Here is a 72,089-nt window from a genome sequence, read left to right as displayed (position 1 = left end):
AAACAATAATTAGCTCACAGAAGGTTGAAAATTCCTTAACTACAAGTCTTGCTTTAAACTATACTATTCAGAGTCTCAAATGAACGTATGTGCACTATAAAAGGCCTACCTTTTATCGTGAGTGCCCTGTGGCTATAGGCTGTGTGACAAATATTTTAATAGGGCATGAAAATGGGGTAAATAAAAAAGCTACCCCTTTAAATCACATATTTTACATTCAAGGTTTCTGTTGCGTGACAAGTTGGTGGGATCCCATCCCTGGTCACGAGCACCGCCATTGAGAAGTCGTGTGTGACCAGCAGATGTCTTTTGCCATCGACCAGACCCTGCGAAAGATGCCGAAGACTCTTGGGGGTAGATTTACAAAAAAAAGTCATACAATGCAGTGCAGCCGCTGCGAGGCTTCTTCCCCTTTCCCCTGTGCCGGCATTGATTTCAGCGGCCGTCCGCCATGCACACACCTTAGCGCCCTAGATCTAGGGTGTGTGCATGAGTCTAGCATAGGTTTTGTACAGGAAGGGTGCCCTTCCTGTATAAAATACTGTGCCTAGACATTATGGAAAGCTTTTCACACTTTGTATGTGTGCTGTACAGTGCAGCACACTTACAAAGTGGGAAAAGCAAGAAAAAAAGAATGCATTTCACTTGTTAGCGCCTCCTTTAAAGGTGCGTTAACTTTTGGCGCAAAACTGTGTAAATATAGTTTTACCTCAAAAGGCGTGGCTGGTGCATGGGAACGTCCATGTTCCAGCCACGTAATGACCCCTCTGCGCTAAGTAACGCAAAGCAGTGCCTCAAACTGCTTAGCGCTACTTTGAGGGTGCTTTCCAGTGGAAAACAAGTTTTGCGCTGGAAAGTAAAGAGCAAAAAACCCATTTAGCGCTGGTTAGCTTTACTTTTGTGGCGCTAATCCAGTGCAAAATGTTTGTAAATCTCCCCCAAGGACTACAAACGCTCATGAACCAATACCAAACACCCAAGCTGCCTTCAATTAATCCCAGATCTCAGGGCAGAAACAGTGAAAAACAATGCTAAGTGGCTTATTAGCATAGACAAGTAAAATGATATTACATCATCACAAGATGTGATGTCACACCCATATCATACCCTTCTCTTTAATGAGAAGAAGTCCATCTTCTAGTCAAAGTCGAAGTGCAAACGTTGGCATAAATATGTCTTGTATGCATGCAAACATATACGTTTCATGACATATCTTAGTTATAAAGCGCACATTCATATTTATCAACGTATTGGCTATCACTGCAAAGCAATGACAAAGATGACGCATGATTCTATGTTGAAAAAATCAACATAATAAAACTATTTGTCAATTTTAAACCCCCTCCATGCAAAAAAAGTGATACAGGAATGCAAAGAATATTTTCACAGCCTATTCATTTTTATTCATTTTTATGATATCCGTGGTGACATAACATGGTGTATGCATTGACATGTGAAACATTATAGAAAGCTAGCAATGAGGTGTGAGCTCAGTTTTCCATCCTACATTCTCAGAGGTTAGTGATCAGGCTCAGTCTGTATGATTGCTCTGATGCAGCCTGGGTGAGCACTGTACAAAAACAATTAAACTAGGTTTATCACACTTGTTTGAAACTAGTTTTTAAGTTCAAGAAAGTTTTATTAATAAGAATAAAGGTGTCCATACAAAGTACATAGTAATAAGCTCATATCTTCACATTATAAATCTGTTAGAATAGAATTGAATGAATCAGACTTATTCATAAGAAAGAAATATAACACAACTATACAAATGAAATGTGGATATCTTTAAAATAGGGAAGTTTCTAGGAACAATTCGAGGAATCAGGGAGACTTAAGAATTTCTTGCTGGGATGGCTGAAGTTGAGAGTAATGTGCTGCACTTGCATCAATAAACATTGTAGCAGGAGTTCCTAAGTCTAAACGTTTCGTAGCTAACTGTATAGGATACACAAAGGAAGTGTCCAACCTATGATTATGACAAATCGCATACCACCAGGGCTTCAAGGAAACTTTTGTGAAATCTTTCCAATTAACAGTAATCTGCTGAAGAGCAACCGCTAACAACAAATCAATAATTTTGACATTGAGCGTAACAGTGTCCCAAATAGATGATAGACTTCCCCAAAAAATATGAATAAAGGGAAAAGAAAACTTAGTACCAAAAATTAGGTTGAGTTGGGACCACACCTGCTTCCAAAAAGTATGTACATATGGGCAAGAAAATAGTATTTGAGGACAAGCATGTCCAACAGGTGTCTGGTACAGTGGTGAACCTTTTGCTTAAGGCATTTGGTGTTAGTAGGAGTCTATTATATACAAAGAATAATGTTTGCTGTGAGTTGGCTGCTCTGTAAGATTTGCGGATCTTAGACCATATTTTCATCCATAACGATACTGGCCAAGATATCATAAAATCACGTTCCCATGCCTCTTCTGTTTTAGACTTCTGTCTGACATTATCAGTGCCTTGTAAATAGCTATATACAGTGGAGGCATTGGGCAAGGTTTATAACAAAATGTGAAGTTGTGATAAGGCAGTTGGAATAATGAGGTTACTAGGTGCAGCGGACAATTGAGTGCATTACAGCTTTTTCAAGCAGGTTGTATTTATGTTTTAGTGAAGCAGGCAAATTGAATAAATGACTTAGTGAGGAAAAGGAAAAAAGTTTGATTGTGAGAACGATTGACAGATCCATATTAGTCCCGTCTGTCTGCAAGTCTTCCAATAAAAGGGTTTATTTCAATTGAGCACATTTTTGTTGTGCCAAATTGTTAAATTGAGAAAAGAGTCTTTAGTAAGTAGAATTGAAGGGGAAGTTGATTCAAGCAATTTGGAAGTGAGTTTAATTATCGGGGTAGAGAGGAATTGTGGTTTACGCGAGAAGGAGCGATATTCTGAAAAAGAGAAGGGAGACAAAAAAAAATGTTCAATTGAGGCCCATAGAGGATACTTTTCTGTGGAGTCAAGCAAACAAAGAGAAGCCTGACTTAAAAGGAATACTTTCTGATATGTTTGAAAATCATGAAAATTAACTCCTCCTTCCGTCTTAGGGCGTATTAGTTTTAATATAGACTTTCTGAGTTTATTTTTGTTCCACAGGAAAGAAGAAAGAATGGAGTTAACCCTCCTAAATAATTTGGTGGGAATAGGGACTGGAATATTAGACATGGTATACAAAACTATGGGTGAGAACATCATTTTTATAGTGTCTAAACGACCCCAACAGGATAAGTAGAGGGGATGCCATTTAGTGGTTAGGTCTGAAATCTTTTGAATGCATTTATTCATACATAATGTCACTGTGTCTGAAATTGAGGAATATGTAATCCTAAATATTTCATATGTTTGGGACTCCATATGAAATTGAAGATGTGAAAATCCGTTTTAAAAGTATATTTGGTCAAAGGCAAAATCCCGCATTTATCATTATTCAGTTTATATCCAGACATAAGGGAGTATGACCTTACTTCTGCTAAGAAGGCAGGAATTGGGTCTTTTGGTTTTGACATAAAAAGTAGGAAGCGGCAGGTTTAATGTGGGAATTTAGAGTTTGTAAACCATTTAAACTTGGATTTTGACGTAATTTGGAAAAAAAGGTTCCAAAGCTAAGTTGAATAAGAAGGGAGAGAGGGGGCATCCTTTACGCATTCCTCTGCCTAAATCAAAGATGGGAGAAATCAAACCATTGGCGCAAACAGCAGCACAAGGGTTTGAATATAGAAAGGAAATTAAGGATATAAAATTAGGGCCAAAACCAAACCATTTAAGGGTATGAAACAAATAAGTCCATTCAACCCTGTCGAATACTTTTTCTGCGTCCAAAGCCATTGCCACGAGGGGATGTTTTAGGTGAGAGAATTTAGATTGGATGTTAAAACAAAGCCTCGTCTCATTCATTATGAATCTCCCATTAACAAAGCCAGATTGGTCTTTACCCAAGAGATTTGGCAGAAAGGAGTCCAGGCGTATAGCTAGCGATTTGGATTTTTTTTTATAATCAATGTTAACCAGGTATATAGGCCTATAATTCTTACACTATTGAGAATCTTTACCTTCTTTAGGAATTGTGCTTCTGAAAAGGAGCCAGAGGAGCTGCTTAAGAAGCTAAAAGAATTTATCAAAGAGTGTAATTTGCGCAATAAGAGTTTAGAGAAATGGGTATAAAACTCGACAGTAAACCCATCCGGGCCTGGTGCTTTATCCTTCTTAAGGTGTTGCAAAGCTTTTAAGAGTTCTTGCTGTGTTAGGTCTGTCTCCAGGGAGGAGAAATCCGGAGGAATATGCTGAGGTTTTTGGATGTTAGAAAAGAAATGTGACAAGGAATGATCTGTGGGTTGTGTTACGGATGTATATAATGATTTGTAAAAGAGGGAGAATTCATTTAAAATGTCTTCATCTTTAAACTTTAAAACAGAGTGTTCATCATAAATAGAATCAATGTTCAGTTTATTATGTCGAATTTCTAGATAATTAGCAAATATCTACCCTGCTTTGTTTTTACCTCCATAGAATTTTGCACTGGACTTTAACAAATATAATGGGGCATCATCTGTCGACTTCTTAATAAATTGCAATTTGGCATTTATAAGAGCTGTTAAACAATCTTTCGAGTGTGAGGAGTAATAAGAGGGCTCCATTTTTTAAATGTCAAGTAGGGGGTCATTAGAAAGTTTAAGTGCGATTCTTTGTTTCTTGGCAACAAAGGCAATAATGAAATCACGTGCTGAAGCCTTGAAAGCATCCAATATAGTTGAGAATGCCAAGGACTCTGTTTGATTTATCTCAAAATACTCTTCAAAATAAGTAGTAAAAGAAGCGTTAAACTCTGGATTTAAAAGTAGAGCGTTATTAAAATGCAATCTTTTAGGGCCAGCACTTTTAGGCAGGATATCAAGGCAAATTGAGACAGGGGCATGATCCGATAATAAGATGGGGCCAATTTCTGCATTTGTGAGGGTTTGCAAAATATTATGGGAAACAAATATATAATCAATTCTTGACTGAGTCTGATGGGTTGGAGAATAAAAAGTGTATTCTCTAGTTGTCGAATTACATAGACGCCATGCGTCAAGGAGTTTGTGCTGAGTAATAGTATGAACAAGAGCTTTATGTGGCTTATTAGGGACAAAAGGAAATCTGGAATTCCTGGCAATGAACGGGTCAAAAGTCTGATTACAGTCACCGGCTAAAATAAGTTATCTTCAATGCAGTTGGTTATTTGTTTGGCCAATGTAGGCCGGAAAGAAGTGTCGCCCCCGGTGGGGGTATAGACATTAAGGAAAGAAACTGGAACACCCTTTAGTGACAATTTAACATTCAACCAACTACCTTCAGCATCTGATTCTTGCCATAGTAATGTAAATGGGAGTGATTTACGACAAAGGATCATTACTCCATTATGTTTACCATCTCCTTGAGAGAAGTAGACTTCCCCTACCCAACCTTTTTTTAATTTTAGCGACTCATCATCTTTAAGGTGTGTTTCTTGCAAAAATATAATGTCAGCATCTAATTTAGCCTAATGAGTTAAGACCCTCTGTCTTTTTATGGGAGAATTTAAACGTCTAACGTTCTATGAAATTAGTTTTAATGACATAACTTGTCAAAGCAAAAGTGTCCTAGGAATCTGAAACAAGAGTCCAATTCATTAGAACAGTAGCAAAGAAAGTCAAAGGAGAAAAGGAAGAGAGAAAAGATTAGTTCAAAAACAAAGCAAGATGAAATAGGAAAATCAGGAAGCCAAGGCCAGAGGTGGAAGTCGATTGTATCATTGTAGATGGGAATACATACAATAGTTAAATGGTGAGAAAATAAAGAAATTGCAATGACAAATATATGTCTAAAAAGAGTAAAGCAAAGAGAATTGAGAATGAAAAAGACACCTAATTAAGAAAAAGTATGAGACTGTAAGACAAAATGAAAAACAAAAGACAAAACAAATAACATACCTACAAAAAGGGAACATGAATGCGGGGGTAGGTGGAACCACATGGAACAGACGAGACGTCCAATGAGGGCCGGACCGAACCAGGGGGGGAACACCCCATAACGTAGGCACAACTGTGCAAGCAAGAAAAAAAAAGAGACAGAGTATTTAATTTTAAGAAAAAGGATAAATGACAAACATGAAAATATTAAACTAAGTAACATTAACTGGAGGATCTAAAGAAGACAACTCTGAACTATAAATGTATTGAGGGTAAATATCAGCGTACCGCTTGTAGTCAACGCATGGGTAACATTTTGTATAAAAAATTTAGGAAATTCAAGTAATGTGTGAGGAGGGAGGTCTTGAAGAATCCATAAAGTCCATCTTGTGTGAATTGATGAAGCTTTGCAAACAAACTGTATCTTCATAGGATGTTGTTCGGTTGTTGTAAGTGACTTGAAATAGACATGGGTGAAAAAGGCCATATCTGGCACCCATGGAGCGTAATCTGGTCTCATGTCAAAGAAGGCTTTCCGTCAGGCTGCTGTGCCCTTAGAGTAATCCTGGACAAAGAAGAGTGTGGAACCAGACCAGGAGATCCGTTGGATAGCTTTTGCGGCTGTCAGAACTTTCACTAAGTCTGTGTACTCTAGAAAGTAAAGAATGACTCCTCTTGGTCGCTGTGAGGAAGAATTATTGGTCGAGACACGACCTAATCAATGAGCGTGTTGTATATTTAAGTTGGTACCTTCTGGTTGATGAAGAATCTTGGGGAGGAAGGATTTAAAGAAGGCAATAGAGTCTGTACCCTCGGCCCCTTCTGCCAGGCCCTAAATGCGAACGTTGTTTCTCCTATTACGATTTTCAAGATCTGCTTTTGAAGTGTTGGAACTTGGGATTGCAAGAAAGAAACGCTTTTAGTAGTATCACTAAAGGTGGAAATGTTCTGCTCTACTACTGTGAGTCTAGTGTATAGCTGCGACCAATTATCAGAAAGAATTTTAAATTTAGAATTAGTTTCCTGAACAAAGTGTCTTAATGCCCTTATTTCCTGTAACAACAACTCCATTGAGACTGGAGAAGCTGGTTTGGGTGGTGAAGGGGAATATTGTTTCAGAAGTTTCTCATTTGACTTGCCTGGTGTTTTTCGTTGGGGTTCCATTGTTGTGTTGCTGGTTTCTGTAGCCAAAGATCCAAAATGTTCCAGCTTGGAGAGCTCTGAAAAGAGTTTTGAGATATTAATGAAAAAGCGCTTAGGCTTCGATGTGGTGAAGAAGGATTCCTTTGTTCTGCCCATCAGCTTGTAGGGTAAATGTAGTAGAACTCCTTGAAGACCAGTTCAAGACTAAATGATGGGAAAATCACTAGATGAAGTAACAAGGTCAGTCATATAGTAGACACAGCCAAACAAGACAGTGCAGCCACAATATGTAGGAAAGTGCAGTACAGTTCAGGCAATGATTAGAGACGTTGTGCAGCAAGTATCACTGTAGCCTCTATCACAAGAGGGATTCCTTTGCCACTTAGTACTTGGTGTATTTTCTTTTCTCCCAGTTAATGTAGGTCATATAAATTATGACGCACAAGCAGCAAGCTAATGGTTGCCGAAGAGATTTCCCATTAACACGATGGGCGAAGAAATAAACAAGTAACAACAGTTGTACTGTATTAACAGCTTCAGGGACTCAGCATGTTAAAAACATATATGAACCTCAAAATGGCGGCCGCAGTTGCATCACCCAGAAATATGTGTAAAGTTGAGGTGAAAAAGTATTGCTGTGCCCCTATGAAGCTCCCCCAGAGGAAAGCATTGAAACAATTTTAAGCAGATTAGCCTGGAGCGCTTATATGGAACCCATTTTTGTCAAATATTAGGTGAGAGCAGACACTCGTGACTGGATTCGAGGAGACAAAATGGCAGCCGCAGCAGCGCGATCTTGTATGCTAGCATTTACCTCATAAAACGACAGAATTAGGTTGCTGGAAGTAGCAAAAAAGCTCATGTCCGTGTGAGCATCACTTCACAGGGCGATTCGGCCGGGCAGATTCATGCTGGATGTTCTTGAAGTGTGTTTCCGCCGGGCCGGGAGACTCATAGGGATGCCGCCATGTCCGTTGGGCACCAAACCTCGCCCCCTTTGAAACTAGCTTTTAAAAGCAAGTTTACTTACTGCAAATCCACTTGTATTTTTTACACATATCAAGGAGTCTTTAAGCATTTAAGGCCCCAACTTGATAAGATTTTAAAACAAAGGAAAGGTAAACATGGCTTGTAGTATATTAAAAAACGTCTGTTTTAAAGGAGTGAAACAAATGTTTTGAATGAATGTATTTCAAATAATAATGCTAAAGTGTTGGGGTGGTTTTGAATAGCAACCATAGCCCTTGCAGCCTTTAGACCTATTAATCCTCCTATAAAGCATGCAGCTGTTGGCAGTTGTGAGTGGAGCGCAGAACCAATAGGATTTCATTTTGTCTTTCTCAGATGCCTCACCTCAGTTAATGCATTCTGGCTCACACTACAGGGGGACTTCAAAGTCTCCCCCAAACATCTGGCAGGGCACACCAGAATTAACGGGTTGCGTGCCTGAAATATTATGAGGGACCCTAGCCAAATTAAACTTGCTGCCCAGGCCCCTGCCAGTCCTGTGTGTGCAGGGCTTCACTCTTGCCACTAGTGCAGGATTTCATGTAGACAGAAGCTTGGTTTAAAACTGAAAACAAATGCGTACTATTGCTAAATCTGCAGGTCAGAATCCTCCTCTAGGTAAGAAGTAAGGATAACTCCAAGCACCTGGTAGATTAGGATTTATCACTTACCGAGACCACATATAGTTTGTTTGAAATCATACTAACATGCTGTTTCATGTCTCCTTCAGGCCTTCTGAATCCTTCGTCCAGATGGTGTGAACACCAGAAAAATGCTCCTTTCCATATATGCATTGTTAACTTGTTTCTCTTTTGTGATTCTTCATTCTTATAATTGACTTTTCCTGCTTTTTTTGTGTGTCACCTCATACATGGGTCATCACGTTAATTAACACTCCAGTTTTGGCAGCTAGGGATACTGACGGATATCCTTCCTGCCGAAATAAAAATCCCATAGAATATAATGGGATTTATATTTTGCCGGACAGGATATCCATCAATGTTGTAACGAAGTAATCGGTCCACCTAGATCTAAATTAGGCGCATAGAGATGAATATATTTTCCCAGGAAAACGCAATGTTGGTTGACTGAGGAAACCAGGGCTAGAAATCAGGTCTCATGCGTAAACTGCATACTCCTTTGTCCTTTTGTCTAAGATCCAAACTCAGCCTCCCCTTGAACAGCTTGCATCCTTCTGAGATTAAAGTGGTTTACCACTCTTGTCACTTTATGGTTCACCTCCTGCAAACATCCTGACCTAGCACTGTTTTTAATTCCAGTATCTTTAACGATGCCTTGTAAAGAAAAATACGCGTAAAAATCAATTGACATAAGTGAATGTGCTAGCCTGCTACAGTGTAATATGGATTTTCCCAGCCTACACTCACTCAGGGTCAAAAGCATGTCTCAGCAAAAATAAAGCAATGGCCTTAAGCGCCAGGGTTCCTGCAGTCTCCACTTGGCAGCATGTTTAGCAAGCTGTGTTTGCAGGCCTAGTAACTCAGTAATCCCTAATGTGCAGCATTGCTCTACCTTGTGGATGAGTTTGGCGAAAAACAAAAGAGTGAGAGCGAGGGGAAATATTTGAAAAAAAACATTGGGGATGAGAGGTGGGGATGCAAAGGATGAGCTGGGGGAGATCCAGGTGAAGAAACATGGAAAACAAGCAGAAGAGCAGCATGGGAGAAACAACACAGAGGGCAGAGGGTTTTGGGGAAAGTCAAAGGGGAAGGGAGAAAGAAAATTCCTGCATTCCCATGGAGTGCACAAAGAAAAGAAAGTATCCTGCATGTAAGCAATGTCAGAACTGAAAAGATACAAGTTTACCAATCAAAAGAATGTGAGATCAGAGTGCTCCGGGTTGGAGGTGGACAAAGACGAGAATTGAAATGTGAAAACCACTGAATCAAGAGAAGACAACAGAGATGGAAAAAAAATCAAATGCAATGCCAAGTAAGGGGCTGGCCCAAAGTCCACTCTATTTATTGTAATTGTATTTATATAACACTAACTGTTGAAAATAATATTGGAAACAATATGTCTGGCCAGCTAAAGTCACCGCCGAGTATACCGGAAATGTAAAAAGCTTCAGGTGTGTTCCCTTTCTCACCAGTGAAATGTCAGAAGAGGCACGTCAGGCAAGGCTTGCCTATAAATGAGCCTGTTGATGGTGACAAGGCTCAAGAGAAACCACTGTTTTCCTCTTTCTGTGTTTTGCATATATAGCAAGTGCAGGTAGGACCTGCTGGAATTAACCTGGGTAAAATTTGGGGATGCTGAATCGTACCTGGTAATTATCATTTATAGTAATCTCCATACTTGCGATTGTGGCCCCTGTGCAAATAAGTGTTTGTAACACACCAGGCAATCAATCAATTAATCAATCACTTATTTGTAGAGTGCGCTAATCACCCATGATGATCTCAAGGCACTGCGCGGGGTGGGGGTGCAGCTACTGCTCGAACAGCCAGGTCTTGAGAAGTCTCCTGAACGTCAGCAGGCCCTGGGTCTATCGCAGCTGTGTGGGGAGGGTGTTCCATGTCTTGGCAGTGAGGTAGGAGAAGGATCTGCCACCGGTGGAGGTCCTGTGGATGCATGGGACGGTGGTGAGGGCGAGGTCAGCGAAGCGAAACTGGCGGTTCGGGGTGTAGAAGGTGAGACGCATGTTGAGGTATGCTGGTCCGGCATTGTGTAGTGCTTTGTGGCCGTAGGTGAAGAGCTTGAAGGTGATCCTCTTCTTTACTGGAAGCCAGTGCAGGTCTTTCAGGTGGGCAGTGATGTGGGTGTGGCGAGGAATGTTGAGGATGAGGCGTGCTGAGGCGTTTTGCATGCATTGGAGCCTCTTCTGGAGTTTGATCATGGTCCCTGCGTTGAGGGCATTGCCGGAGTCTAGTCTGGTGCTCTCGAGGGTCTATGTAACCGTCTTTCTGGTTCCGGGCACTCATAATCAAAGCTTAGGAAGATTTACAATAAAAAATCTACGGATACACTCAGATGTGTAAACATAATCATATTCCTCATGTCCAATGGAGGAGGTGTGTACCAACAAAGGGTTACCATGTCACCCTGAAAAAGCTGACACCGGCACATGCCTGCGCGCTACACCACATCGACAGTGCCAAGACCCGAGCAGCCCTCTAGCACTTACGTGCGATAGCCAATGCTTCTGTATAGGCCACACCTACCAGCCATGCATTCGAGCCAGGCTTGCAGAAGGACTGCACAGAGCTGTTCATCCTCAGCAGTGGCAGAGGCGCCCCACATAAATACTAAATACATGGCAGACTGATTTGGAGCGCTTTCATCACTAAGGAATCCTTCCGAGAGGTGACACTTCAAATATGCGGTCCTCGGGTTGATGCTGGTAGAGGCAGGGGCGCATTGCAGGCCCCTGCGGTGCATGGGGCCCCCCAACCTTCCAGGGGGGCTCAAACCTTCAAGGAGGCTCCATTCAGTCCAAGTCACTGAATATCTGTGAGATATGGGAGACATTGGTGCCCACATCACATTCTGTAGAGGGAGGGATCATTTTGCGATGCACCACTGAGTTAAGAGTAGTGTAAGTGTAACGAGTACTAAGAACCGAATTGTCTGCCAGCAATAAATGATCAAAGGTGAAATTGCAGAGCCTTGCCCCTGGAATTGTATGTTTCTGAATTATTCAACAAGACAGAGGGCGGCACTGGAAACTGATTACCTATTGAGCTACAGCGCTGTTGTTACGTATAACATTTCAGAATATGATATTTGGTTGCTTTACAATGCACAGAAATTGGCCGATGCTCATCAGTGCAGCGAGTCCACAGGGCAGCATTGACTCACGCGCTGCGATTAACGCGTGGTCAGTTTTCAAGGTGTTGATTTTCATGACAACTCCAATTATCTCCAGAGGGAGCTGCTGCTGGGTCAGCTCTGGTCTAATGGAAGGGCATTTATTGAGAGGCCTCCGGCACACAGTGAAAGGAAACATGCTGGTACATAATATCAGATATGATCAATGCAGGTACTGCAGCTGCACCCTAACCTCTTTTTTTTCCAATACAGTAACAAGGCTCTCCGCTCCCGTCCTTTCCTTTGCCTTTCCCTCCGACAGCCTGCTTTAAGGCGAATCTTCAATTGTAAGCTTACTCGCGCCATCTTGTGGTGTTCATTGCGAACTGGTACCCTGCTGCGCGAGCCTTACTTCATCTTTATTTCTGTTCATCGTGCATATTCACCAACTTATCAACATCTCATCATAATGAAATGATATATGCCACCAGAAAATAGAACCTATCTCACTCCCCTCAGGTGTCTTAAACTAGCAGTTTATAAAAAATGGTGCGTTCAAGACCGATCTACTGTCAAAACAGTTAAAGCATCCATTTATTTATATTTCACTATTTCTGCACTTCTTTTTTAAAATGTTCTATAGCGTGGACGAGACAAGGAGGGTGAAAGAACTCTTCATATAAAGACAAGCTCACAGTTAAGGTTACAAAAGATGAACCGTTCAAATTAGGGAGAAGACAGTGAACAAAATAAAAAATACATAATTAAAACTCACAGGAGACATTTTGCATACATGTATATGAAACTTGAGAATAGTAGTGGCTTCTATTTACATATATAAAAGTGTGCATAAACCTGTAGGAATATGGTGATAGAAGTACTAAAATAAAAGTACCCCTGCCATATATTTTAAGTATATTGTAAGTCACAGAGAAGTTCTGTAATCATATGCAGGCCCTAGGCCACATGCTGACTTCCTTTAAAAGGTCATGAACTCCACCGCGACTTGCAATATCCTTTTAATGTACGACAGAGGATATATAATACCTGTTCACTCTATTACTCATCCCAAAGAAAGGCCTACATCCTTGGTGTCCTGCTCTTTTATGCGAAAGATAAAGTAAAGTTGTAGATCTGAAATATAAATATTAGTAACTGTTTAATGGAAGTTACATTATAAAAACGTTGCAGCACAGAATGTGTAAAAACTCGGAGAGAGGTTGTATCTCTTTTGTAATGATTTATAGCGTGTAAACAGAAACATGTTGCCATAAATCTCTCATTTGCCCTTATCACTATTTTAGAAAACAGCTCTGAAGAACGAAAAGTTTTTCCCCTGGAGCTGTAATTCTGCTCTTTGACTTACCTTCTGCAGCAGTGGCTGGCGCTATAAACCGGGGGTGGTGGGGCAGGGCGGGTTGTAAATGAATCTAAATAGGAAAAAAACACTTACCTTCAGGCTGCTGCCTTCCAGTCCACTCGCTGGTGCCTCTCGGTATTCGCTAGCAGGAACCAGGAAGCACCCAGGCTCCTGACTTCCCTAGCCAATGGCAATGCTGCAATGCAGTATTGTAATTGGTCTGATCGCCGTGGTATAGCACTCAGATAGTGAATGGGGGTCTGGGCAAGTTCTGCACCCAGGCTTTAATGCAGCCTGGGTGCTGAATATGCAAAGTGCGCATGACTTCTCGGGCCGGCCAACCAGTTACGCACACTTTAGAGTGGAGTTACCACTCCTCCTCCTGCCACCTGCTCTGGCAGTCCAGCCCCGACCTGCACAAGGAAACCGAAAACTAAAATGACAATAACGCTGGTTATTACTTTTTTAGTTTTCCTTTAACTACTGCTCGCAGAGAAGTGGGGCGACGCTCCTCTGCCTTAGCGGAGGAGTCCCCGCTGTTCTCCAGTGCTTAATTTGTGAAAGAATGAGTGCTGGTGACGAAAGCTCCAGCACAGGGCAAATAAACATTGGTGCACCGAATGCCAAGGCTGCATAATCCTAAATATACTTTATGCCTCTTTAATCCACTACAAGTAATTTCCTGTCCATTTTTCATACTCTTGCAGGTTCCTTCTGTTTCCCTTTGTGACGGGCTTTCTGCCTATCTCTTCCTGTGTTTTCCACTTCATGTGTTTTTCACTCTCTTGCTCTCAGTAAAAGTCTGATCTGAAAAAATTAATGTTGCTCCCCAAAAATGAGTGCCAGTGGCCCAACTAGCAACCGCCGGCTCAAATTAAGCACTAGCTTTCTCCTTGGATGCTGGTTCTGGCAGCAGACATTCTGGAACTCAACTATAATAACAAATTACATCTGATCAGCTATGCCATTTTCGGATAACAGGTGACTAGAAATATAACAACTTGACTGTAATAAGGAAATTAGACACAGGCTTTTATAGAGGCTTTGCAGACATCAATGCATTATACATACATTTATTACATATAAAACAAGCATTGGCATAGCCAATAGGTCTCACCTTTTGGCTATTGGCAATGTTTTAAGGTATGTTGTAGAGCAGATTTTGTTAATGCAGCATATCCGTTATTTTACTAAATAGATGAAAAACGCAGATTGTGCTTAAAGGGAGCTTATAAGATGGAAGAAAACATACTGCATATGTATAATTACAAAAGACGTGATACAATAATAAATAAGCATACTTTTTTTTATTTTTTTTTATACATTGATTTTTTTCCCATTTATCCCATGGTGGTGGGAGACAGGTTAAACCAAACGAACATAACATAGATAATTTATACATACAAAATTATGCAATAAGAATTGAAAAACATTATAAATTTGCCAACCATTTTTCAAATGGTGCCCAGTTCTTAGAGGCAGTTAAACGTCTTTTCTTTCCTCTAAAAGCCTGAACAGAGGTCTCTAGTTTGAACCATGCCAACATCCTGGCCTTCCAATGACAAAAAGTGGGGGGTTCAGGATTTATCCAAAGTGATGTAATACAAAGTCTGACCATGGCCATAGCAATAAACAAAAAAGGCTTGCAAATGTCTTGTTCTTTCAGGGGCCGTAGAATATTCATAGCCAGTGATTACCATTTCCGCTGAAATTTTGACAGAAGTTTGAGTTATCTGAGTAAGAAAAGTTTGAATTTGATTGATGAAGACAGATAACTCCGGACAATTGTAAAACATATGAACAGAGTCTGCGGACGGAAATTTACATCTTGCACAATACGACCCCTTGCCCCCACTAAGAACCCCCCATCCAACAAGTTTTGCAGGCGTATAATAAAGATTAAACATAGCCATATAGCTTTGTGAGCGAAGAGTACCTGAAACCAAAACAGACCTAGCTAAAACCAATGGAAATTTTAAATCAATAGAGGGTACTCCAAATTTAATCGCCCACTTATTATTCTGGTCATCTAGATCATCAGGGAGTTGAGACAGAAAAGCCTGATATAAACTACCTATTTTTGCTTTCTTCCGTATAGTTTCAACTATAATAATATTTTGAAACATTGTTGGATTTTGAGGAAGCTTTTTATCGAGAAAACTTCTTAATTGCAGGTATTTAAAAAAATGATTGGACTGCAAATGGAATTTCTCCTTCAAAAAAAAAAAAAAAAAAGATGCCATTTGACCGAGATCAGCTAGATCGCCGATCACCTTCACCCCAAGAGATGTCCAGGTAATTGCCACCCCCTCTTGATATATCGCTGGGAGTAATCCAGGAGCATTTAGTGGGGTGTAATAATTAAGCTTAGGGATATGGAAATGGCGACGGATTTTTTGCCATACGGAGAATAATGCCCACAATACCTTGAATTTAGTTTTTTTTAAATAACTCGGTTCAAGGATACGGGTTAATACACCTTTTGTAGTATCTCCCAATGATATCGAATATATTGATGGTGACAAATATACCGGAAGCTCGGCAGCGTCACCTAATTGAGGAAAGGTGAAGTGTTGGACCATAGCTGCCCAATAATAATACATTAAATTCGGAACTGTCCACCCCCCACGATCTTGTGGGAAACAAGTCCACTTAGTCGCCTTGGTTTACGATATGACCATAGAAATCTTTGACATATCCTTTCTGCTTTTGTTAGAATTAAACCAGGAATTAACAGTGGAATAGATCTGAAAAGATATAAAAATTTAGGGAGGACAAACATTTTGAGAATATTAGATCGACCAAATAACAAAAGATGTAAATGATCCAACCGTTCTAACTTATTATGAAGTGAATCAATAGTGGGAGAATAATTGAGGTCAAGGATCTGATCTACATCAGGCGAAATCTGGATACCGAGATATGTTGCTTCCGTGGTTATAGGAACATGAGAGATTGGCATAGCCGTAGATTGTAAAATCTGCGTCTTTGCAATCTTTAGCTTGTAGCCCAAAATTAGGCCAAATTGAGCTGCAAGAGTCTCCAATGCAGGAAAGGATCGGGCACCATTGTCAGTTAATATTATAATATCATCAGCATATGCCAATGCCTTGTATTCAATTCCATGAACAGTGATAGGGGTGATAGTCTGAGATTTTTCTATCAAACTTAAAAAGGGATCGATAAATAAAGTAAAAAGAAGGGGAGAGCAGGTGCATCCTTGTCTGGTGCACCTGCTAATAGAAAAATAATGTGATTCATTGCCAGAAATACGGATTTTAGCGGTTGGGGATATATAAAGGGCTTGTAAAGCCTGGATAAACTCTGGTGTGTAGCCCTTCCAACGTAAAACACCCCATAAATACCCCCAGGAGACCCTGTCGAACGCCTTCTCGGCGTCCAACAGGATCACTCAGAGGGCGGAATTTGTGACATTTGCCCAGTCTAACAGGGCTACCACACGCCTAATGTGATCCGTCGTATCCCGACCGGGAATGAACCCGTGCTGGTGGATAGAAACCAAAGGGAGAATTATTTGGGTTAAACGAAAAGCCAATATCCTTGAATACATTTTGCTATCTGTATTGATTAGCGCTATCGGACGATATGATGCAGGGTTTAATTTGTCCTTACCTTTCTTTTTAAAAAGAACGATGGTCGATTGTCGCCAGGAATTAGGGACAGACCCAGTCTGGGCAAGGCGGAAGACTTCTAACATTTGCTGCTTAAATAAGTGTGAAAATGTTTTGTAGAATTCCAAATGAATAAGTTCCGACCCTGCAGCTTTACCATTAGAGAGAGTTTTCATAGCAGTTACAACTTCCTCCCAGCTAATAGGCTCAGCCAAAATTTGATTCTGATCATCTGTGACCTTCTGGGTATCAATAGATTGGAAAAATTGATGCAGGCTAGTTTGTTGTTGTAAGGTTATATTCATATCCTCTGTATATAAAGTTGAATAAAAATCAAGGAAAGCATTTACAACACCACTAGTTGTGTCTTGGATAATACCAAACTTGACTTTGACCCTAATAATCTGACTAGCTACAGCCCTTTGTTGTAACCGTTTTGCCAAGACCTTGCCAGAATTTTCACCCAGCTCGTACATTGAGGCTCGAAATTGGAAATATTTGGTTGCTGTGTCTTGGATGAAGAGGTTTGGCGCCGCGGCCAGGGCGACTGACTCCGGAATCTGGGGATCACGGTTCGATCCCCGGCACCGGCGGCAGATTAGCCCAGCACCATGTGACTCTGGGCAATAGCTTGCTTAATCTTCCCGACGGCCCCCAGCGTTTAGAGACCCTAACGGGTGATTGTGCGCTTTACAAATGTGGATATTATATTATTATTATTATGGATAATACCAAACTTGACTTTGACCCTAATAATCTGACTAGCTACAGCCCTTTGTTGTAACCGTTTTGCCAAGACCTTGCCAGAATTTTCACCCAGCTCGTACATTGAGGCTCGAAATTGGAAATATTTGGTTGCTATATCTTTATAAAAAGGCTCTAGTAAGTTAGACTTTGCTATAGCAACCGATTTCAGACTTGCTGCTAAATCTTCGCCCATACGGATATTGAGACTTAGATCACATTCAGCTTGCTGAAGGGCTGCGAGTCTGTTTTTAACAGTTTGCTGTTCTGTTTTCCAACGATAAGAGGCAAATCTCTTAGTTTCGCCGCGCAATGCGGCTTTGAATGTGTCCCAGACAATACCAACCGAAGCAGTGCTGCTATTTATTTAAAAAAACTCTGAAATCCAAAGAGTGAGTTGTTCCTGATACATTTTATCCAATAAGAGTTTCCTATCAAAGGTCCATGGTCTAATTTGATTGACAGGACGATCCCAAGGACAGCTAAAGATAATAGGATTATGGTCAGATATAGTCCTTGGGTTAATTTCAATCTTTACCGATCCTACAGTTTGAAGCGAGACAAAGACAAAGTCATTTTATTATGGGGTATTGAATAAAAAGTGTAGCCCTCTTGATTTGGATGATGATAATGCCAGAGATCGGTCAAACCATGTTCGGTTAAGAGAATCCGGAGCGCCTTATAAACTTGGGGCTTTCGTCCGACATATACGCTATGTTTTGTTATATCTAAGTGACTAGGAATATTAATATTAAAATCACCACAAAAAAACATTGGATGGGGCCATGTGGCTAACTCTAAGTTTAGATTCCTCAAAGCCTGCGTGTCGTCAAGATTAGAAGCGTATATCAAACAAACAGAGATCAGACGACCATTAATCAGTAACTCTGCTATTAACCACCTACCCAAGTTATCTTGCTTTACCCTTTTAACAGACCCAACACCAGTTTTTCACAAGATAGCAACACCCCTGATTGTAGAGGTTTGTTGGGTGCAAGCCACTAAATCATAACCCAAGAATTTTAAATGAGCCCGGTTACCCCAAGGGATATGAGTTTCCTGCAGGCAGATTAAATCCACCTGCATCACCTGCAGCATTTTATGAAAGATCCTACGTTTTTTGGGGTCATTCAATCCACAGATGTTCCAGGTTACACATTTCAATCTAGGAACAGCCATAAAGTTAAATCAAAGACAAATAGCCCTGGAGAACTGTAAGACATTTTATGGCACACATGATTGCAAACGAAGTGGTTTTTAAGAAAAGATAATAAGGTTAGCATCAAATTGAATACATTTAAGAAACAATAACAGCTGTCAATAGGCTTAAATCTGGTCGCCTCCATCCACCACCACCACCACACGACCCACCAACCCACCCCAAACAGCTCACCCACCCCAGCTATAGCCTCCCCCCCGCACAATGGACCCCCAGAACCCTCACCCCCCCATACTGAGCATCAGGACCATGGTCCTTATGATGGTTGAGTAAGCGTATCCCCACACTCCGCTGGGGCCACAGTCTCCCCCTTTCCAGAAAGATAAGAGATGACCCTACAACATCAACTAGAAAAAAGAACTCAACATTTTATATATAACCCACAGGTCATCTCCAAAAAAAAAGAGAAAAAAGAGAACATAAAAAGAAATAACTACTGCCCTGCATTTGACAAACAAGAAAATACGTTGCCTAACTCAGGCTATATTGAATCTAGAAATTCCTTTGCAGGTATCTCCGACAGAAAAAACTTTGTCTGACCGTTGAAAATAACTTTTAGTTTTGCCGGAAATAGCAAAAATGCCTGGGCTCCCTTAGCCTGAAATAGAGAAATCTGTTCCGGAGATGTCAACGGCGTGTAACCGTTTCTGAACAGAGATCTGGACGAACAAAAAAATGACAGTCCTTTGCAGATCGCATCTTATTGGGTCTGGCGAGATCAAATATGCGTTCACGGGCAAGAAAATTGTTAAAGCATACCAAAATAGCACGGAGGTAGGGATTATTGGCAGCGGCAGAAGATAGCTTTTTTTTGTTAAGTGGAAAACGATGCGCTCTTTGTATTTCGAGATTCCAGTCCCATTGAGTGACCTCTGGGAAGGCATCGGAAAAAAGCTCCACTATAAATTGCCGGGCGTCGTCTCCCTCTTTATTTTCCTCTATCCCCAAAACCCGCAGATTGTTTCTTCTCGCCCGATTTTCGAGATCTGAGAGTTTCCATAAGATGTCCTTAAGTTGTTCTTTGACCTCTGTTACTAGGTCTTTCTGAGTGGCTGCAGCATCTTCGAGAGCTGAAATTCGTTCTTCAGCTTCAGTAATCCTAGTGGTGGTCTCAGTGCAGGTTTTAATAACACGCCAAAGAGAATTCTGCATTTTGAGACAGGCCCCCTGTGTACGCATATTTTCTTGTCTAGTTGCTTCTCTATGCATCATTATAGTTTGATAGATCGTTACCAATGAGACCTCTTCGGGGATACCTGGCACAACCTCATTAGGGCCTCCAGATGCATCTCGGATATTTAATTGAGACTGTTTCATAGATAAATCCTTCTGCAAATTTTGCTGAGTAGATAGAGATGGTGCCTTAGTACCAGGGGCTTTGCGAACAGTATCAATGTTCAGATCTTTTGAAGCCTCACTAAGGCGCCAATCAGCAAAGTCACTGTCATAGTCCGACCACTGAAGCTCTGGATGATCAGCATCGTCCTCCCCGGATAAAGAGCAATCAGAGACAGAATAAAAGTTATCAGTAGACTCGCTAAGCACTGACCCCCTGGTGTCATGAGAACACTCTATAGGCAACTCCAAAGAAGCAAAAGCAGATATGAGGCTATTAGAAGACTGGACTTCATTACCCAGCATACACTGAAAAGGAGAGGGTAGAGCGACCGAGGGGTCTGGAGTTGGAGGCTGTCTCTTTTCACAGGCTGCTGGCATTAGTTAATACAGGTAGTTCAAAAGGGTCAATATGAGGGGGGTGGCTTCCAGACTTGGACAGTGGGATAATAGGTATTGTTGAAGAGAGACTCACCCCCTCCTTCCCGACAGAGTCTCCAGATATCTTTGGGTCTTGTCCTTGCACTGTATCAAGCGATATATCAGGAGTGCCGGCGTTTGTAACAGAGGCTTTTCCCTTAACACCAAGCCTGTCAAACATCGCAGGGAGCGTCTGGCCCTTGGCAGTAATCGGAGGAGTGGCGGCGGTTACCGGAGGGATCACAGGTGAAGGCTTGTCGGTACCCGCGAGGCGCGTCTTCTGAGCCCCAGCCGCGGAGCCTTTCAAGTCCGCCTCCTGCTGACCGCGGGCTGAGCCGCGGGATCTAAGAGCAGCAGCCGCCGCTTTAGAAAGTACTTTCGGCGGCATCCTGATTTTCAAAGCCAGCGACGTAAGGTAGCAGCCAAATGAACAGCCGCCGAGCTCTGAAGCATGAAACGCCGACTCAGGTGAGCAGCCGCTTGAACAGTGTGCAGCCCGCCGGAACAGCCAAGGCTTCCAAGGGATGGTAGGTCTGGCAGAAGCAAGGCGGAAAGTAAGCGCCATAACCAAAAGCACTTTTTCCCACTGCTGAATCGATGGCAGGGTTTTTAGGCGATATTGCAGAGCCCGAACAAAGCGATCATTTCAGGGGTCGACTGCAGCGCAGGAGAGCAGAACGCCAACTCACTCGGCTGAGAGCACGGCCGCCATCTTGCCCCCTAAATAAGCATACCTACAACATTACAAAATATTACACATTGATTAAAGTACAAACTGAATTGAGAAAGTAAACCAAGGTCCTTTTATTCTGGTAAGGAAGACTGTATGAGTGTTCAGACACAGCCTCTGACTGGGTCACAGCAGCAGACAGGACAACAGTAGCTGCACTTTTGGGTTATAGCGGGTGAAAGTGTGTAAAACACAGAGTATATTGACACGCAAGGGTTTGTTTCTTAAAAGAAATCCTATGCTGTATCCAGAGCATGAAAGGCTGAGCAAGCCGCAAACAATGTAATGGGGTTGAGTTTGCCGACCTTACAAGGATGGAAAGCAGAGTGGCCTAAATGAGAAGTAATCCTATGGCCGGTATGCTATTTATTTATTTATTTGTATAAAATATTTGCCAACAGTTATAACACGCAGCATAAAGCCTGGCTCTGGACCCACTAATAGTTTTTAGAAGCAGATCATGTTAACAATAAGGCGCACTTCTCCTCAACCAGTGGTAGGAACCTCGTGCAGGCAGCCCCCGGGGGACGAGAGCACAATAAACACCGCATCCAGGTTTAAAAGACACTATTTTAAAACATTGTCCTAATACGGGCTGTACATACCAATAAATTCACCTCAAACTGGGCCATGCACATTTTCGACAACCACTGATTTTTCACATGGATGAATGTATGTGTGGCACTACTATAGCGGGAAGCAAGCTAGGAAGAAATGGGGCAGAGTACAAGAGAATTACACCGTCCAAGGCAGAGAGGTGAGCAAAGGACACTGTCGGGGATGAAGAGGGGTGGAGGCAGTAAAGGGAGGGAGGGCAGGTGGTTACAGACCCTCTGCCTGGCAACTAGACTAATATCTAGTGAAACTCATGTATATCTTGATTGGATGATCAGTCACCAAGTGTTTGCACTTCATTTACTTTTCATTTCCTGCACTTGGAGGATTGATAGGGGCGCCAATTAGCCCAACGGGTCAAATGCAGCAGCTGTGGTATATCTGCGGCCTCCACGTCACCGGGTGAAATCTCGGCTATGTTACCTCAGCCTTTTATCCCTTTGCCAGAAATAAAACAGGAACAATGTTTGCAAATATAGTCACAAAGGCCACTGTTGGCAAGACCGTGATGGTTTCTGTAGCGCTCTGTTTGACATGAGCGTAAAGACAAGCCGAGGCACATGCCATGTATCTTTCCAGGATATGTTTAGAAATGGTGTCCGAAGACAACAAGCTTGCAAATCACCTCTCCACAAGCAATAAGCACAAAACAAAACAAGTGGACGAACTTCGTGGCAAGCCCTCTGAAAACTGCGAACAAAGCAGAACATTTTGCTTTGGACACCAGGCGCCTAACCAGATAGCAGAAGAACACACACTGCCTAAAAGTAAAAAACAAGCGCAGTGAAAGCAAATCGCGCAGCAAATTGTACTTAAATAAATAAACAAGCGCGGTCCTAAAAAGCTATCGCCACGCCACACCATTGTGGAAATGAAAAAAGAAACTGCTCACTGAGCAATTAGAAGACAGTGTGTCACGCCGTGGAGTAAAAGATCCAGTCCCGGTGGGCGTGGCCAAAAGTGGACAAGGCGGTGAACAGGAGGGACCAAGAAGCCTCCTTTTCAATCATGAGCCAGCGTTTACCATGGAGAATGATGCCAGCGTGACACCAGCGAATGAAAAAGATGGGCAGGGCTTCTGAAAGCTTCGAAATCCGTATTGATTCCAAGAAGCCGAGACCTAAAAATAGCTTATAATCCTGTAGGTATATGTCATATATGTTCCAGTCTCTGTAACTTAGGAAGTGGATGAGTCCTTCAGGGTTTTTTACATAGTATGGACACAGCAGGCATTTTAATTATGCCTTAAATCATAAAATGAGATCATACTGATAGTCGATGGAGGTGGGGGACTGAAGGTTCCTAAAGGCACTGTCTGAAAATGGTTGCTTCAGTGTTTTTAACTTTTTAAGGATGGGATTTCAAGTAAGAGGGAGTCTGCACTCCAGTGTGGATGCTGCCCAGCTCAGATGGCCGGTGTCTGTGGCAGAGGGTGGGGAGCCAAAGTGAAAAGCCTTGATGGCAATGCAGGGAAATTGTACAGAATGTATTGGGAGTCAATTCAGCATGATCAGAGATATGTGAATAAACATTCTTGTGCAAGCGGTCGGTGTTCCCAATGCTGTTGTCACGCTGCTTTGGAGCGCAAGGGTCCGAGTCAAATTTGCTTGGATGTGGGGTTTAATACCTTGCAGAAGTCTTGAATGGCCTTTGCCAATTAGCTAGTGAGTTATCATTTGCTTGATAATTCAAACTATTGTTCAAGAAGAAGGCTATGGATTTGATACATACCATATAGAAGGGGGAGCAGTTCAATATACAACATGAATCGAACAATGTTTTGACTGGGATAATGCAGGCTGAGTGAGAGATAAGAAGGAACTAAGGGGGCTTATTTACAAGCCACTTGCGCCACTCGTACGTCACTTTTTCCCATTATGAGTTTGAGGTGGTGTATCATCATCCGGGATTGGCAATCCGGCAGCACTTGGGCGACAATTTCAGTCATTTTGGGACAGACATTTTCAAATACATTGAGTGTAGTGAGGATAGAAGTGTTATGCGATATTTGCATCAGGAATGTAGAGTATGGTTGGGCGATTTACCGAGTCCTACACTTCTTAAAGGACTAGGAGGATGAAGAGGGAGTAAATGCCTTTACCTAAAATGCAATGCCTCTAGGATTGATGCCTCTTGCCTGTAACCTGATGTGAGGTAGATTGAAGCTCTCTCAGGAGGTCATTTTTCACAATGAGAAAAGTGGGAGCTAAGTCTCGAGATGGCTTTACAGAATTCCCATAAAAGTGGAGTTTCAAAGTAGAAAGAATTCAGATCTTCAACATCTGGATTTGCTTTGTCAATAGAGGAGAGATATGACCAATCTTTAGGCAGAAAAGGGACGCACCTAGTGCCACGGAGGTGTTAATTAGACCTGTCTAATATATTGTCACTGCTGTGCTTATCTCTTTAAGTAGAGTAAACATTACTTTACTCGAGTAAATGGCAGGATATATTGGTCCTGGCAATGGTGCAAATATTTCTGATTGGGTAACTACTCCTAATGATGAACTATAGTTCTGGTTTTCTGGGCAGTGTCACAATATTTAGGGACTGTCTGAAGGGGCATTAGGGAGTGTTCTATCTTTATCCCCTTGCCTTCAGGGAAAGGAGTGTTTCTCACATAATTTAACGAGTGGTCGGTAGCCTCATATAATGGGGAGGTAAGTGCTTTTGATTGCAATCTAAAACATTTTTAGAGCATCTTTTTATTTGGTCAGTCTTCATTCTGATGAAGGAAGTCCTGGCATCAAAATGTCTTGGTTTTATCTATTTCTCAGGTTCACTATTTTTGTTAGCTTCCTTGGGGGATGTGTTTTTTCCCCTAAGAATGCACTAAGGCACTAAGGGGCAGATGTACAAAGCGAATTGGCCATTCGCAATAATGCTTTTCCACATGTACCAAACCCTGGTTGCCATCTGGTAACCTATTGTTAAATCACAGGTAAGGTTTGTGATTCAACATTAAGAAGGGGTGTGTTTAGTGTGTCCCTTCCTAATACCAACTCGCAGTGGCATGTGTGAATGTTTGGCAACTGAAATGCGGTCATAAAACAATAGCATTTTCCCACCAACTCCTAGTTGGTGCTAACCCATTTGCAAATGCGAAAGAGTCCCCAAGGGACCCCTTCCTCTTTGTGAATGTTGGTGAAAACATTTTTTAAGTGCAGGTAGTGGTGCCAAGTACGTTTCATTTTTATTTTTGAAACGCATTGTATTGCATTTATTAAACAAAACTTGCCATATTGAAAAGCATTCACAGATATGGTGGTCTGCTGACCACCATCCCTGTGACTTTAGCAATTCCAATGGGTCGCAAACCAAGACCTACCTCATGAATATTAATGAGATAGGTCTATTTGCGACCCACTGCGACGTGCAGGAGGTGCTGCACAGCGGGGGCATGAACTGTGGCCCTTTTCCATGGTCGCGGCATGCCCGCCGCATTACCACTGGCTTCAGACCGCCAACCAGGCAGTCCGATCGTTATATGGCAGTCGGACCACGACATGCACCTCGGGGTGTTTCTCAGACCACTGCAATTGCTGTCGGCAGTCTGACCACTGGCATCCTAATTGGGCCCGAGCACTGTCTTGCCCTGTTACTCATCTGCATTCCAACCATTATACTACACTGGTTACCCCTGCCACAAAAGGTGACATTTAAATCCCTCTGTATTGTGCATAAGGCCATTCATCAAGCTGGGACTCGCCTAATACAAAACAAACTAGAATGGTATTGCCCCAAGTGTCATCTACGCTTTGCTAATGCTAACCTGCTACTTGTTCCCAAGTACAGAATGGAGCAAACAGGTGGCAGAGACGTTTCTGTGCAAGTCGTAAATCTATGGAACAATCTCCATCCTTCTCTTTGCATTGTTTAGTATTTACTGGCCTTCAGGAAAGCTTTAAAAACGTGTCTTTATACCCTTTAAAGTGTTTAATAGCTGTTTGGTTTATTGTGTAGTGGCCGTTATCAGTGACAGGATACCTTTCTAGGTATCAGCTGTGTTTTATATCTTTAATTAACAATAACAACAACAATAATAATAATAACAATAATAAAAATAAATATTATTTTCATTGATATTATTCTTATTCTTATATTTTAGTGGGACTAACCTGGTCCCTGTATCCAATCCGCACTCCATCACAATTTGCTTAAATCTGTGACTTTTAAATGGTCTTGCGCGACCAGATGACCCTGAGTAGAGCTTTTTTCTTTAAGGCGCTATACTCACTGTAAATCTTTGAAATTGCATATCTCCATATCTCCAGTTCTGCTGATTGAATGTATTAATTTTTACTCTATTTTCTAAATGTGTGTGGGCTTTGTCTGGTGCTGTATTTTCACTTTATTATTGTTTGGAGTGCTGCATAATACTTTACACATTGCTTCTAAATTAATCCTGACTGCTTTTGTTCCAATACCAGAGAATTCTGCACCAGGTAATTTGGGGTTTGCTTGTGTTTCGTCATGACAATAATTGTGGCTGCTGTTTGAGTAGGGTTTCACCCCCCTCAACCAGTAAGGCAATTTCCTACATTTCTGAAAATAATTAAAATGGTAATTTATCTTATACCATTCTTAAAATAATCAAATTCTAAGTGGTATAAAAAAATTGCTATTTTCATAACTTAAAAAATCGTACAATTGTTTATAATTCATAGGCACATAAAGTAATTTCAATTTGACAAAACATTTACAATTTACATTTTAGGATTATTCGAACGACACCTTGATAAAATATCAAAAAGCAACATCTCTGTAAAACAAATAGCAAACACTACTGTACTATAGCCGCATATGAGGAAAACACATTAAAACAGCTGTTTAATGTAAAATATAACTCTATCCCCCCCCAAATGGTTGACTTTCTTAAAGTAATGGAAAATAACTTGCAGATTGGTATGAGACAAGTGCTCTAAGCAGAAACCCAATGCAACATGTAGAAATCCAAGTGAGAACAAATCCATATTGAATCCCCCAGAAATATGAAAAATATATTTAAAAAAGAAACATTCAAGGAAGACAATAGAAATTTAGGAAATGATTCTTAAACCTCGGCTACAAAGAATCCAACCTGTTTTCTTAAAAAAAATGCATCCTTGATCAAAGAAACTTCTTTTCAATAGGCACCCTGTAACACAAAACATACATTTCTACACACAAAACAAACTACGCCCATAGTCTGAAGCACGGCAAAAATTTACATCCTACATAGATATCTAGAATACAATTCCTAACTTTAAAATAAATGCTAGCATTATTTGAATAATATTTAATTAAAGACAAATGTTTTCTGAAATGTAGTTATTGTTTTCATTTTGTATTTAAGTATTACAGATTATCTACACAATGCCTATCAATGTATTAATAAATTCTGCTTAATAAATATTACAATAATCTATTCTCAGTATTTATTGATACCAGATTAATGTGTTATAGTTTAAAAGACTACTTTTAATTCGAATAATTGCAGTCTCTAACCTTCCAAAGGAATACATCCCTTAAAGACCTATTAGTATGTAGTTTTCGCTCACCCAAACCTAATTGCTGGCTGAAATCAGGGAGCGGGTTCATACGATGCGGACAGTGCAAAGCATGCAAATACAGTACCAATACACAGGAGGCTGTATTGGCACGTACACAAAAGTAGTGGCACATAGCAAAGCATATCATGTGCACAGCTGATTTTGCTGTGTATGTTATTGTCTGCCCTTGTGGCAAGTGGTACATTTGTTCAACTACTTTTACTGTCAAAAGGCACATTTTAGAGTGCATGCAAATAATAAGCATCAATGAACAGAGCTATAGTACAGCCAGGCATTTCAATGAAATTTATGAAGGAGATTGGAGGAAAGTCAAATATTTGGGCACTGACTCGTAACCTAAGCACCCAAGAAGAGGGAACAGATTATTATCTCTCCAGAGGTCAGAATTTATATTCATTCTCAGGGTCAAATACATCGCACCAGCAGGGATGAATATGGATGAAGAATTATTCATGCATTTGTAGAAAATGTCATTACTAGGGTTATTAGTTAACTTCCTGCCCCCTACCTGCAAATATTTTAGTGATCTGTAGATTTTTGATTTGCGTTAAATTCACAAAATATTATTTTGAATAGTTAGGTATTACTTTTATTGTAACTCTTTTGTTTTATGTAATATTTTTGTATATGCACTACACTGCAAACCCAAGTGGTTTTCTTGTTGGGACAAATTCAGTTTGTTATTTAAGCTTCAAAATGCAATGGTACCAACAGGGTGAAGGGCTACTTGAGCCATGAATTAAGCATGTAGTATGAAAACAAGCACCAATAACTTGAATCATGTAAAACGCTGTGGATGTGTATCATTATCTGAGGTGATTATAAATCTGTTTATTTGGCTACTTGAAGCCTGGGAATTACGGAATTCATTTTGCAGATTTTCCATCAATGCAACAATAATAGACACAACCAGTGAAAAGTAATTGGTACATAAAACAATATGAACTTTGTTATGTGGACCTATCCATTTTCTTATGTCTATTTTGTCCTATGTAAATGTGGATTACGTCCTTCTTTACTTTTTATCAACTTGATGACACTATAGAAATTAATTGGCTACTTGTAGCCTGCAATATTATGGAACATAATTACAGAATTATAATGAGGGCAATAATGAATGAATACTGCTGTTAAACTATTTTTGAAATGTGATGCAAAGTGATGCATTTATTATATTGTAAGTACTTTGTAAAGTCAGATGAAGCCTTTCTTTACTTTTTGTCAACATTATGACATTTTTAAATGAATGCACCTACATCACAGGTGATATCATCAAGGACAGAGTTAGGGTGAAATATGTTATACTTTGTTTTTTTATACATGACAGCTAAAGTATCCTGGCTAGAGAGGCTAATTTTTCCACTTTGAATCCGTATTGGTGGTTCGTCGAGGCACCTGCTAGTGGTGATGCTAGAAGGTATAGCTTAATTTTGGCTCTGCTCTTACATGTCATATATGTATGGAATTATGTGCCATTAGCACAATGAAAAGTTAGTATTCCCCCATAATAATTAAGAAAATGATGGTGGTTCAAAAATGTTTCCAAAATGTGCAGAATAATAGAATTGTATGATGTGTGCATACTAATTTTAAACTCTCTCGTGAAAATGTAGTTCTTGACCATGGTTACATGAAGGTTTTAAGGTAAACCTAACCAAATGTGTGGTACATATGTAATCAATGTTTAATTTCCTAAAGATTTGTTTATATTAATGCATTGATTTTGTGACTACACATATATATTTAATTATTGGGTGCACATTAATTGTTATGCTAACTTAGCGTAACCAAAGGCCTTAGGTACTTGGGATTTCAATGTCTAACCATTCATATTTGAATTGCTTGCTTACACATTTTTGTCCTCTGTAGGTGGAGAACAAGGCTTCATCAGCTAGGAAAAAAAGACATTGTGTTTTTTAGCGATAAAATGGTACGGGAGGAGACTTTGGACAAGAAGAAGACCCCCTCACGAAGATGGAGATGGATTCTCATGGCAAAGAAAAAAAGCACAAGGTTGATCGAATGATCCCACTTGTTGGAGAAACACAGCAAGTTGTCAGTAGGTTTCGTGGATGCTGGAAATGTACTGGAGATGATGACGTTGGTTACTTTGAACAATTTATGTGTTCATTGGTGTTGCATTGCTAGCTAGAGAGGAGAGACTCTTAGAATTTCATGAGGTACAGATTTCGTTGTTATACCTCTCACTGCGTAGCTTTGTGCTATAAAGTCTTTAGACTTGGAGTACTTTTACGAAAGACTCCATTATGCTGACAGTTGTTCCTTGCTTTCCTTGGGCTAATTATGGTTTTGGCAAATTTAGTACAGAGTAGAATTAGTTACATTATCTTAGAGATACTAATGACTAGGCAGGAGGATCAAATTTGGAAATGTAATCTTCAGATCCTTTTCTCCTCTTTTGTATTGCAGGAAGATTTTCTCATATGTTTCTTATTGTTTAGACTGATTTTCATTAGGGAATTTGGATTTATTCTGGTACTTCTATATTTTTACAATATGGTTTTCAGACATATATATTAGCTTGTTTCTGAGTCTGTAATAAAACCCTGTAACTTTATTTAGTAGTCCTAGCCTTATTGTGTGACTAATTTGTTACTCTGTTAATGTGATTGGAAATATATGCCAACTCCCTCTTACCTCTCATGCAACTACAAGATTCACCGACCAGAAAAGACCGCATATGAGGTGACGAGCGTTTCTTGAAACACGAAGAACTAAGTAATATACAAATAATTTGCTCTGATTTCATTGTGGGAGAGGCATGTCCGCCGAAGAGTTCCGTGCAAGGGAGGAGGAAGCCGAAGGTCTGTTTGATCAGATCTCCGCGTCGAGTCGTGATGGCAATAAGCAGCCCCCAGCAAGTATGTTAAGTACAGAGGAAACAAATGTTGCAACTTTATACAAGGCACTAGAGAAGCAAAGACGGCTTGAAATAACGAAATGGTGGGAGCATTATTCGTTATCAAAGTATATATCTGTAGGGCGGGTGCCAAGAGGTTTGCGCATATTACTCGCGCCTAGCTTTCAAAATCCAAACCCTCTGATGCTTAAAGAATGGGGAGAAAATCATCTAGCTGCTTCAATGAATTCAGTTCGAATTCTGACAAAATATGCAGCCATAGACCGAGAAGAGATTCTGGTTACCATCGGACAGATCCAAGAAAATATTAACAAAATTCCGGAGACTGAAACAACTAAAAGACTAAAAGAAACGATGCTGGAAAGATTGAAAAAACATGGAGACAAAATTAAAGCGAGGAAAATAAGTAAATTCGCCCGAGACCAAGCTGACTACGCAAATGGCCAAATGTTCACGTTCGCACGTAAATATAACAACGTGAACCGACAACAATATATGGGCAAAGGCTGCAAACATCAAACTGCAACTGCTATGGAAAACAATGCAAGTGCAAGCAGAAGTGGCCAGGATGACATCGATGCGCTAAATACAACATCAGCGGATTCAAATACCTCGTCAAGCACATCTAGTGTCTCAAGCACAGGATCATATATACAGCAGCAACCGGAGACAGTTTTCAATATAGAGCAAGAGCTTGATTTTTTAGTTTCGGAAAGACTGTCAACCCTCCGCCCTCGACAAAAGAACTTAGTCGGAAAAGCAGGAACACAAGAAGACGTGAGAGACGGCGGAAACAAAAACAAAAAACCACAGCAAAAGAAGCCACAAGGATGGCGGAAAAAGAAGCAACAATAATTAATTCCGTAGTAAATCTCTCTGATGTGGTCCTGACTAAGGCGGAAGAACAACTACTGTCTTTAGGACTCAATTTTTGTCCAGCGCAACCTTTCAAATATGCATCAACACGTGTTGACGTATATTGCTATATCAGGAAACTCAAGCTCAAAAAGTACTTTACCTTACAAAATTTGAAAACAGCCTCTAATTCTGCAACATTGGCATCTGTCTCAGGGGCTCCTGAGATAATAGCAGCTGACGTCCCACTGTTTTTGGATTTACATGATTTAAACGCGTCCCCAAACACACAATCGACCCAACAAGATGAGGAAACATCAACTCAACAACGATTAAGCAGAATAAATCTGATCCAGAAAGGAGCAGGACTGACCCCGTTTAAAGGCAAGTCTGATTTTTTACCAATGATGGCTAGGGATGCTATTGACACTTTCCATGACTGTGTAAATTCGGGGCTCAAAGAATTGTACAAGAAAGTTAACAAAAATAAGAGACAGAAGTTCAATCAACAGCAAGCAAATTATTTTGCTTTAATGAAAAAGTTAGAGACCAATCCCAATATTGTGATAAAAACAGCGGAAAAGGGTGGTAATTTAGTCTTGTGGCCAAAGTCTGAATACATTGCAGAAGCACATAGACAGCTGCTTGACAATGAATGCTATACTAAATCAAGCAACAAGGAATATTGCCAAGCAAAGGACAATCTGTACAAATTGCTTAATAAATGGAGAAGGGAAGGATTGATTTCTGGGGAAGAATTCAAATTTTTATATAAAGAATTCCCCACCCAACCTGTCTTCTACCTTATACCCAAAATTCACAAGGGCATTTCACCATTACCTGGGAGACCAATCATCTCAGCGATTAACAGTATGGGTGAAAATGTGGGGCGATATATTGACTTTTTTCTGCAGGAACCTGTCAAAACACTTTCTAGTTATGTGAGAGACACTACTGATTTTCTAATGAAACTGGAAATGGTGGAATGGCAAGATGACATGATATTGATAACATTAGATGTTGAGTCATTGTACACTAGTATAGCTCACACTGATGGTCTCAATGCTATCAAATACTTTCTAAGTCGCAGGCCTGCAATCTTTTATGAACACAACAAAGCTATTCTCAGTTTAATTGAGTGGTGTCTATGCAATAACTTTTTTGCCTTTGAAAAGGATGTCTGGCGACAGTTACGAGGTGTGGCAATGGGGGCCTGCTTCTCTCCCAGCTACGCGTGTTTACACGTGGGCTGGTGGGAGGAGCAGGTCCTCAATAAAACACACAAAAAATGGGTGGATGAAAAAATAATCAAGTACCTTAGATACATCGATGATGTGTTTATCATTTGGCAGGGGGATATGGAGGAAGCCTCTGCGTTTATTGATGATATTAACACAAATCATTTGAATCTTAACTTTACTTCTCATATGAGCAGGAAAGAGGTAGAGTTCCTGGATGTTAAGGTATACATTGATAGTGCCAATAGGATACAAACTACACTATTCAGGAAACCAACCGCAGGGAACACCACCCTCCACGCCACAAGTCTTCATCCCAGACATACTATTCAGAGTATCCCTTATGGAGAGATCCTTAGACTTAAAAGAATCTGTAGCACAAATGAGGAATATACTAAATGTGTTAAGGATCTTGAAATGCGATTACGGGAAAGGGGTTATTCTAAGAAAACCTTTAACCAAGCCCTCAGTAAAGCAGACTTAAGACCACGAGAAAGTCTATTCTCTTCTAATTCTGTTGAAAGAGTAGAATCAGTATCTGCAGTTGATGAAAAAGATAAATCATGCCCTAGGTTCATTACAGCGTTTAGTGACCAGGAGAACTCCATCAGGAAAATCATCACTAAAAATTGGCCAATCATAATGTCTGACTCAGTTTTAGGAGCTCTGTTGCCACCTAAACCCACAATTACTTTTCGGAGGGCTCGTAACATGGGATCCATTTTGGATCGACCATGTCCAGAATTAAAACAAAAACACAATTGGTTGCAGACAGTTGGGGGATTCCGTAAATGTTCTAGTTGCAGGGCCTGCAAATTTGGAGTGAACAAGACACACTATTTCACCCCTTTCAGTGAGACCGCAATTCCAATTGTTGGTCAGCATACCTGCAAAACTGACTTTGCGGTGTATGTCCTGACGTGCACCTGTGGCCTAAACTACATTGGAAGTACTGGCAAACAGGTGCACGTCAGGATCCTCCAGCATCTACGGGCTATTTTGCATCATGATTCAAGTTATTCGGTTGCACGTCATTTTGAGTTAGTACACAATAAAGACCTTAATTGTTTAACGTACTATGTGATTGCAGCCGTTCCTAAATCTAGAAGAGGAGGCGATAGGAACCTCAAACTGAGACAGCTTGAATCAAATATGATTTTGGAATTTGATAGCAAAAGTCCGAATGGCCTTAACAACACAGAGGATTTGCATACTTTTCTTTAATAATCCTTCTGTTTCTAGTTTGTGATAATTTTTGACCTGAATTAACTGCAATACTCACTACTTCTTTCCCCCAGGCAGTCAAGTTCCTTGTTGCCTGGAGGTTCTGCATAATCTAATGTTGGAGTCTAATCAGTTTCCATTTTTTCATGACTATATGTTCAATTCCGTCTAGTCAGGATCCCTGTTAGGCGGAATATTTGTATTTATCTTGATCTACTCTTCTGTTTTAGTAAATATATGTAATTTATTGCCTATATTTAAATTGGATATTTTTCTATTTTTCTACCAACTTTTGTATACACAGGGTGTTTTTATGAATTTTAATAATTGAAATGTATCTTTACTTGCTTTTGAAATGCTTTTTATCTAAAATATTATACAGAACAAAATGAGGTAGATAACCTAATTGTGGATATTATATGATTGAAGTATTACACATACAAGTGGGTTACAAATTGCACTCTAGCACTTTATCTTTCCTTTCTCCTCTTTGACAAAATAGTGGTCACAATACTTTCTTGCACTTTTATGGACATGCACTATGTGTACTTTGTAAATGTAAATTTTCTAAAATGTTTGCCAAACGATATTGAAACCTTTTTACAACCAATTTTTTGATGTGGTAGATACATTGTAAATAGAAAATAGGGATGTCTTATATTTGTTTCATCCTCCCCCGTTTTTTTTTTTCTTGCCCCCTTCTAGATACATAATGTTGGATGGATTTATCCAGAAACCACTGAATTGGATCAAGTTTCCCATGTGATTGATTGTGTATTTATACAGAAATTCAGACATTTTAAATATAAATCTGTTTTCTATGTTTTTAGTCACGTGATATTGGGAGGGGTGGCTACATTGGCAAGCATTTGGCTCTATAAAAATAGAAAAAGTACAAAAATAATTTGCATGTGAACAAGGGCTCAGGGAGCCCGAAACGCGTTATGCACTCTCTCACGGTGATGAGCAAAAAATAAAAAGAAGATTTTCAGCATCTATCCTGGTCCTGTGGTCTGTCTCCTGTGCTTTGTAAGGAGTTCTCGTCGATATATATATATATATATATATATATATTACACACACTCCTGGCCTCAGTCCCGTGACCAAGAGATCGGCTGATCTCGAAACGCGTCGGGCGTGTTGTTTTTTCAGCTGAATAAACACTGATGCTGCACCGTGATAATTGGGCTTCGACTCTGGTTTTTCCCGCGAAGGAACTGAGGCCAGGAGTGTGTGTAATTGGAGGGGGTTGGCGAACCCCGTCGAGAGCCCGCCGCTAAAGCGGCCTAAGCACGCCAAACTTGTGTGTGGATATATATAATTCTTTTTTCCACCCACCGTTAATATATACCCTCTTCCTCTATATCTTTCCTTTGTTCCCCTTTAAATGGCATAGAAAGATGTAACATGTAATGATGACCATAAGGGATGAACTCGGATATATTATATATATTGTACATAGTGCTAATTTGGCCTGATCAAGATTTTTCCGCTTTGCCACAGTCGGTGACATGCCGATACACGGCGAGATTTCTGTGATTTGCAACCGACTTGGGTTTGTTTTTGTATGAAATGCAAATAATGATGATTCACAAGCAACCCATGGTGCAATGGGACTCCGATCATTAATTTGATTTGGTATGTTGTAATCTGTAAATACTTTGTAAATAGGATCTGCTGGATTCCGTGATTTGCCGATCCACGGCGAGATTTAATATTCACTGCTATTTAAGTGAATGCAGGAATCAGTATAAATCAAGGGTCAAACTTGCATGGTGTAAATAGAACTATGCATGTGAAGCACTCACTTAGAAATGGCCGCTCCATTTACTCAGTATATAATGGTGTCTGTTTTCCCTTCACACGTGACAGGAAGTGAAGTCTGCTTATAATGTGCTTGATAACATTGCATGCATTGACACTGACGAAGGACTTACAGTCCGAAACGCGTCTGTCTGTTGGTTGGAGAAAGCCGATAATAAAATTAACTGAGAACTATACCCCCGTGAGTGCGTGATCGTTTTCCTTGGATTCAGGGACGGTTGGAGCTGGAATATATATATATATATATATATATATATATATATATATATATATATTCACTGAAAAAAACATAGGTTATAGACCATATATAGTTAGGAATTAGCATTTACAAAACCTTGAAAATTCACTGAAAAAACCATAGGTTATAGACCATATATAGTTAGGAATTAGCATTTAAAAAACCTTATTTTACTCACACAAAACCATTGAAATTCCATATATAGTTAGTTGCACTAACTATATATCGCGCACCCGCAATCCACTGCTGATGATGTCACATATTACATCATTCATGACATGGTCAGTGACATCACTGATGACATCACTGATGACAACATCCAGTGATTATGTGTTTCTGTAAAGTTTAAATATGTTTTACATATTGAAGAATGAGTGGATGTATAAGTGTCTGAATGAAGGTTTTAGTAGGTGCGTGATTGACTGTATGAGTGAGTGATTAAATGCGTCTTACTGAATGCACGGGTTAGTGACTAAACTGTCTGAAAGTGTGCATCAGTATGTCTGTTGTTGTGCAAGCTGCTGCATGTGTTGATCAGTAGCTATATAAGTAGCTATATGGGTTATTGATTGGTTGCACAAGTATTTGTATGGGAGACTGAGTGTGTGTATGGCTGGCTGGGAGGTGTGTGACTCTGTGCAAATCAATGTGTACTTGTATCAGTGATTCTATAAGAGAGTAACTATGTGTTAGTATATGTTTCAAAAATGTAAGGTGTTCTGTGTTTAACTGTATAGATGAGAAAATGGAAGTGTGATTGATTCTTTTCAGGACTGACTAGGTGTGTGAGTAACTCCATGGATGAGTGGCAGAGTGTGAGTGTCTGTATAGGTGTATGAGTGCATATGATAGTGTTGTAAAGATGAGTGATTGTATGTATGAATGATTGTATGAGTGAATGTGTGTGTAGACATAGGAATCAGTGAGTGCGTATGTAGTAACTAGTATTGGTGTGTCAATGGTTTCAAAAATGATACTCTCTATTTAACACTGGGTGTAACGGAGGTTATATTACAGTGTGAGGAGATGCATTGTATTATCACATGAATGATATCATCAGTGATGTGATCATTGATGTCAAGTGAGATATCATCAGTGATGTCATTTGAGATGTCATCAGTGATGTCATCAGTGATGTCACTGACCATGTCATGAATGATGTAATATGTGACATCATCAGCAGTGGATTGCGGGTGCGCGATATATAGTTAGTGCAACTAACTATATATGGAATTTCAATGGTTTTGTGTGAGTAAAATAAGGTTTTTTAAATGCTAATTCCTAACTATATATGGTCTATAACCTATGGTTTTTTCAGTGAATTTTCAAGGTTTTGTAAATGCTAATTCCTAACTATATATGGTCTATAACCTATGGTTTTTTCAGTGAATTTCAATGGTTTTTTAATAGCAAATATCATAAGCTGTCGAATGTCAAGTACGTGGTAAGTAAAAACATTTTCGTGTTTATGCACACTGATCTGCTTTGAATGCTGCCCCCCACCCCTCATTTCTATTAGGAGTACGCTCTCTTTGCAGATAGTGAAGGGTAGTTAACGCAGCCCTTTGCCCCCTTTGTAATCCGTCGTGCCTGCTTCTCTCTCCATTTGATTGATTCTTCTCTTTGGTTCATTCTCTATTTACAAACAAGCACAGAGTCAAAATACTCTGTTTAGTCTTTGCAGATAGCGAAAAACCGTGTAAAAAAACAAAAGGAATCGAGCAAAATCAGTAGGCCACTAATGGGATCTCTTTTTGACCTCGCTAAAATAGAAACATTAGGAACAACCTGTTGAAAATAGCAATGCGTATGTACATAAGCGGCGTTCATTTGTGTTTACAGTACCCCTTGTTGATTGTTTGAATCGAGCATTGAATTGTTCGAAGTTGGTTCTCTTAAGGATCTTCTCTGCCTGCAAACGAGGAAGAATAGGAATATTCTCTCTCCCTTTGCAGATAGTGAAGGGTTGGTAACGCAAGCCTTTAACACGTCGTACCTATTTCATTCCTCATTGATTGATTGATTGTCCGAACATTGACTGTTTGGGAATTAGTTCTTTTTGGAGGTATTCCCTGTTTGCAAATAAACGTAGGAAAATCTTTGCAAGTAGTGAAAGGGTACGTAATGCGGACCTTTCTCCCCCGTTGTAATCTGTCATGCCTATCTACTCCCCACTGATTGATGCACCTGTTTCACCCGGACCATTTACTAGACATACGTCATCTGGCCCGACCAGAGAGCACCCCTAGTGAAAAGGACATATGCAATAATAACGAAGTGATCACTGTATCCTGTTAACAGAAACTTTAGCATGAAACAACCTGGAAAGAAAAGAATAGGAAATCGAAAATCAGTAGGCCACTGATGAACATGAACTTTTATTAAACAACGAACAAAGAAACGATAACATAACGTAATGATAAAACCTATTAATGTCCTAGAAACAAGAAAACGTTAGAAATATGCCAGTGGTGAGAGACCAGAAAAACAGTAAGAGAAACCAAATCACCCCTCGCTGTCCCACCGCCTGCCACGCCAAAAAAATCGATAGACTAGGGAAAATGCAAGTCAGTAGAACATCCGCCCCCACTCTGGAAACTTCCAAGGTGGGGCAGGGTTCCGGCTACGCCCAGCCGGGAGCAGCCCATATAAGGCAGGTCCTGCTGCCACGCCTCGGCCAGGAGATCCTAACGTAGGGTGTAGCCGGAGGAGAGGCCGAGACCAGCGGGACCCGGCCAGGGGATTGCCTTTACAACGCTGAACAGTTGCAGGGGGGGGGGGAATGTCTCCTCGACCCTCCCCTCTCTCTCCCAGTCCGGCCGCGGTGGCCCTTGAGAGTTGCAGGTAGTCCCGCCACATGCTCTTCCGGTCCGGCCACCAACGGTCGGGGGGCCGAGGCCGACGGGATCCGGCTGCAGCCAATAAACCAAGAAACCCGTTCATGGGGCCAGAGCCAGGGGCGTCCGGCCGACATCTACCGGAAGCCCGGCCCGAAGACGGACGGGACACTTCTTCTTTCTTGTATAATTGCTGCAACAACCCTGGGGGGGGATGTCTTGCACATGCCTCCGACCCCCCCCCCCTCGTCCTCATCGCCTGGTCCGGCCATAACAAATCTCAAGCGAGACGCCGTGGGGTGCACTGGGAGGGAGAGACGGTGCGAACAGGCCTCTCCCGCCTCCCCAGGTGGAGGCTTCCCAGCTGCACCCTCAGCGCTCCAGGCGCCCGGAAAAGGGTTCTTCCACTGTGGCCATGCTGCAACGTCTCGCCCGGCAGGGTGGAGCCCGTCCGCTCATTTGACCCCGCGATCGCCAGTAGCTACCGAACTCTCAAAATGGCGGTCGACCTGGCAAGAGCGGGCCCAGCATAAAGAAATGGCCCGGTCACTGGTTGACTCCACCACCGTAGTCCTCCACGACCTTGAAGATTCTAGAGGAGCCGTGGGAGTCTCCGACCCCCGATGGGGAATGACTGCCATGATCACCCGTGGAGTGACGAAACTGTATCCGCGGGACGTCGGCGCCAGCCTCACTTTGAATTACTAGAATCCTGCAGACCTCACTTCCGGTGAAAGCACAGTGTGACCCGGTAGGAAAAATTGTTGCACCCCCTCCCCTTTTTGACTGATAGTTCAAACCACCGATCCTTTCCTTTGCCCTTTTAACGGAACTTTGGACTGCCTCCCCCTCTTTTACATTTTCTAGAGAAAACAAAACATTAACCACTACAATAACATAGCAGTTGACACCAGAACTGTTTTCAAATTGAAAACCAACAACATCTTCAACAGAATCCTTTTTGTTTCTGCTGTGACCCTGCTACAGCACAGGCATTGTCCCCAGCAGTAATTCTGCAATGCCGGTAAGAATAGCTGTGGTGCCTACTGGACTCACTCACCCCCGCGGCGCCCCACGCCGTTATTTGCTGGGCGGCAACTTGCTAGACATCACTTTCGTGCCATCTAGATTTCAGCGCGTTCTGCTGCCTTGGAACTATTCGCACAACAGACCGCTACTGACAAGAATATTTCATTATTGGTGCTGTCAATTTCAATAAATCTATTGGATAATTCAAAAGAAATTGCCACGGTCTCTTCGTTGTTTAAATGTTTTTACTGTTTTTGTTTTGTTGTATATATTTATATGTTATTAAAGTTTTATATTCCTACTACTTTGTTGGAGTGCTATATATTTTTAATGTGACACATAATTGTAAAAACTTTGATGTACAAAGAGTGATTCCTGGAATCTTCCGCTTCAGGCTCGGTCCCCTCCCCAATCACAATACAGGATAGTTTTCAGATAGTAGGAACACGTGTGGTGTGACGGATCTCATCGGGTGTGGGCCTTGATCTACTATAACTCCTTTGAAGAGGGGTGATTCTTTACAGCTGGGGCCATAAACTACATCTGCAGGGCTAGCTGATAGCCTGGACAATCGGACACAGAGGAAGAGGAGTGTCAGAGGGTGCGGTAGTGAATAGGGCGAAAGGGAGGTGTCGGGCGGGCACAGTGTGATTCTCAGGGAAGAGCAGCGCAGATGGGGGGAGGTTTATTGCCCATGCATAAGACAGAGAGCGGGGGTGACCAGTGCCTGGGGAAGATGCTTGCGAGGGTGAGGAGCCATGCTACGAATCGACAGCGTGCAGAGAGTGGGTCTGGTCAAGACATCTAAAATGGCTGCCGTGCACGACAAAAGTGTGGCATTTCAAAAAAGGCAAGATGGCGCAGACAATGTTTTTCAACACTTCCTCATTTCCTTCGAATCGAACGTTAACAGACGTTGGGGCATATTACCAAAGTTAAGCGATATTTATCGCTAACGATGCTTACCAACGAATTTTTTACCGCTAAGCATCATCAGAAATTATCGAAGATAAACCTTGCTATTATCAAGGTTTATCACAAATGCGATAATAAACGGCCGCAATGCATGAATATCGCTAAAAACTCAGCGATATTCATACATTACCGAGCTAATGCTCTTAGCCATGTTATCCACCTCCCATTGGATAACATGGCTAAGAACTGCTCAGGGCAGGTGTTACTTTTTGGAGATATTCGCGCTTAGCGCGAATATCTCCAAAAGTTGGTAATAGGAGATAGATATCTTGCATGTTGTAATGCAAGTTATTGTGGTATATGGAACTCATACCATAATCTCTCAGGAAAGCAGAAACTGATCCTTTTGGGACCGCCTAAAAAGGCCTAGGGGGTGAGGAGTACTCTACTTTGCCCCCTTTTCACGTTCCGAACTATTTTATTTTACTCTCTTCTGTAATTACACAAAATAGCAGCGATAAGATGCATCGGAGACACACAGTGAGAGAAAGGAGGCCGGAGATGAAGAAGAGATGTCAAATACACATTGGAGATAATATAGTGGCAGAAGGGAAGTAAATATGAGTAAACTTACCATGTAACATAAAAATGTTGCACTCTATACTATAAGTCTCATTTTATACTACAATCACTTCGCTACAACCTCATAAATTAAAAATAAAAATGAATAATGTCTCAAACAATTTTTGATTTCTAAATATAAATTTATTCTTCAGAATTTTCTAAATTTGAAAGAACTAGTAACATGTCCTCATCAGCAATGTCCTCATGAAAAGTCTCCAATAATGATTCTTGTAACTCTATGGTCTCCAAACACTCGATAAATTCGCCATCAAGAGATTGATCAAAAAAATCATTCAAGTCATCTCCTCCTTCTGACAATATTTCATTATTGGTGCTGTCAATTTCAATCAATGTAGTGGAATCATTCAAGTCATCTCCTCGTGACAATATTTCATTATTGGTGCTCTCAATTTCAATCAATGTAGTGGAATCATTCAAGTCATCTCCTCCTTGTGACAATATTTCATTATTGGTGCTGTCCATTTCAATCAATCTAATGGAATCATACAAGTCATGTCCTCCTTGTGACAATATTTCATTATTGGTGCTCTCAATTTCAATCAATGTAGTGGACAATTCAAAAGAAATTGCCACGGTCTCTTCATTGTGAGCCATTTTATTTTGAAATTGCTTGCTGTAAATTGCAGAAAAAAATAATCACTTTCATTTATCGTTTTTAGTAATACATAATATAAAACTAACTTTATCAAGTATTTAGTATAACAGAAGGACTGCAAATAAATAACAGAAAACATTTTTCAAATTATCTTCAAGTGTACAACATAGTTCCCCTTACAAATTAACAACTCACCTTTTTAAAAGTAGGAAAAGTGTTAGTACTGTGTAAATCAAACACCAGAAATTCACCACCAAAAATTCCTCACAAATGTACCTCAGACAGTAGTATCACAAAATGGCTGTGGTTTCCTCTCATTTGACATATATACATAACCAATTAACTTTCATCACACACAAATACAAAACCAAAGTAACATTTTAATTGGTTCTAAATTTCAACACTTTCAAATGTGTTTTCCCCATGCAATTTTCCATAGGACATTTACATACGTCTACAGCCTGAATGGCTGAACGGAATTACACCAAACTTGACAAAATGGTACATCAAACCTAAGAGGTCAGGAAGGATCTACTATGCCCCCTTATGGTCATTTCCCCCTTCGCTTTGGCCTCCTCTTGTCTCTCAATCCTACCGAGAGACAAGATGGCGGCCGCTACGGACTGTTTGGAATGTTGACAGACGCCGGAGAACCAATCAGCTTCGCAAAGCTCCGTAACGCGAAAAGTACGCGAAGCGGAGCGCTGTTACAGATATATATCTTTTTTTGAACGTTAATTTCTCAAAATCCACTGGAGCACATATATTGAGACCTAGCAAAGGCACATCGGGCTACCAGTCCCTAATATTTTGCCAAGTTTCGTGCAAATCCATTCAGCCGTTCGATTATTATTATTATTATTTTTTTTTGCCCCGCGGAGCCCTTTTAAAACCTCCACATCAAACGTAGGGGGTCAGCGAGGATCTACTATTCCCCCTTATGGTCATTTGCCCCTTCGCTTTGGCCTCCTCTTGTCTCTCGATCCTACCGAGAGACAAGATGGCGGCCGCTACGGACTGTTTGGAATGTTGACAGACGCCGGAGAACCAATCAGCTTCGCTTCACAAAGCTCCGTTGCGCGAAAAGTCCGCGAACCAGAGCGCTGCCTGGTCCGCTGTTACAGATATATATCTTTTTTTAAACGTTAATTTCTCAAAATCCACTGGAGCACATATATTGAGACCTACAAAAGGCACATCGGGCTACCAGTCCCTACAATTTTGCCAAGTTTCGTGCAAATCCATTCAGCCGTTCGGGCTAAAAGTGAGGCCAACCGCCCTATGGAAAACTCAATGTTAAAAACACGTTTTGGGACCCCCCTTTTTTCTCGGCCCCCACTGGACGAACCCCCCCCAAATTTTCAAGGGCTGCTCAGAAACAAAATGTGCCATTTTCCTGACAATTTCAGCCAATTCCGTCCACAAACGCCAAAGTTATTAGACATAGAATTTTCAAAAAACCCATAGAGAAAAAATCCTAACTATATATACCTACTGGCGACCGCCAGTAGGTAATATATATATATATATATATATATATATATATACATATATATATATATATATATATATATATATATATATATATATATATATATAGGTTATAGGTTATATATATAAACTTACTGGTGGTCACTTATAGGTAGCTATAGTTAGGAGCTAGTATCAATAGGAAAAGCATTTTTCTTTTGCCAATAACTTTGGCACCAACTGACAAATCATCACAACATTTTCAAAACTAGTTTGGCACTCACTTCAGCTGCAGTGTTGAAAGTATCAGGGTGATCTGTCAATCTGGGGCCAAGAAAAAGGGAGGTCCTATAATGCATTTTCGCCATGCATTTTCCTATAAGGATTTTAGATACAGCTACAGCCCGAAACTCTGAATGGAATGACACCAAATTAGGCAGAAAGGTAGATATTGGTCCAGAGAGGTGCCTTTTTCTGGTTTGGTGTAAATCGCTCAGTAGTTTTTGAGAAATTAAGGAAAAAACTAATTTGTATCTACAGGGATGCAGTTCCTCTGAGGATCCAACAGTTCCCGTGGTGAAATCTGATTGGCTGCCAACACTTTAACCAGGAAGTATTGCCAGCCATATTGGGACTCAGCTTCACCCGAGTCCCACCAAAAAAAATGTGAAAATAAAAGGGAGGGTAGCAGGGTTGATATACCCTGACCCCCTTGGCATCTTGGGGGATCATACAGCATTTAAAAAATACATTTTGGTGGGAGTCGCACTGGATCCGCAGCTCCCACTAAAAAAACAAAATGAAGTGTGGGCTCCAGTACTTCGTTTCCAATAGGCCCTCAGGTGGCCCAGGTCCCAGGGGCATTGTAAAAAAGGTAGGGGGTAAATTCCCCCCTCCTGGACTCATTGTTGCCCCAGGAGCTGCCACCTCCTTGGGAGATTTACAATAAAAATGCAGGGGGCCCATATGGCCTCCCTTACTGCCCTGGGGACCCCAACCTCCCAGAGGCTTTAATGCGGGAGGCTGCCCGGACCCCCAACAGCCCCATGTCCGTCACCTGCCTGGGGCCTTAATACAAATAAGTGTGGGGGTATAGGCCCCCTGGAGTCACTGGGACTGCCAACTCCCCAGGCTTTAACTTAATACAGTACAGGGGGCCACGCAGACACCCCTACAGCCCTGCGGACCACCACCACCTGATGAAAGTGTTTTTATGTTGTCTTTTATGATTAAATATATCGAAATAAAGACGTTTGAACTGATTGAACTGAATACGGTGCGGGGGCCTTGGAGACCCCACACAGCCATGGGAACTGCTATCCCCAGGGCAATTCATTTAAGGAAATGTGGGGGAAATGTGGGGGTGCCCAAGCCGCCCCTCCACAGCCACGGGGACCACCATCTCCCCAGGGAAAACATAACAAAAGAATTACAGAAGTCAGTCGCGGGCCCCAGGGACCACCACCTCTCCAGGGCTGCAATAAATATTAGAGGGGGGCAGCCCCCCTCCTGGCAAAATACATGGCCCTGGGGACCGCTACCCCACAGGGTCAGCTCCTGCAATGCACAGGGTGCCACCCCCGGGACATCGCAGTTTGTTGTGGCTTGGCAGGATAGTCCTGCCAATCTAGCTGAAGGACCTCAAATGGGAAAGTGGGTGGTGTAAAATTACCAGGTGGTGTAGGTGTACCTTTCCCAGGATCGTGCATCATGCACACCATGCAGGACTTCACTAAATGTGTAGCTGTCTTCAAAATTGTGTCATTTCGCCATACTCACCGCTTACTCACCGCATTTCCACCCTTGATTCCCTCGCAGCCGATTAGCTGCTACCGTGGGATTGACTCGGGGGTAAGACGCCATTTTTGTGGGACTTTCTGGGTTGCGGCCTAGTTGTTGGGAGACTCCCGCCCTCTTCTTGCCCTCATAAATGGCCACCAGCACCCGACCGCGCAGCGGGCGTGCTGACGGCCAAAAGGAAGCCCGTCTGCGCCCGTCCGTGCCTGGACGTCGCCTCTCGCCAAAACCCCTGGGCAAATCCGGAATGATCCTCCTTGCTATGATAGAGAGACCCTCTTAGCACTGAATCCAGGTGCTGGGAAATGCGGTAAGCTTACATCTCTCATGGGGGAAACTAAACTGAAATGCGCAACCTGCGTTTTCAATACACCTGCGCCCGGCCTCGTGCGAGCAGCGGTGGAAAGAGTTCATCAAGTTCAGCTTAAAATTTTTCATTTGAACGTGAGGTCACTCGTCAAACATCGTATGGAAATACATGATTTCATTTCTGAAAAGTCCCCGGACATTCTTTTTGTTTGTGAAACATGGCTTAAAGATATGACAGCTGTACTTAATCTCATCCTCCCTTCAGGATATTCGATTAGTACCATAAATAGGGACTTCAGGGGCGGGGGTATCGCGATAATTTATAAATCGCAGTATTCCTGTTTTTTCATTAAGGAAAATATTAGAGAATGTGATTGCGCCCGTTTCAGGATAGTTATTAGCGCACACTTTACCTTTTTCTGGCCTGTTTATCTATCGCCCCCAGGGCCTGTGACCACGTTCATAGAGGCATTACTGAAGGCGGTTAGTGCACTTGTTGTAGGATCTGCCAACTTTACGATCTTGGAAGATCTTAATCTCCACTTTGATCAGACTCAGGATAGCGCCATCTGCAACTTAACCGCCGATCTGGTCGCTCTACAGCTGCAGCAACTAATATCTGACGCCACGCACATAGCTGGACATATTCTTGATCCGTTTTTTTCCAACATCCCAGCTATGAGCATAGCAACGACCAAGCCCATGGGCTGGACCGATCATTTCCTGATAGAAATAAGGTTAGTTATCATGGAACCTTTTAGTTCTGATATTGCGAACCCGGTCCTTAGACGCCCATGGCATAAACTTAAATTAGAAGACCTCCATGCCTTTCTTGTGGCCAACCCCTTAGGAGACATGACTAACCCTGAGGTGGCTTATACTGCGTTTTGCAATTGGATCCTAAGGGGTCTGGATACCTTTATTCCTGCAAAATGGACCAAAGGGCGTACTTCCAATGTGAATCCATGGTACAATGAATCCTTGAGAACCCTTAGGAAAGAGTGCAAGAAAGCGAAACGTGCTTGGAGAAGGGAGTACAAAGGAGGGGACAAAACAATCTATTTGTCTAAAGTCAAGCTCTATCACAAAGCTATTTGTGCTGCACGCGCTGCTTTCTATGCTAAGGAAATAAAACTAAGCTCTAATCCTACGAAATGCATATTTAAAATCGTTAAAGAGCTTAAGAGTAATAAAGCGGCTCTACCCAGCATAGTATCCATTCAACATTGTGAGGAGCTTGCCACTATTTTTGAGGAAAAAGTACAAAAGATCTATCAATCTTTTCCACATGTGTCCCCTGACTCCACCTTTTCATTTGTTAGAGATGAGTCCTGCTCTATTCTATCAGTTATTCCGGAGATCTCTGAGGAGGAGTTACCCAGACTATGTGGTAGAATAAAATCTGTCTCTCCCTCGGACCCCATGAGGCCAGCCCAATTAATTGAGTCATTGTCGCTCCTTCAACAGCCGCTGTGTCAAATAGTCAATCTTTCCTTTTCTATGGCAACCGTTCCTGTGGCCTGGAAACAGGCTTGGGTGTCTCCTATTATCAAGAAACCCACGTTAGACCCCTCAAAACCCGAGAACTTTAGACCAATCTCTTCTTCCTTGGGTGGCCAAGATCGCGGAAGCCCATGCCAATAACATGCTATCCCAATTTCTGAGCTCCCATAACATTCTGGACCCGTCACAGAACGGTTTTCGGCCGGGCCATAGCACAGAATCGGCCCTGCTAGCCACCACGGAACATCTCCGGACGATCTTGGATGCCGGTCAAAGTGCAGCGATGATTTTGTTGGACCTCAGCGCTGCCTTTGATACGGTGTCACATGATATCCTTCTTCATCATCTAGAGGCAGCAGGGGTCGCCGGAAATGCCTTAGAGTGGTTCAGGTCATTCCTGACTGATAGATATTTCCGTGTGTCTGCCCCTCTGTTCCACTCTCAATCCCATTCCATTGGTCAGGGGGTCCCAGAGGGCTCAGCATTGAGCCCGTCTCTGTTTAATCTCTATGTAAAGCCATTGGCTGCTGTTGCAAAAAAATGGGACCTTGAGATGGTGTCCTATGCTGATGACACCCAGCTTGTTATCACCTTAGCTGAGGGACCATCAATATCGGCCACCAGATTCAGAGACGCGATGACAGCAGTGGCTCAATGAATGGCAAACAATTGTTTACAGCTAAATGCGAGTAAAACTGAGGTCTTACTGGTGGGAAAGAACACCGCCCTTTGGAATGAACACTGGTGGCCGGCGTCACTTGGTACTATGCCAATACCTAAGGCACTGGTAAAGAATCTAGGGTCTGGATGGATTCCACGCTTAGTTTCCAGACCCACACAAAGAGAGTCGCTGCCACTTGTATTGGCTTGTTAAGGGGTCTCAATCCTCTCTTGAAATTTTTTTGACCCAGCAGTACGACAGCTCATTGTGCCGTCTACCATACTCTCTCGCCTAGACTATGCTAGTTCTCTGCTTTTGGGGGCTAATAAAGCAGAGATACGGCGGCTAAAATGAGTACAAAACTCGGCAGCCAGAACTCTGGTGGGGGACGCTGGTGTTCGGTTGGGGCCATCATTCAAAGGCTGCACTGGCTTCCGATTGATACTCGGATCCAGTTTAAAGCTCTTTGCCTATCTTTTAAGATTTTAAACTCAGACAGCCCGGCGTTGCTGGGCAATCTCTTGACTCTGTATGTGCCCCACCGACAGCTGCGTTCGCAGGGACAGTACAGGGTGACTGTCCCGTGGTTCAAACTTTGCTGAGTAGGAGGTCGCTCATTCCGGTATCTGGCAGCCAAACTGTGGAATTCTCTGCCGGTACATATTCGTGGGATGGAGGACTTGCTTGCTTTTCGAAAAGCCATTAAAACCTTCCTTGTTCCCTCAGTATAGCCCTGGGACGGGCTACAGCTGTGACGACCTATTTGGGCAGTGTGTTATTCAGATTTGGCAGCGCCGGGATGCCCCTTCGCTGGGGCAGCTGTGCGCTTTAGAAAACCTACTAAAATAACATAACATAACATACGGGGTCTAACAACTTGCAAATACCCTTAGCACTGATGTGGGCTGGGCCATGAGCCATCGTGACTACAGGAAGAACATATGCATCTGGCAAAATCCATCTTTACTTCCCTGACTTGTCAATCCAACATCCCTCATCGTTCAATTGTGCTGTACTTTCTTGCCACACTGCTAATTCCTCCACTGTGGCCTTACTGTATTTCCTCCACATTCTCAAGTGTTTCCTCAAACAGGGTGACCTCGGACACCCACCGAGCGGGACCTGCTACGAACATTCTTTTCATCCTACTCCAGGCTGTTTCCTTAGCTGTCTGATCTGCAAAAGCATTCCCTTTACCTACATGGTCAGTAACTTTCCTATGAACGCTACATTTTACTATTGCCAATTTCTTAGGGAGTGGCAAAGCAGACAGAAGCCAATATATACAATGACCATTCTGAATCTTTGATCCGTAGGAAGTAAGGAACCCTCTCTCTACCCAGAAATGCCCAAAGTTGTGGACGACGCCAAAAGCGCACTGACCGTCAGTATAAATATTGATAACTAGTCCCTCACTCAATTCACAGGCACGTATTAGGGCAACGAGCTCGGCAGCTTGGGCCAACTGAGAGGGAACTCGTGACCCGTATGCAACGTAGTAATAATGTACGCAGCAGTTGTAGGGCCATCTGGTAATTGAAAGAATGAGCCATTGACATATAGTTCCCCTTGGGGCCAGATAAGGGAACATCAGTCAGGTCTACCCGTCCTTTCGTCTTTTCTTCCATCCGGAAGATATAGTCATGTTTATCAGTCTCATCATTATCAGAAGGGAGGGGTAGTAACATGGCTGGATTCAGAGTGGCACATTGTTTAATCGTAATGTGTTTAGCGAACAGCGTTAGCTCATAACCTGTCACACTTGTGCTGGTGAGGTGCTGTGTTTTTGTCTTATTCCAAAGTGTATCTAAAGCATGAGGTACCATGACTGTGAGATCAGTATCAAGTACGAGTCCAGCCAACTGTCTTTTCGAGACAGCCACAGCCGTGACTGCTCATAGACATCTCGTACGGCTTGTGCGACAGGGTCTAGCCAGCAAAGGAATAAGCACACAGCGTTGCTTATCTCCGAATTTTTGTGTTAAAACAGAAAGCGCGCAACCAACCATCTCATGGACATACAACACAAACTGCTTAGCATAGTCAGGGGTGGCAAGTACTGGAGCTGAACAAAGCTCAGTTTTCCAATACTCAAAAGACTACTGACATTCAGGCGTCCAGGGCAGGGGTTCATGCTCATCTTTTAGTGTTAAAGCAAGCAGGGACTTAATTAACAGCTAATAGCTAGTTATCCACTGCCAGCAATAGGAAGTGATACCTATGAAAGCGCGCACATCTTTCTGAGTTTGCGGAATGGGCATTTTCGCAATGGTACTGATGCACTCAGGAGTAAATCTCCTACCCTCCTTTGACAGTAGGTCACTTAAGTAGGTGACCTCCTGTTGACAATACTGAAATTTGGAAAGGGATACTTTATGGCCATGTTGAGCTAAATGTAACAACAATTTAACTGTACTGTTTCTGTAACCTTGTTCAGTATCCAAGGCGATGAGCAAGTCATCGACATACTGAAGCAATACATTATCTGTAGGGAGCGACAAGGAATCCAGCTGACCTTTCGATGCCTAACTATAGATACTCGGACTCTCTGTATAGCCTTGAGGAGTTCGACAGAATCTAAACCTTCTACCAGCTAAGGTGAACCCAATCAGATACCTCTTGTCAGAATGAATGGGAATACTGAAGAATGCATTTTTCAAGTCAATGACAGAATAGTATATAGCAGAAGAAGGAATCATTGTCAAAAGACTTGTAAAGTCAGGGACCAAGTCAATCACAAATCGATAGACATCTGCATGATCATCAGAGGAACCCAAAGGTGTCCTTTTGAGAATGGGAAGAATAGGGCTATTACAAACATTAGCAGTCATCTCCACAACCACTCCTTTCTCAATCAAGTCCTGTATAATTTGCAATAAAGCTTGGTCACCTGTCTGCAGTATTTTATACTGAGGGATGCGAGGTAAAATAGCATTGATACTGGCGGTATCTGTAACAATCCCGCATCTGTGTCACCTGTCACCCAAAGGGTTGGCGGCATGTCTTTAAACTCTGCAGGAAGAGGCTCATGTTTGGACAGACACTGCGTATCGTGCACTACATCCAGACCCAACATCATGTAAACACCTGCCGGGGAGCAATAAATTGTGGCATGCAATTTTTTCAACAAGTCCAAACCCATCAACATTTCTCCACAATTAGGCATCAACAAGAATGGCAAATCCACTGTGAAAGGACCAATAGTCAATACAAGAGGTTTTGAAATGGGGCTCACAACCGGTATACCATAAAAATGAAACATTATTATGGCCAGCTGCCCCAGGCACCAAGGAACGAGAAATAGACACCTGTATCCACCAAAAGCTCCTTAGCCGAACCATGCACATCCGCACTAGCATACAGACCACGTTGATCTACCGGTATCGGAACTGGTCCCTCACTCTGTCCCTGGCTGTAGGATATCCCTGTCACCTCATCCGTTTCATAATCATCATGATAATAATGTCCTTCTTGGGGGATATCGAAATAATTCTGATCAGACCGATCCTGCGGGGCCACAGCATTCTGAGCCCTGTCTTGGCATTAGCTCCATGACCTCGTCCACGAGAACCTCGTCCTCTTGGGACCGTCACCTTCTGCAAAAGCATGGGATACTCACTAGTCCAGTGTCCCTCCTCTTTACAATACGCACACTGATTCGGCCCTGAAGGCGTGGTGTTTGTAAGCCTGCTAGTGCGCGGAAGCTGTTGGGTCGAACCACTGTGTCCTGTACCATTCCCCCCTCAAAGCCTGCTGCTACAACACTTTTGTCTTCAAATCATTGTGCTTCTTCTCCAACCTCTCCTTATCCTCATTTTCCCTGTGTTATACTGTGCCTTATTCAAATTCAAATTTCAAATCTTCTTTTCGATCAAGAAGATCATAAAAGATATACAATAGCACATCATTTAAAAAGAAATTTCGAAGCATCAATAATTATTTTGTGTTGGATACATAAATTTAAAAGATATTAAAACGTAAATAGCAATCTATCAAGGAAGAGAAATTTTCAAGAATCTCCTGCCATCTTTAAATAGCGAATTCGAGCATGCCATTCAAAATAACAGAAGGGGAGGATGTGGACCAGCTGCTCTTGAGGGCCTGCAATCGGGTCAAAATCTCAGGAAGCAAATTGGAAACACATCTATTGACAAACAGTCACACACCACCTTCGATCGATAAATCCTATCCACTATCATCTAGAAACACCCCCTCAAACCGAGTGAAAAAAATCAGATACACTCTTCTCTTTCTTCTGACGGCAAGCCGATAACTTGTCCCAATCGACCTTCCTCAGTGGGATAAGGGAATGCATATACGCAATGATACGGCCAGGCAAAGCAAGTGGTTCTGCTCTAGGCTCATCACCTGGCATCAGTTCCTGATCCTATACCTTTATTTGGTCCCATGTACCACCCAGTTCTGCAACATGATCCTGAGTGTGTACTTGTCTCCAAATATCAACTGGAACTAGTAAACCAAAAAACATTTCAATATCCGCAAGCACCATTACTGTTGAACAGGCTGCCTCTGTAAATTCATTATAATATGCAGTAGGACTTTTCCTAGGGTCAGGTAACTGAGTCTTAAGGGACAAAACCTCATTCCTTTTCCATGGAGTATAAAACCACTGTTCTTGGAAACGGGCACCTACCCCAGGTCTAGTAACGATATCATGGTGATCCCTTAGCTCTGGTATTTCAGGATGATAGATAGGATGAACCTCCTGCATCGGAAAGGGAGATACGGGGGTGGGGCTCTTCTCAAGCAGTCTACCCAGATAAGCAACCAACGTCGCAACATTTCCAAAGACGTGACCAGGCACCTTCTCAGTAACATATACATGATCTTTAATATCATATATAATCTGTGGTGCTGTATCATTGAAACACTGCTCCCAAAGACTGATCAAAGTAGTGGGCATGCTATTGTACAAAAGGCTCATAATCATCACACTCCACATGTCCTCCACACCGTAAATGGGGGTATGGGCCCACTGCGCAGCCTGATTAGCCACCATCTTGTTCTCCTCATCTCCCACATCAGATTGGACTAACGTCCGCCCATACGTTTCTTAAATTTAGTCCAATCTCTCTATCCTCAAATCCACATACTGGTGTCCCACTACTCAGTAATGTTGGGGGATGGAAGAACAAAGTGGGAAAAGCAACATAAGTAGCAGTCACCAACGGCGCAGCTGGCTGCATCACAGGTGTAAGAGCTGGCAAAAGAGACGTTGAAGCAATAGGTGCTGCAGGAGTACTAACAGTCATAGTTGCCACAGACGGCGAAGGCAAAGAGAGGACAGGAGGTGCTGTGGCCAAGGCAGTCTGATCAACAGTAACAGAAGCAGAGAGAGCAGAGACAGAAGAACCGGGTAGCTGAGCCTATGAGGGAAGAGCGTGATATATCCTCTGCGGGGCATATGGGGGCGGGGGGTTGAGTATCTAACAATTGTTCCACAAATGTATCATTTCTTCTTGGGCCACAAAAGATTTATCATTATTCCATCGAAACCTCCTATCTTCACGTTCAATCTCTATCTCTTGTTTCTCTCTACCATGTGCAACAGCTTTTTGTGTCACTGTTTGCATTCTCCCCTTTAGGGCCTCTTTCTCTGCTTTCAATCGCCTCTGTTTAGCCTCTTTTTGCCACGTACGAAGAGAATCAAACATAGACTGTCTACTTCTTTTTGCAAACAACTTCTCCTGTAAAAACTTTGTTCATCAAAAGTGCCCGTCAAGGGCCACTGCAACTCAGCATTGTCCCTCGTATATTTGTGGCGTCGCGTTCTCAACATAATAGGGCCATGGCCATGCTTCACATACATATCAAAGTTTGGAGTGCCTTCTAGAGGCACTGGCTGACTTTCTTCCAAACGAGCATCTGTAAAGCAACAACGACAACAAGAAACCAAAAACCTGCTAAACCCAGGCCTTTTTAAAAGTAAGCCAAATTCGTCATGTTGCCTGGCAAAGTGTTCACTTTGTACCAAAATCGGACTTCAGACCGTACCAAATACAAACTAAAATGGTACCATTTCCCCAAAAAACCAAAACAAACTCACCTGGTGCACACAGGTCAAATCAGTTTATTCTCCACTGCCGACCAAATGGTCAGATTCAAGGGTTTCGCTGTTCAGGACCCCAGTCCGATGACCACTGGGAGAGGCACTGTCCGGCGGGACAGAAGGTGCAGCTTTGAGTTCAGGAACTCTCTTGTGCAGGGTTCCCTGGTCTGTCCGTCCAACCTGCCGGCGGCCTTGTCACCCCACCTCCTCATAAGCAGTTATATTTAGCTCAGGTAACTATAACTGCCGAACTTCACTGGTTTTGTACGTGTAAAATCTGAGCCTAATGATAATATCTCTGTAACCTTTAGTTTTTTCAGTGAATATATATATATCCAGTCCAATACCAATTCAAAGAAAAGGTGCCGACACATGCTCAGTGGCAGAAAGGGGATTTATTTAAAAAAAGGCTTCTTAGTCAAGGCAGTCCTGTTATCGAGGTGAAACGCTTGGCAGACGCGTTTCATCCATTGTGGCTTTCATCAGTGCCCGCTTCACTGTTGGAACTGTTCTGCCTGGGGATTGATGTTTCAAAAGATTAGTCCTCCCTCATTGGAGCAAGGAACTTATGGCCCCTCCTCTGTCAGTTTAGACTCCGTCTCCGCTAATCCGATCCATCCCGGGTTTCCCAATGTCAGCGCTGTGAATGCAGAGTACAGTGATCTGCTTTTCAAACACACAGTGGTGTCCCATTGCTGGCTGCTTTTGGCACTGGTCCTCCGAAAATGTAGGTAGGGTGCAAGTTGTCATCTCCCTCCTCTGCTACCTTAAAGCAGCATGCTGCTGCTTCTTCTCTCCCCGCCAGGCTCCTGACTCAGGTGAGTGTTTCAGACCTCTTGGAGGGGCGACGCGCTGTGCTTTCTCAACACCAAACCACTCCTTTTGCAAGCCATGCACGTTGCTCCAGAACGAGAAGGCGTGTCGGAAGGCCGGAGCTTGCTACCGGCTTAACATCCAGTCCAATACCAATTCAAAGAAAAGGTGCCGACACATGCTCAGTGGCAGAAAGGGGATTTATTTACAAAAAGGCTTCTTAGTCAAGGCAGTCCTGTTATCGCGGTGAATGCTTGGCAGACGCGTTTCAGCCATTGCGGCTTTCATCAGTGCCCGCTTCACTGTTGGAACTGTTCTGCCTGGGGCTTGATGTTTCAAAAGATTAGTCCTCCCTCATTGGAGCAAGGAACTTATGGCCCCTCCTCTGTCAGTTTAGACTCCGTCTCCGCTAATCCGATCCATCCCGGGTTTCCCAATGTCAGCGCTGTGAATGCAGAGTACAGTGATCTGCTTTTCAAACACACAGTGGTGTCCCATTGCTGGCTGCTTTTGGCACTGGTCCTCCGAAAATGTAGGTAGGGTGCAAGTTGTCACCTTAAAGCAGCATGCTGCTGCTTCTTCTCTCCCCGCCAGGCTCCTGACTCAGGTGAGTGTTTCAGACCTCTTGGAGGGGCGATGCGCTGTGCTTTCGCAACACCAAACCACTCCTTTTGCAAGCCATGCACGTTGCTCCAGAACGAGAAGGCGTGTCGGAAGGCCGGAGCTTGCTACCGGCTTAACATCCAGTCCAATACCAATTCAAAGAAAAGGTGCCGGCACATGCTCAGTGGCAGAAAGGGGAATAATTTACAAAAAGGCTTCTTAGTCAAGGCAGTCCTGTTATCGCGGTGAAACGCTTGGCAGACGCGTTTCAGCCATTGCGGCTTTCATCAGTGCCCGCTTCACTGTTGGAACTGTTCTGCCTGGGGCTTGATGTTTCAAAAGATTAGTCCTCCCTCATTGGAGCAAGGAACTTATGGCCCCTCCTCTGTCAGTTTAGACTCCGTCTCCGCTAATCCAATACATCCCGGGTTTCCCAATGTCAGCACTGTGAATGCAGAGTACAGTGATCTGCTTTTCAAACACACAGTGGTGTCACATTGCTGGCTGCTTTTGGCACTGGTCCTCCGAAAATGTAGGTAGGGTGCAAGTTGTCATCTCCCTCCTCTGCCACCTTAAAGCAGCATGCTGCTGCTTCTTCTCTCCCCGCCAGGCTCCTGACTCAGGTGAGTGTTTCAGACCTCTTGGGGGGGCGGTGCGCTGTGCTTTCTCAACACTAAACCACTCCTTTTGCAAGCCATGCACGTTGCTCCAGAACGAGAAGGTGTGTCGGAAGACTGGAGCTTGCTACCGGCTTAACATCCAGTCCAATACCAATTCAAAGAAAAGGTTCCGACACATGCTCAGTGGCAGAAAGGGGATTTATTTACAAAAAGGCTTCTTAGTCAAGGCAGTCCTGTTATCGCGGTGAAACGCTTGGCAGACGCGTTTCAGCCATTGCGGCTTTCATCAGTGCCCGCTTCACTGTTGGAACTGTTCTGCCTGGGGCTTGATGTTTCAAAAGATTAGTCCTCCCTCATTGGAGCAAGGAACTTATGGCCCCTCCTCTGTCAGTTTAGACTCCGTCTCCGCTAATCCGATCCATCCCGGGTTTCCCAATGTCAGCGCTGTGAATGCAGAGTACAGTGATCTGCTTTTCAAACACACAGTGGTGCCCCATTGCTGGCTGCTTTTGGCACTGTTCCTCCGAAAATGTAGGTAGGGTGCAAGTTGTCATCTCCCTCCTCTGCCACCTTAAAGCAGCATGCTGCTGCTTCTTCTCTCCCTGCCAGGCTCCTGACTCAGGTGAGTGTTTCAGACCTCTTGGGGGGGGGACGACGCGCTGTGCTTTCTCAACACCAAACCACTCCTTTTGCAAGCCATGCGCGTTGCTCCAGAACGAGAAGGCGTGTCGGAAGGCCGGAGCTTGCTACCGGCTTAACATCCAGTCCAATACCAATTCAAAGAAAAGGTGCCGACACATGCTCAGTGGCAGAAAGGGGATTTATTTACAAAAAGGCTTCTTAGTCAAAGCAGTCCTGTTATCGCTGTAAAACGCTTGGCAGACGCGTTTTAGCCATTGCGGCTTTCATCAGTGCCCGCTTCACTGTTGGAACTGTTCTGCCTGGGGCTTGATGTTTCAAAAGATTAGTCCTCCCTCATTGGAGCAAGGAACTTATGGCCCCTCCTCTGTCAGTTTATACTCCGTCTCCGCGAATCAAACATAGACTGTCTACTTCTTTTTGCAAACAACTTCTCCTGTAAAAACTTTGTTCATCAAAAGTGCCTGTCAAGGGCCACTGCAACTCAGCATTGTCCCTCGTATATTTGTGCCGACGCGTTCTCAACATAATAGGGCCATGGCCATGCTTCACATACATATCAAAGTTCGGAGTGCCTTCTAGAGGCACTGGCTGACTTTCTTCCAAACGAGCATCTGTAAAGCAACGACAACAAGAAACCAAAAACCTGCTAAACCCAGGCCTTTTTAAAAGTAAGCCAAATTCGTCATGTTGCCTGGCAAAGTGTTCACTTTGTACCAAAATCGGACTTCAGACCGTACCAAATACAAACTAAAATGGTACCATATCCCCAAAAAACCAAAACAAACTCACCTGGTGCACACAGGTCAAATCAGTTTATGTGTATATATATATTTATATATATATATATACATACACACACACATACACACATATATATATATATATATATATCGCGCTCAATTTCCTCAGAGATTTGTTCGAAAATCAGCACTCGTAGACAGAAGGGTAATGCCTTCCTCGGGTTTATTGTTACAGTGTCAACAGACGCGTTTCAGCTACAAGCCTTCGTCAGTGTTGTCAACGCGCGCCTGGCAACCAAAACATTTAAAGGGATGTCATGTGACCCTATTCACATTAGAAGAAGGACTGGTACGTTATGGGTCGCGCCATCTTGGAATGTGCAAATGCTATGATAGCATGTATGCCATTCCATACTTTGCGTAGCATATAGCCGTGTATCGGCCATACATCCTAGTGTAGGGGTTTTAATACTTGCCTGTGTTATTTGCCATCCATAATATTTTATATTAAAGATTAACATTTAACGATGAAAACATTCGTAAGTCTTTGTGAGCCGTGTATCGGCAGGTCACCCCATAATGGGGATTCTTATAGATGACTGGCAAGCCCCTGTATCTAGGATGAAAGAGGGGGGCACCACCCAATTACGACCCAGTCTTGGACTATGTCTATGCTTGCCGCGCTTGAAAAAAATATAATAATAATAAAGCAATACATCCCTCAGTAGCTTGTACCCGTTCTTATACTGATGCATGACATCCAATTCAGCACTAAGGTTTAAATCAAGAATAGTGAAACTAAGTAACATTTACATGGAAAATAAGTTCATACATATTTTTCTTCATTTCCCAATATGTCTTTAGAATTCAAGCTAGATTGGGTTCAAATCATCAGTTCTAGTCAGGGATATTCGTCATCCTTTCTCCATAAGATCTCCATTATAACCCTGACATTCGATTAATGCCCGTCTAGCGTCATTCAGTTCTTCCAATCGATATTATTGTTTGCCCAGATGTACTGCGAGTTCTTCCCCACTGTTCAGCCCCAGTGGTGCCTTGGTCATCATATCGATTATGTACCTCGATTCAAGGCGTCTGAGCTGTTTCAGCCTATCGCCTCCCCTGATGTTTGCTGGAATGAAATCAAGGCCAAAGTATTGAAGTTTTTTCCTATCCTTATTGTGTTTTTCACAAAAGTGTCTTGCAACCGGATAGGCTGGATCCACTCTTTCAATGGCACGCTGATGCTCCAGAATTCTGATCTTCAGGGGGTGAATTGTGCTGCCCACATATCGAAGGCCGCATGGACAGACAAGGCAGTATACCGCATAAGGTGTGCTACATGTGAGAAATTTCTTGATGGGTCTACTCATCTCCGCCCCTGCCACCCAATACGATAAGATCCTTCTACTCCCTGCGCAGGCTTTACATTTGCCGCATGGGAAGAACCCCTTCATTTCCGCCAGTCCACCAGCTTTTGGTTTCTTTTTTTCATAGTGGCTCTTCACCAAGTTGTCTTTCAGTGACCGTGCTTTGCGGAAAGTTATCAAGGGTTTAGGAGGGATATCCTCTTTGATTACTGGATCCGTCAGGAGTACATGCCAGTTTTTTGCGAAGATTCTTCTCAGATTTTGTGACTCAGTGCAATAGGGTGTAATCATCCTGAATTTTCCACCGGTATCTGTCTCCTTATTCGCTTTTGGCTGTAGTAGGGTTCCTCTCGGTATTTTTCTTACTCTTGTTAGAGTTTTAGTAAGTGCCTGAGTGTTGTACCCTCTCACAGTAAATCTTTCAATACAGTCTTTTGCTGCCACTTCGAAGTCCTCATTCCTGCTACTGTTCCTTTTCAGCCTCAGTAGCTCCCCATACGGGATACTTTGGATGAGTTTTGTTGGATGATTGCTGTTTGCCATCAGCGTGGAGTTTCCGGCCGTTGGTTTCCGGTAGAGTGAGGTGTGCAGTTTGCCTTCACTCACAAACACTCTCAGATCGAGATAGTCCGCTGCCACCGGACTTACCGTCCCAGAGAAGTGCAAGTTACAGGTGTTGCTGTTCAGGACCTCGGTATACTGATGGGCCGTCTCCATCGTCCCCTGCCACACGATGAAGAGGTCATCAATATACCGGTACCACCTCACCACTCTGCCTGCCACCTGTTCGCCTTTCTCAAGTGCCATGGGCACTCGCTCCTCCCACCAGCCCACGAATAAATTCGCGTAGCTGGGAGCAAAGCAAGTGCCCATCGCAGTCCCAGACACCTGAGAGTACAGTTGGTCATCGAACAGGAAGATGTTATTGGCAAGGCAGAATTCAACAAACTCCAAGAGCATACAGTTGTGCAGTGCATATCTTGCCGGTCTTTTGTTCAAAAAGTGTTCAATCGCGGTTAGCCCCAGTTCGTGCTTGATGTTGGTATATAAACTGGTAATGTCCAATACCATTATCAGATATGTGGGGTCCCAGACAAGATCCTCTATTTTGCCTAGAAAGTCCTTAGTATCTTTTATATGCGATTTCAGTTCCGTCACCAGGGGATAAAGGTAACTGTCGATAAACTTCGACATGTTTTCTGTTAGCCCTTGGATTGAAGATACAATTGGCCTCCCTGGTGGTTCAGTGGCATTCTTATGCAGCTTTGGTAAGTGATAAAATGTCGGTATAGTCGGGTTATTGCTCCGTAGAAAGATGTTTTCATCGCTCCCCAACATTGATCTCTTATACCATTTGTTCACTAGTTCTTCATATTGCATGATGCTCTCTTTGTATTTGTCCATCTCAATCTTGTGGTAGTAATTACTGTCTGAGAGTTGTCTGACTGCTTCCTTATGATAGTATTCCCGGGTTAATAACACGACATTACCTCCCTTGTCAGAGGGCTTTATAATAATATCGTCGTCTTCCTGCAGGGCTTTAAGTGCTTTTCTTTCTTGTGTAGTTAAATTATCCTTCCAATTGGATTTTCGGTTTCTTTGGTTCCCCCTCAAAACCACCAGATCTTTGAGTACCGTTTCCGAGAATGCATCAATTGCATCCCACGGCATTACTGGACAAAAGGTTGAGGCTGTTTTGAAGGTGCTTTCCTCCCTTTCTTGTTCAATGTTATGCTGCTTAGCTTTTTCAATTATTGTTTCGTGCTGTGTTGATTGCTCAAGTCTCAGACCCTCAGCTATTAACTGACTGGGCGGAACACACTGCTAATTACTGTGAAGGTACACTACACATACTGGTCAAGTACGCTTGGAGCGATCGACGAAAAGCTCTAGCGGAAATAACACTAACAGAGGACGAAATCCAGAAAGAAGGAGATGCGGACACAATAGCGGCACTGAGGGAACAGATGAAGAGTAGATTAACTAAGTACGAAGAAAAAATTAAAACCAGAAAACAAGAGAAATATGCTAGAGATGAGAGCGACTACCTGCAGGGGAGAGTGCTAACCTTCGCAAGGAAATATGATGCACCCAGAAAGGAGGTAATACGCAAACAGACTCTGGGAACAGTCTCACCAGAAGTCACATCAGAATCAGATGTAACGGACAACGAAGCGGCGGGGAGCAACCCAAGAAGACCAGCATCAGAAAAGGCGAAAGGCGGTCAACCTCCCTCGCCTCCCCTTTTTCACCGCGAATGCGATGTGATACGCCAGGCTTGGCTGCGTGGAGGCAAGGTGAAACCACCAGAAAAACCAAACGAAGGACCCGCAGGGCCGGAGGCGGCCGGAAGAGGAAAAGGGCAAACGTGGAGAGGCAAGAAAAAGACCCACAAACGCTAAGTTCAAAAGACAGCCTCACTGTGGTGAATCTCACTCAGAGACATTTAACTAAACCGGAAGAACAACTTCTAAGTTTGGGCCTGAGTTTCTGCCCCAATAATAAGAACGAATACACCCAAACCAGGATCGACCTATACAGTTTTATTAGAAAACTGAAGCTGCACAAGTACCACAAACTAAGAGCAGCAACCAAAGGTCCTGCAGTAACTACTAAAAGAATGACAGCCACGGACACATTATCATGTGATGATATAAGGGGCATTGACACTCTGGAAAATCTGAGACTTGAGCAATCAACACAGCACGAAACAATAATTGAAAAAGCTAAGCAGCATAACATTGAACAAGAAAGGGAGGAAAGCACCTTCAAAACAGCCTCAACCTTTTGTCCAGTAATGCCGTGGGATGCAATTGATGCATTCTCGGAAACGGTACTCAAAGATCTGGTGGTTTTGAGGGGGAACCAAAGAAACCGAAAATCCAATTGGAAGGATAATTTAACTACACAAGAAAGAAAAGCACTTAAAGCCCTGCAGGAAGACGACGATATTATTATAAAGCCCTCTGACAAGGGAGGTAATGTCGTGTTATTAACCCGGGAATACTATCATAAGGAAGCAGTCAGACAACTCTCAGACAGTAATTACTACCACAAGATTGAGATGGACAAATACAAAGAGAGCATCATGCAATATGAAGAACTAGTGAACAAATGGTATAAGAGATCAATGTTGGGGAGCGATGAAAACATCTTTCTACGGAGCAATAACCCGACTATACCGACATTTTATCACTTAGCAAAGCTGCATAAGAATGCCACTGAACCACCAGGGAGGCCAATTGTATCTTCAATCCAAGGGCTAACAGAAAACATGTCGAAGTTTATCGACAGTTACCTTTATCCCCTGGTGACGGAACTGAAATCGCATATAAAAGATACTAAGGACTTTCTAGGCAAAATAGAGGATCTTGTCTGGGACCCCACATATCTGATAATGGTATTGGACATTACCAGTTTATATACCAACATCAAGCACGAACTGGGGCTAACCGCGATTGAACACTTTTTGAACAAAAGACCGGCAAGATATGCACTGCACAACTGTATGCTCTTGGAGTTTGTTGAATTCTGCCTTGCCAATAACATCTTCCTGTTCGATGACCAACTGTACTCTCAGGTGTCTGGGACTGCGATGGGCACTTGCTTTGCTCCCAGCTACGCGAATTTATTCGTGGGCTGGTGGGAGGAGCGAGTGCCCATGGCACTTGAGAAAGGCGAACAGGTGGCAGGCAGAGTGGTGAGGTGGTACCGGTATATTGATGACCTCTTCATCGTGTGGCAGGGGACGATGGAGACGGCCCATCAGTATACCGAGGTCCTGAACAGCAACACCTGTAACTTGCACTTCTCTGGGACGGTAAGTCCGGTGGCAGCGGACTATCTCGATCTGAGAGTGTTTGTGAGTGAAGGCAAACTGCACACCTCACTCTACCGGAAACCAACGGCCGGAAACTCCACGCTGATGGCAAACAGCAATCATCCAACAAAACTCATCCAAAGTATCCCGTATGGGGAGCTACTGAGGCTGAAAAGGAACAGTAGCAGGAATGAGGACTTCGAAGTGGCAGCAAAAGACTGTATTGAAAGATTTACTGTGAGAGGGTACAACACTCAGGCACTTACTAAAACTCTAACAAGAGTAAGAAAAATACCGAGAGGAACCCTACTACAGCCAAAAGCGAATAAGGAGACAGATACCGGTGGAAAATTCAGGATGATTACACCCTATTGCACTGAGTCACAAAATCTGAGAAGAATCTTCGCAAAAAACTGGCATGTACTCCTGACGGATCCAGTAATCAAAGAGGATATCCCTCCTAAACCCTTGATAACTTTCCGCAAAGCACGGTCACTGAAAGACAACTTGGTGAAGAGCCACTATGAAAAAAAGAAACCAAAAGCTGGTGGACTGGCGGAAATGAAGGGGTTCTTCCCATGCGGCAAATGTAAAGCCTGCGCAGGGAGTAGAAGGATCTTATCGTATTGGGTGGCAGGGGCGGAGATGAGTAGACCCATCAAGAAATTTCTCACATATAGCACACCTTATGCGGTATACTGCCTTGTCTGTCCATGCGGCCTTCGATATGTGGGCAGCACAATTCACCCCCTGAAGATCAGAATTCTGGAGCATCAGCGTGCCATTGAAAGAGTGGATCCAGCCTATCCGGTTGCAAGACACTTTTGTGAAAAACACAATAAGGATAGGAAAAAACTTCAATACTTTGGCCTTGATTTCATTCCAGCAAACATCAGGGGAGGCGATAGGCTGAAACAGCTCAGACGCCTTGAATCGAGGTACATAATCGATATGATGACCAAGGCACCACTGGGGCTGAACAGTGGGGAAGAACTCGCAGTACATCTGGGCAAACAATAATATCGATTGGAAGAACTGAATGACGCTAGACGGGCATTAATCGAATGTCAGGGTTATAATGGAGATCTTATGGAGAAAGGATGACGAATATCCCTGACTAGAACTGATGATTTGAACCCAATCTAGTTTGAATTCTAAAGACATATTGGGAAATGAAGAAAAATATGTATGAACTTATTTTCCATGTAAATGTTACTTAGTTTCACTATTCTTGATTTAAACCTTAGTGCTGAATTGGATGTCATGCATCAGTATAAGAACGGGTACAAGCTACTGAGGGATGTATTGCTTTATTATTATTATATTTTTTTCAAGCGCGGCAAGCATAGACATAGTCCAAGACTGGGTCGTAATTGGGTGGTGCCCCCCTCTTTCATCCTAGATACAGGGGCTTGCCAGTCATCTATAAGAATCCCCATTATGGGGTGACCTGCCGATACACGGCTCACAAAGACTTACGAATGTTTTCATCGTTAAATGTTAATCTTTAATATAAAATATTATGGATGGCAAATAACACAGGCAAGTATTAAAACCCCTACACTAGGATGTATGGCCGATACACGGCTATATGCTACGCAAAGTATGGAATGGCATACATGCTATCATAGCATTTGCACATTCCAAGATGGCGCGACCCATAACGTACCAGTCCTTCTTCTAATGTGAATAGGGTCACATGACATCCCTTTAAATGTTTTGGTTGCCAGGCGCGCGTTGACAACACTGACGAAGGCTTGTAGCTGAAACGCGTCTGTTGACACTGTAACAATAAACCCGAGGAAGGCATTACCCTTCTGTCTACGAGTGCTGATTTTCGAACAAATCTCTGAGGAAATTGAGCGCGATACTAGTGCGGGGCCCCGCCGCCGCAGACTGCACCCACTCGCGAGTGACCCGTCTTTCAAACGGCAGGGAAACAGAGCGTTGTATATATATATATATATATATATATATATATATATATATATATATATATATATATATATATATATATATATATGCCAACACACACGGTCCACACTCGCAGGTCCGTTCCACAATGAAGGGCACACTCAGCAATTACTCCGTCGTTTTAATGCCAAAGTTTATTATTTTTGGCGCTGCATAATCAATCAACAAACGCGTTTCGGCGATCCCGCCTTCGTCAGTGTCGATCAGTGAGTATTTTGAAAACAGTTTAAATAAAGTTACATTGTAACACAATCACGTGATTAAAATAAACATAAAAGAAGGCACAGTGATTATTATCCATTACTGTGGGGGCCATCTTGGAGTGTCCAAGAAACGCTTGTTACAATCACAAACATCTATTCAAAATCATAAGGAAACAGATTATTGTTCTTATATTTCGTAAGTATTATATATATACATGAATTGCAGTTAGAAATCTATTTCATTAGGCATAGATTATGTAATTTTATAGCTTTACTTGTTAAATCACAAGATTGTTTTAAAGCGCTATTTTTTCACTTCTCGTGGCCCATGTTTGTGCCAGCTAATCTCACATTTCTTAATCGTATTGAGCCCTGAATGGGCGAAATTGTGAGATCTCAGTTGTTCGTTTAGAGAGAGAGGTGTCTTAACAGGTTCAAATCATACAGCATTATTTCTCAGCCTATGTGAATCCACATTTCCTCCTCATTATTCAAACCTACCGGGGCCTTGGTCTGTAGCATTATAATGTACCGGGACTCGAGGATCCTGAGCTTCCTCACCCAGTCCCCCCCACGCTCTGACTTGGTTAGTTGGTCAAGGATAAAATAAGAGAGCAGGTTGCTATTACTATGATGCATCTGCTCATAGTGGCGAGCTACTGGGTAGCTCTGATCCTTGGTGGTGATCGCCCTCATGTGTTCCAGCACTCTTAGCTTCGTCTGTTTAATTGTGCTGCCCACATATTTCCTGCCACATGGGCACACAAGGCAGTAAACTGTGAACTCTGAATGACAGTTCAAAAGCTTGGGGATGATCTTATTCGGTTTCCCTGGTACCTCGTATTCCTTTACCTTCCTTGAGTTTTTACAGGCCTTGCACTTCATGCAGGACTGTTTTCAAAATGCTCACTGATCGACACTGACGAAGGCGGGATCGCCGAAACGCGTTTGTTGATTGATTATGCAGCGCCAAAAATAATAAACTTTGGCATTAAAACGACGGAGTAATTGCTGAGTGTGCCCTTCATTGTGGAACGGACCTGCGAGTGTGGACCGTGTGTGTTGGCATATATTACGCATCTCACCGTGCGTGAAGGAGGCACCCAAGACTAAGAGGAGCGACGGATGGTGTAAAGGCGTGATAGGATATATATATATATATATATATACTAAAAATAAAGGTTAAAGTAACATTATAATTAGGTGAATTTGTCAGTGACAACAATAATGTTTTGAACTAAAAAAAAATGCAGACATTCAAGACTTCTTGTTGGCACTGGTAAATAGAACTTGCGCCCCCGCCATGCACTGCTTATGACTTCGCTCATGACATGTTCTATGACATCATTGATGACATATAAACACATAAAGGGGTGGAGAGGACTAGACCCAGAGTGAATAAGAAAGCAAGCAGTGGCACAATTGTGTGTTTTGAAACACTGCCCTCACTCACACACAAATGTGTGTGACATGCTTCATCTCCGGGTCTGCTTACAAAACGCCCCGGCGTAGCCACGCATAGGGCGGAGCATAGGGAGGGGGAAAAAACATAAGACACAATAACGGAGACAAACACAAATGTGACAAACAGTGATCACAAATAAAGTGTTACACCAAGACTGGGTGTAGTGATAGACAAAGGTGCAGTAAGTAGATAGTGCTATTAAAACTGGCTCATGGATACCTGTCAGACCTTTATTCATAGGTTCCAAGGTCAGGATTAAAAATGAATGACGGATGGTGAGTGTTTATGAAGGAAATCAAGTTCATAAAACATCCCTCCCTAAACTGCGATAGCCAACATGTTTCGACCGTATTATTGTGCCCACATTCAACAGGTCACGTCGGTCTTCTTCTGGACATCTATCTGTCCCAGTCTTATCTTCCCCCTTACCTTAGTCTGGCAATATAGAGGAAAAAACAATCAAGTAGATCAGAACCATGTGGAGGTCAATTCCGCCATCACGGAGTACAAATACTGTGGAGAAATATAAAACAAGTCTATCAGTATATTATGGCTCATCTTGTTATTATTGATATACTTCCAAATTCAAGAATCTATTTCTATTCCTAAATCCCTCCATTCTTAAATGTTGAAACACAAACTTAATGTTTCAAGCATTTCCATTAGCATTTTCTTTAAATGTGAATGCTCCCTCATCCTGGAACGTGAGTAATGTCCACAAACACTTGCACTCAAACGGTGTCTTGGCAGATTGACAAGCACCGGCCCACTCAAGAGGAGTGGTTTATATACTTAGGCTCAGCTCCTGCACTTGTTTTTACATTAGGCTTGTATGGTGGCTTCTGGGAGATGTAATCTACACCTAGTTAGTCACCAGACTTGTTGTTTTTCCACACTTGTACCCCATTCTCATATGTATACGATAAAGGAACGAGTATAGGAAATGTCTGTGTATCCAATTTAACTGGGAGCACCTTCTACAGTGGATGACCATGACAGAAATACAACAACGTGTGTCTGATATAGAGGATGCCGGAGCACATATAACTAAAATCATGGAAGGCCACGATAAGCACCTGGTCAAAATCCAATTTAAGATCGAGGAGTTGGAAAACAACCAACGGTGGAACAAACTCCATATTTTCGGCATCCCAGAAGGGAAAGAAGGGGAATGATCCCCGACAATTTATTGTCAAACTCTTTTCTACAGCTTTTCTGGATCTTTCTGAATGGAATATGGACTCTCAAATACAGAGGGTGCACCACTTGCCTCTCAGCAGGTCTAGTAGAAACATGCCCCTTGGCACTAGTAATAGATCAACAAATTCCAAACCCATTTTAATCTACATTGGCAATTTCATGCTAAGACAAGCTATATCTTTAAAAGCAAGTCCTTGTGCTCCTGTTCCGATCAAGTCAATGTCAAGCTCTGTGCGCTCCAATTTTTGCAAATCTACAATGGAAAGGCAGTGGATACTTGGAAAATTAATCAATCCCTTAAAAGCTGCGGGACGAAGTTTTTCATCCGGAACCAGCCAGGCTCAAGATCATTAAGAATGGTCAAACACGATTCTGTTTTACCGATCATGATGCTGCACTTGTTCTTGAAGAAATGAAAAGAGGGATCATTAGGCAGTTTCCAGTTTTGTCCTATGGTTTTCTATTTTTCCCCTCTCTTTTTCTCTCCTCTTGCTATCAAGGTGACGGGGGTAATGGGGAAAATGAAAGGGGGGCTTCCGTTTCTTCTCTCACTATGTTGGTGGTGGGCAGGGCGGTTTGGGGAGGGGTTGCTGTCTGGGCTGCCACTCCAGCGGCAGCCTTGGGCTAGGGATGATTCTCCATGCCAGAGTCAGAGCGGTGGGGGTGGGCATGGGCTTCTTTCACTGTTCTTTTTTCTTTTTTTGTCCTTTGGGGTACATTAAGTCAAAATGTTAAAAAAAAATTGTATGCTTTCGAATTTGCGTTTCTGTTATATTTTCAGGTCTAGGGGCAATTGCTGCAGCAACATGTCTCAATCAAAGTTATGATTTCACCTCACACTAATGGGTAGATTCACCTGTTTGTGTTGGAATGTTTTAGATCTTAATTCTTCAAGCAAGAGACAGCTAGTTCGCAAAGAATTTGGAATGTATAAGCCTCAGATTGTTTTATTAACAGAAACCCATCTTGCCTACAAAGGATCGAGCTTTTCTAAAACAGTTAAGATATAATACTATTGTGTGTACTTCCCAAGCTGTCTCTAACCAGGAAGTTGCCATTTTGGCAGACAGCATGTTTGAGTTTAAAATATTCAAAAGAGTGGCCTATCCTAGCGGTAGGTGGGTTATAACTCAATTATATGTCTATTGTTTTAAAAGTCATATGCAGTTTACAGCCCTAATACAGACGAACCCAGCCTTATTAATGATTTAGCTTTGGATTTGCTGGACTGGCCTGGAGAATTATTCGTCTTGGGGGGGATTAGGCGGGAAGAGCTTGGCACCAGTATGGTATATACATTGGGAAGAGGATGTAACCTTACGGCTAGAGCAGCCTACGTCGAAGCTGGGGAACCGGGTTCGAGTCTCTGCCACGACGCTAAGCATCCTGTGATTCTGGGAAAATCACTTAATCTCCTTGTGCCTAACAAAAATGAATGTGTCCATCTGTAACAAAACTGGTGCTCATGTAAAGCGCTCTGATACCTGATATCTCTGGGTCTAATTCGCGCTATACAAAACTTAAAAAACATTTTTTTAATCTTTTGGCCATATTTACGATCTCAGCGTTTTGTTTTTCATTTGCTGGGCTCCAGGCAGCTTTTAAACTTCATTATCACAAAAGCAAACTCCCTTTGGGTCTCTTTTATAGCATAACATTCACACTTCTTTCATACCCATTCAATCAAATCACCAGAAAATGTAATAGAAACCTAAAGATTACAATACAATATATCTTTATTTCATCAAATCCTACTCTTATATGTCACAATATTATGATTCTTAAAAAAAACTACCTATCTTCATGTATGTCATATATAAAAACACAATTTATATTAAAAACTTGGGAGAATCTCACAGACAAACACTATATATATCCAAGACCAAAAGGTTCTAAGGTCACACACCAAGTGGAACAATATTTATTATTATCACTGAATGCACTTAATACAATTCTTTTATTCCTGGTGGAAATGGTGTGGCTTGGGTGACATCTAAAGACAATCAATCAATCAATCATTTGTAAAGCGCACTACATACCCGTGAGGGTCTCAAGGCGCTGGGGGTGGGGGCACTACTGATCGAACAGCCAGGCCTTGAGTATCCTCCTGAAGGTCAGCAGGTCTTGGGTCTGTCTTAGGCTCAGTGGGAGGGTGTTCCATGTCTTGGGGGCGAGGTGGGAGAAAGATCTCCCACCGGTGGTTGTTCTTCGGATGCGGGGGACTATGGCAAGTGAGAGGTCGGTGGAGCGTAGCTGGTGGTTGGGGATGTAGAAGGAGAGCCGTCTGTTGAGGTAGGCTGGGACGGTCTTGTGGAGTGCATTGTGTGCGTGGGTGAGGAGCATGAAGGATATCCTCTTGTTGACGGGGAGCCAGTGCAGGTTTCTCTGGTGGGGGTGATGTGGCCGTGGCACATTGAGGATCAGTGGTGCCGAGGCGTTTTATTTATTTTATTTATTTATTTTTATTTTTATGCTTCTATAGCGCCTGAATAGACCCCCGAAGGGGTATCTCCGCGCTTTGCCATACAAAGGAGACCAGCTACTCTGCCCATAGACATTTATAGTGAGTGGTGGGAGGGGAGTGAATTAGATGCTGGAAAAAAGGTACGTTTTCAGGGTTTTTCGGAAAGACAGGTGATCAGTACTAAGTTTTAATGCGAGGGGCAGGGTGTTCCAAAGAACTGGCCCTGTGTACGCTAAGGCCCTGCCTCCTTGCCGAGTTTTTTTAATTTTTGGAACCTTAAGGAGCTGGAGGTTGCTTGATCGTAGTGAACGTCCAGGAACATAAGGGAGGAAGGCTGAGGTGAGAAATTTCGGTCCTTTCCCCATCAGGCACTTGTGAATTGTACACAGGATTTTGAATTTGGTCCGCAGTCGCACTGGCAGCCAGTGAAGTTCTGTCAGTAGTGGCCGGGAGGGGGTCCTAGATGGAGCATTCATGACTAACCTCGCGGCCGTATTCTGGACCACCTGAAGTTTGTTAAATTGGCCTTCATTAGCTGACAAAAGAAGGCCATTACAGTAGTCCAGTCTACTAACGATCAGAGCCTGGACCAAGGTCTTTCTGTGGTGATCTGGGAGAAAAGGAAACACCCTTCTCAGCAAAGAAATGACCCCGAAACAGGTGCCAGCAACCTGGTTGACGTGTTCTTTAAAGGTCAGAGACTGATCAAACAGCACTCCCAGATTTCTTATGGTTTGTTTGGGAATAGGGGCAGGTCCTAGTTCAAGCGGCCACCACTCATTGGACCATAGTGTTACTGCTTCCCCATAGAGTACAACCTCTGTTTTGGTCACGTTGCACTGCAAGCAGTTATTTGCCATCCATCTGGAGACTGCCCTCATGCCTTCTGCGAAAGTTCTTTGTAAAGCGTTTGGATGCGTTGTAGTCATTTGATGAGCTTGGTCAGGGCTCCCGCGCAGAGGGTGTTTCCGTAGTCGAGTCTGCTGCTGACTAGGGCCTGGGTGACTGTCTTACTTGTATCTTTCGGGATCCATCTGTAGATCTTGCGGAGCATGCCGAGGGTGTTGAAGCAGGAGGAGGAGACGGAATAGACTTGCTTGGTCTTTGAGAGTGTTGAGTCGAGGATGATTCCCAGGTTGTGTGCATGGTTGGTGAGTGTCGGGGCTGCCCCCAGTGCCGTCGGCCACCAGGAGTCGCCCCAGGTTGAAGAGTTGGAGCCGAGGATGAGGTCCTCCATCTTGTCCGAGTTCAGCTTCAGACGTTGGTCTTCATCCAGTCGGCAATGACCTTCATTCCTTCGTGGAGGTTGGCTTTAGCAGTGAGTGTCGTCGGCGTAGGAGATTATGTTGAGCTTGTGCTGTCGGACTGCGTGTGCGAGCGGGGCCATGTAAATGTTGAACAGCGTTGGGCTGAGGGTAGATGACATCGAAGGCTTTGGAATGGAATGGGGAGGCGTATGCTCTGGGTTCTGCTGGAGAGGAAGGAGGTGGTCCAATCCAGAGCTTTGTCTCGGATCCCTGTGACGTGGAGGCATGCGCGTAGTGTGCAGTGGCAGACGGTGTCAAAGGCGGCAGAGAGGTCTAGGAGGATGAGTGCTTTTGTCTCGTCGTTGGCCTGCATGGTCCTGATGTCGTAGGTGGCGGCGATGAGAGCAGTCTGTGGTTTCTGCCGAACCCTGACTGGGAAGGGTCCAGAATTCTGTTTTCTTCGAGGTATCGGGTTAGCTGTCTGTTGACAGTTTTCTCGATGACCTTGGCTGGAAAGGGGAGCAGAGAGATGGGCCAGAAGTTCTTGAGGTCTCTTGGGTCTGCCTTAGGATTTTTGAGTAGGGCGTTGATCTCGGCGTGTTTCCAGATCTCTGGAGCGGTCGCGGTCTCGAGGGAGAGATTGATGACATTGCACAGGTGGGGTGCGATGGAGCTGCTTGATCTGTTGAAGACGTGGTGTGGGAATGGGTCTGACGGAGAGTCGGAGTGGATTGTGCGCATGGTCTTGATGGTGTCATTGATCCTCATGCTGGTCCAGGCTAGCAGGGGGTTGTGGTCAATGGTGTGCGGAGGGTCTGTTGTATTGCTGTATGTTGGGGCTGTCTGGGTGTTGAAGCTGTCGTGGATGTCTGCTATCTTGCGGTGGAAGAAGGTGGTGAGGGAGTCGCACAGGGCTTGCGATGGCATGATGTTGTTGGTGTTGGAGCTGGGGTTGGAGAGTTCCTTCACGATGATGCAGAGCTCCTTGCTATTGTGTGCGTTGTTGTCGAGGCGGTCTTTGAAGGAGGTCCTCTTGGCCGCCCTGATGAGGTGGTGGTGGTTTTGGATGGCATCCTTGTGTGCTGTGTCGCTGTCCGAAGTTTGTTCATTGTGCCATTTCTTCTCTAGTTTCCAACAGGCTTGCTTGGAGGCTAGGAGTTCTGGGGTAATCCAGCTGGTCCTCTTGCTGGTCTGTCTGTGGGGGGGGGGTTCTTCAGTGGGGCGAGGGTGTTGGCGCAGTCCTCGATCCAGCGTCTGAGGCTGTGGGCAGCGTCGTCATTGTTGGACGGTTCGGTGGGTGGGCTGAGTGCGAGGTTTGCGTGTAGTTGGGCTTCGGTGATTTTGCTCCAGCAGCGGCTGGGGATCTGTTGGGTGGGT

The sequence above is a fragment of the Lissotriton helveticus genome, chromosome 7, assembly GCF_964261635.1.
Source record: "Lissotriton helveticus chromosome 7, aLisHel1.1, whole genome shotgun sequence".
Taxonomy (NCBI): Eukaryota; Metazoa; Chordata; class Amphibia; order Caudata; family Salamandridae; genus Lissotriton; species Lissotriton helveticus.
The sequence above is the reverse complement of the archived record's forward strand: the minus strand, read 5'-3'. Positions refer to the sequence as shown.